At 39.8% G+C, this 72,089-nt stretch overlaps 3 protein-coding genes across 6 annotated transcripts; 1 reads left to right on the forward strand and 2 right to left on the reverse strand.

Annotated features, from left to right (window-relative positions):
• Positions 1-4,919: 4,919 nt before the first annotated feature.
• On the reverse strand, positions 4,920-8,748 carry LOC113011199 (FK506-binding protein 1-like). The gene is made up of 4 exons (XM_026150632.1): positions 8,421-8,748; positions 8,271-8,318; positions 7,561-7,673; positions 4,920-6,435 (listed from the first exon to the last, which is right to left on the reverse strand). The coding sequence occupies exons 1-4, from the start codon at positions 8,455-8,457 to the stop codon at positions 6,310-6,312; spliced, it is 324 nt and encodes a 107-aa protein (XP_026006417.1). The 5' UTR covers positions 8,458-8,748; the 3' UTR covers positions 4,920-6,309.
• A 1,562-nt stretch (positions 8,749-10,310) lies between these two features.
• LOC113010779 (MAM and LDL-receptor class A domain-containing protein 1) lies at positions 10,311-30,629 on the reverse strand. The gene is made up of 17 exons (XM_026149983.1): positions 30,515-30,629; positions 23,193-23,315; positions 23,007-23,106; positions 22,662-22,821; positions 22,444-22,540; positions 22,155-22,298; positions 21,342-21,529; positions 20,748-20,913; positions 19,909-20,127; positions 19,635-19,813; positions 18,422-18,659; positions 14,897-15,056; positions 14,680-14,794; positions 13,223-13,340; positions 10,719-10,812; positions 10,545-10,623; positions 10,311-10,458 (listed from the first exon to the last, which is right to left on the reverse strand). Exons 1-17 carry the CDS (start codon positions 30,627-30,629, stop codon positions 10,357-10,359), a joined length of 2,397 nt encoding a protein of 798 aa, XP_026005768.1. The 3' UTR covers positions 10,311-10,356.
• An 18,655-nt stretch (positions 30,630-49,284) lies between these two features.
• Positions 49,285-64,182, forward strand: LOC113010906 (macrophage mannose receptor 1-like). 4 transcript variants are annotated; one of them, XM_026150179.1, is made up of 32 exons: positions 49,285-49,440; positions 49,643-49,999; positions 50,090-50,260; positions 50,342-50,497; positions 50,745-50,855; positions 51,307-51,444; positions 51,562-51,738; positions 52,583-52,737; positions 53,376-53,489; positions 53,627-53,742; positions 53,883-54,031; positions 54,126-54,325; positions 54,683-54,798; positions 55,505-55,580; positions 55,703-55,856; positions 56,167-56,205; positions 57,475-57,638; positions 57,765-57,826; positions 58,161-58,261; positions 58,387-58,529; positions 58,880-58,985; positions 59,423-59,550; positions 59,868-59,912; positions 60,084-60,128; positions 60,253-60,355; positions 60,813-61,045; positions 61,372-61,537; positions 61,994-62,158; positions 62,273-62,389; positions 62,617-62,772; positions 63,060-63,089; positions 63,228-64,182. In XM_026150179.1, the coding sequence occupies exons 1-32, from the start codon at positions 49,368-49,370 to the stop codon at positions 63,467-63,469; spliced, it is 4,308 nt and encodes a 1,435-aa protein (XP_026005964.1). In that variant the 5' UTR covers positions 49,285-49,367; the 3' UTR covers positions 63,470-64,182. The 4 variants fall into 4 exon arrangements, with proteins under 4 accessions (XP_026005964.1, XP_026005965.1, XP_026005966.1 ...); XM_026150180.1 differs by having other exon boundaries at positions 55,508-55,580; XM_026150181.1 differs by lacking the exon at positions 59,868-59,912.
• The last annotated feature ends 7,907 nt before the right edge of the window (positions 64,183-72,089 follow it).

Raw genomic sequence — 72,089 nt, forward strand, 5'->3', positions numbered from 1 at the left:
TTTGGCCATCACTACCTGCAGCTCTTTGGCCTGCAGCTCTTTGGCCTGCAGCTCTTTGGCCTGCAGCTCTTTGGCCTGCAGCTCTTTGGCCTGCAGCTCTTTGGCCTGCAGCTCTTTGGCCTGCAGCTCTTTGGCCTGCAGCTCTTTGGCCTGCAGCTCTTTGGCCTGCAGCTCTTTGGCCTGCAGCTCTTTGGCCTGCAGCTCTTTGGCCTGCAGCTCTTTGGCCTGCAGCTCTTTGGCCTGCAGCTCTTTGGCCTGCAGCTCTTTGGCCTGCAGCTCTTTGGCCTGCAGCTCTTCTCCTTCCGCACGCTCAAATGCCTTCATCCATTGTGATTGTTTGGCATCTTCACCAAACTATGCTTTTATAGGTGGGGTCACATCATTAGCAACAGGTGTCTTCAATTTTGAGTCGTTGTGTGTAGTGACTGACGCCAGGTGTGTTCCCTGTGTTCAAAGATTGGTGACTGTGGCAAGCATTTTGCATCACATGGGCTTTCATTTGAGAATATGAGCAGAGTTGTTTTGCAACATGTGTTTTAGCAAGGAAAAACGTGTTTAGATTTATGAGTACAGAGGGTTGTGTTTTGTGAATTGTGTCTTCATGTGACATGTGTTTATGGTACTGGAATATGGTGGCTACATTTAGTAAATGTGTTTAGACTACTGGTCATTTGGGTTACAGGATTGGCTTTTGTGTTTTAACATTTGAGAAAAACTGTAAGGTTTAGCAGCTTGATTTTCTTTTTTGTTGGTTGGAGCACAAGGTGACAGCTGGAGTAATTCTGCAGAGCCTGACTGTGAAAGGAGCTCTGGAGATAAAGAAACTGCTTTTGATGAATCACAGAAGCTACAGGAAAAAAAAACCTGCATGTAGTTCACTGTCAGCAGCATCCTATTCGTTATCATGCAAACGGTGTATAATTTTTGTTTAATTCAGTGTAGCTATGAAGGTGGTAGTGGGGGGGGGGGGTTAACAGTGAAATTATAAAATATATTATCTCTATGGAAATGTTTTTACACAATAGTGGACAATAAAACTGCAGGTAAATGTACCAATACGATGGTGAAAACGGCCTATAAACATAATTGGCCACTGTTATGAACATTCTGAAATAAATAGAATTACACACAAGCTGGTTGTCTTTGTGAGTTTTTAATTTGTCTTTGCAAAGTGGTCAGAGCAACAATACAAATTTAATCAAGATTCAATCAACCAGGTTCATTCAAAGTCATCACTCTGTGTCATATGGAAACCATGTTGCTGTTTTTAGATGGAATAGGCACCGTTAGTGTGAAGCAACTAAGAAACAAATGTCAGGTTTACGGAAAATTGGACCCAAACACAGGGCTTCCTGATTACTCAGTTAAATTTTCAGTCTATTTCATTTCATTATTTATTTGTGTTCTATCCATATCCTGGCTGTGGGTGGGATTCAGGGGCCTCTTCCTGTAATTGAATCTAATGGCATGCTAGGTTCGAGTCTCTCTCTGATCTCTGCCTTCACCCGGGGCGGGGGGTGGTGTTGTGTCAAAGCCCCCCAATGGTTGTTTCCCATTCGTCAGGTTAAAGCCGGCCTCCCCCACTCTCTCACTGGCCGATGTTAGGGCCTTCCTCTCTTTTAATTACTATATTGGCCATAAGTCTGTTAGGGTGCCTGGCTCATTGACCCAGTGTTTTGTGTTTTTGGTTCTTTGATTTTGTTTATTTCATTATATTCTAGCTTTGTCTTATGGGTTATAGGATTATTCTTAGTTTAGATTCTCTGTGTGGGTTTTCTTAGACTTTTAGTGTTTTGGTTTTCTTTCTGTGATCCATAGTTGCTGCCTCCTCTGTCTGCTGTATCCCCGTGTCAAGTGCGAGTTTCTGTGTTATGTTTTCTGTTTTACTTTGAAAGAGCTGCTGGCCGTTTTCACAGAGTTAAGCAAAACTGCAATACAGCCATTCCATGAAGACCTCAGCTGGCAGAACAAACTGAATTCATCCCTCTACACAGTGATTGAAAAAACTAAATCACACACTGGAGGAACAGCAAAAGCAATTCTGGAAAAGTCATAAAAGAAAGCAAAAAGTTACATCAGGAAGAAGTTGGAAAAGTGAAATTATGCAAAGAATGGAAAACATATGCAATAAAAAAATAAAGGAATTGGGCATTTCATCAATGCAGATCACCAGCCACCAGTCAGTAGCATATTGATGGCCAGAAAATTGAACCAGAATAGCAGATTAGCAGAAGCCATGCTTGAAATGGCAACAAACTCAATTACTGGGAACATTTCTGATGTACACAAATATCATGGCGGTGAACGCCCAATCATTTACGTGCCTAAAGAAATACATTGTGAATTTCCCAGTACAACATCACAAACACACTTGGCCAACACAATAAGTAAAGATGATATTGTGGGAACCTTCAAGCTGACGATCCTTGGTGCAATGCCAACATTCTGGTTGGATAGTGAAAAGGACTTGAAAAACTTTCAGAACAACCCAATGAGTAAAACCAGGCTTGACACCTTCGAAAACAGTTTTCAGAAACACAGCACAGAGATGGTAAAGACATGGTTTTCTCTGCTTCAAAACAAAGGTGTCATGAGAAATGACCATCTAACTACCATTACTGAGTGGATCAATAACCAGGGCTACAACAATCTAAATGATCCACACAGGAATAAAGTCACCAACCTCCTGTGAAGAAAAGGTAAAATTACATTTAATATGATAATTTAAAAAAACTAACATATTTTCATCATTTACATATGATTCCTAATGAAAAGGAGGAGTAGAATGGCATAAATTTGAGTGTATTTGTGTTTTCTTAACATTTCAGTTTCTAAGGCCTGAGATTGTGACTCTTACAAGCAAATCAAGAGTGGAAATTATGGAGATCTTTCACCTACCAGATCACAAAGCTCTCTGTGTTGTGAAGAAAATTATTTTCTTGATGTTTTGATCTTATACTATACTATAATACTAATACTATAATACTATATTTTCCCATCTACTGGTCATTGTAGAAAAAAAGGGATAAGTAATAACTGCCAGCAACCAGCTAACATTTGTCACCTTTGAACTCATGTTCAATGAAATTAGCAGCTGATCATGTAAGTTCTGATTCCCCAGCCAGAGAACAAAGAGCACACTAAGAATGCTGCAACAATCAGTTTCTTGGAGTACAATAATGATTATTATATAGCCTTCTGAATTCATGAACTCCAGAGTACCAGAGTGCCCTCTAGTGTTCAGAAAGGCAAACTACACGCCTTGTACTGAAGATCTGTTGATTTTTCTTTTCTGCTACGATGCTTCTGCAATAAAGAAAGTGATTGCTAGATGACACAAACGCTAAAAAGTGAAAACCTGTATGTAGCTCCGGAGAAAGTGGAAAATAATGAATACTATAGAGTTCGATCTAATATAGGAAAATCATGTTATATTAAATGAGCTAATACAGGTAAATTAGTAAGTGGAAGTGTAACGGGCTAAAACTTATCATCTGGATCATTAGCTGGAGAGCTCGTGACTGACTGCAGAGGTGGGCTTTGTTAAATAGGTCTCATAAAAGCCCAAACACATATCGAATGACCGGGATCCTTTTAACAAAGATCGTTCCACTTGATGGATCCTTCTTACATAAAGTAATCTTGAGACATTCAGATCCACCAGGCTGTGCCCAAATATTTCTGTTTATTGCTGAACTCTGCTTTGTTTCTCCAGCATCGTGTGCATTACAGTAAAAGTGTAGCTATGCTATATAACTATATTAATGGCTGTATATCTGTATATGTTTGTTGCTAAATTCTACTTTACAGCTCAACAAATCAAGATCAGAATATACAATGAAAAAAAGCACAGTGGCACATGAGATGATGTGCTCTAACACCTGTACTTGAGTAAATTCACTTTGATTTTGCAATATATTCTTTATGGTATTTTATGCAATGCTGTTTCATTATGACCTGAAAAACGTGTTGATGCTTGAAAATTTTCTGTCATCATAAAAGTTTTCTCAAAACTACAGTGACTTCCTGTTTTCATCCGTTAGGTGGTGCAGGTTACTAGGGGCATAAACTGCAGTAAATATCAATACTATTTGGGGTTTATTTTGTTTGTGTTTTTACACAACAGACTATAAAACAGCCATTGTCAAATAATTTGAAATCTTATGACATATATATGATGGTAGCTTACTGAGTCTAAGTGAATGCAACTCAATTATTCCCCACTAGATGGCGGTGCATCATGGACACAAACATGTAGACGAGATCAAGGAAACTGCGGCACCTGTGTGACTTTATGCTAGGCTCTCAACACAAGCAGGAGCACCCTGGGTGTTGCTTTGCTGTATTATAAAATAGCTATTACAGATATATTAGCATAATTACATTAAATTATTGATAAACTTACTAAAAATAAACCCATGAACTCAGTGTGTATATATATATATGACATCAAATAAATGGATATATCTCAAATACTATTGTCTTTAACTGAAGAAGCTGTATAATATTAACATGTTCAATTAGGCATTAATATGATAAAACTTAAACAACTGCTTTTAATTACAGTAATGCAATGCCTATTAGCCTAACAATACTCTTTGTTTATAGGCACTTTATAAAAACTCATCTCTTTCCTATATAAAAAAAAAGCACACTTAAAGTATTGCTAAGTAAAAAAATGCAATTCACACTCCTGGTCAGGATTTATCATTAAACTGCTACAGATCAGTTTAACTCCAACCAGTAAACCCACAGAGCAGAAATCTTTCCTATTAAGGATTTCAATTTTGACACACGTTTAAGCAAGCAGAACAAAAACACATTTTTAGTCATTTAGAAATCTGCACCAATTCTTGGAAATACAGCAGTCTTCTAAACTAGAATTCCCAAAGAGACTTGGTGTAGCAATGAATGAGACATTTATAGTTTACGCTTTTAATTCAAGAATGCAGTTCCCAAAGATAAGACAAATTCCAATGGATGATACAGTGAAGAAACACCCCCCCACTACCAGTAATGTGACTGTATTATGACAAAAGACAAAGACACTTTGTAACTTCAAAGATACAGGAGGAAAGTTAAAGGAGAACAGGTTTCGTAAAATGTAACCAACAATATAAATGGCATGATTAGGTTTGAAACTGAACAGGTCACCGTGCATTACTATTTCCAAACATAGAAAGGGTTTCCTTTTTTCTTGGTTGTTTAAGCTGTGAAATCAATACTTTTATTGAAGGGATAAATCTACTCAGAAAAAAAAAATTACTAAAAGGTGTTATATGTGTTTTGACAGGGATTACCACATTACTTTAAAAACGCTTGAACAATATGAAAATTTCCTAAAAAGGACTGATATCCAACACGCTTTGAAATGTTACTTTGTTTTTTGGCGTGCTATCGTGTGCCCTTTGTGTTGAGTAATAGGTAAGATGCAGATAAACAGGTAACTTAAAAATTTAACAGGCAAGTGGCAGAAAATAAGGCTAAATAAATCCTCAAATTTCACTTAGCATCCAAGACTGCATTAAATTGTCATTTTCAGGTTACCAATATAAACTGGCCAGATTCAGCAATCATATCCTTTAATACTGATTTTTTTTCGTCCAATGCCAGTTTAAATTCATCTGAAACCTATTAAACAGGCTTTTTTTGGCAAAGACTTTCTACATAAAGTGAGATGAGATCAATATTGCTCATATGCGTTTGGTAAATATGAGCCTACTGTTTAAAAGGTCAGTAAAGTCATTTACCAACACCTCTAGATCACTAATTAGTTAGATTTTCAGTGCTGTTACACAGAGTTTTAAATAACAAAAACAAAAAAAACAAAACCCAGAATCTATTGGTCACTTCAGTGGAGAGATTGAGCATGGTCAAAGAAAGAAACAACTGAAATAATTTTATTTAAAATTCACAAGATAAAGCACTGGCCTTGGTGGATTTTGATTTCTTTGAACAGAGACATTGCTGAATTCTGGTCTTAAGCTGGGTTTTTCATATTTATTGAACAGAGAAAAGTATTACCGATGTCATCCAACTTCCAGCAAGAAAGCTACCAGCATTTCCCCAAATTATTTTACTACTACTTCAAATTTTAGAGACTTCACAATCATCTCACTACCTTAAGACGCTTATTTGCCTGTTCTCATTTGTCTCAAATACATCTACACAAGATGTATTTGAGACAAATTCTTTCTACAATAATCAGGGTTTGAGAATGATAATGACAGCACCTTTGATCAAACTATTAAATGTGGATGGAAAGGATGAGGAAGAAAAAAAATGAATAGTAACACTCAATTTAAACCCTCAGAATTTCAGAAGCTCCACTTCGAAGATAAGAGTGGAATTTGCAGGGATCAGGGGTGGATATCCTCTGCTGCCATACGCGTAGTCCGGAGAGCAGGTCAGCTTGGCCACCTGGCCCAGGCTCATCTGTGGAGGAGATGAAGACCAAGTTAGATAGGTGAGTGAAATGAACAAAGTTTACTTTGTTTTAAAAGCCCTCCCAGTGATTGATACAGCTTTGAAGATGTGTTAAAAAGAAAAGAAAAAAAAAAAATTACACAAGTGAATATAGTTCATTAGACGTTTCACGCTGGCTTAAATGAGTGAAGCCATATGAGACAGCAACAAACAACAACAAATACTAGGCCTGAAGGCCCCAGATGAAAGTTGCCTGTATTTTCTGTTACTGTAACATGCAGCATGAACAGTTTCACTGTGTGTGCAGCAGCTGCAGTTTGCATGACTGATTGCTCTGCACTGCCTGTTTGCACCTTTTAGTGCTTTACTACTGTGCAGCAAGTAGTGGGCGAGTGATTGCGGAAAAGGCAGTGTCTTCCTTGCAAATTTCAGGCAACAGCAGCAAGCTGCTGGCAACCAAACCGATCGCAAAGTGGGTTTTTTTTCTGTGTAGAAGATTGTGTTTGTATTTTGAAATATTTAAACTTATACACCTCATAACCACAGTAGTATTTTGGCCTTTGTGCATTTCATGACTAAGTTAATAAGAAACATGAAATAAAAAGCAAAAAACAACCAATCCTAATTACGATCTTTGACATACCTTTATGATACAATTTTACCTCATAATCTAGCCAAGCAATGAAATCTCTGGTATTTTTGGCAGACCATTACTTTATTAAAAATAAAATCCTTTTGAAATGAAAATGTAAACTAAAATAAGTATGCAAATATTAAATAAAATCTATATGATAAAACATAAGCTCTAAAAAGCAGTACTGAAATAACAGAATTAAAATGGCTTGCTAGCAAACATCAGATAAAATGGCTCAGAGTGTAAAATGTAGATAATGGATGGCCTGGTTTCTGCTCATATTTGCAGCCTCTGATAATAAAAGGCAGAAACATCTTAACAGATTCATTTGTGACTTACAATAATCTTACACATAAACACTAAAGTAAGCCACAGTGATATTTTTTTGTTATTTTTGAGGGGGAAATGACTCGGAGCTATTGCCAAAACGAAGGCACCGAACGTATCTTCATGTGTTTAACATAACATTGATCAGTGTGCCCCTTCAAAGCTCCACTTACCTTAGCTACACCTACATCCCAACCACGGATGACTTCACCTGCGCCCAGTTTGAACTGGAAGGGTGATCCTCGGTCCCTGGAGGAGTCGAACTTCTTGCCGTTTGTCAGGGTGCCTGTCGGAAAGCACCCCCAAATTAATAAAGTCAAAGCCTGATAGCCTCTGCGAAGCCAAACGATACAAATTAAAAGATTCGAGTGACTGTCATGTTGTATTCACACACAGGGTGACTGGGTAAAAATGTACTGCTGAGGGTACACGGTGCAGCTTAGTTTGAGCAGGAATTGTTCGACATCTTAGGACGCCGGAAGCTGCCGTCAGGATGCGGCTAGAATATCTCACATTAGCACAAATCCTTAGAATAAAGACACACGTTACCCTAGCGATAGTTTGCAGTTTCTCGCATTTTATTTATTGTAGGTATTACGAGGCAATCTTAAAGGTGGGAAGGAATTACAGAGAGGGTGTCTTTAGAGTCCGGCTATCCGCCCCCTCATTTCCAGGCGCTAAACTATGCTACGCTAAATTAAGCTAAGCTAAGCAGTGCTAGCTACAGAATTAGCTTGCTGCCACCAATCAAATTCTCATTTAATTGTCCGCAGGTCCACGAAATGAGAAATTATGCTTATTACAAACCCAGTTTATACTAATACATATTTATTTTTTCACCTCGAAGTAAATGAATAAATGGTCAAAAAGAGGCGAGGCTTACCGACATAGTGAACTGAAACTGTCGATCCTTCCTTCGGAAAATTCTTTCCTGAAGAAAGAAAACGAAGGTTGATATACACCCAAAGGCAAATATAGTTTTAAACGGACGGAATAATTGGAACCAAAGAGGGGAGGACAAAAAAAGCTTTACCGTCTCCTGGTCTGAGGGTTTCGACGTCTACTCCCATTGTTCTTTCAGCACAGTTCTCCCTCTGTCTGTCTTCCTGGTACTCTCTGATTGTGAGCTCGTTCAATGAAGCCGTCGAGTATAACGTCCCAAGTGGTTTGGTGGGCTAAAAGCCGTAAAAAAAAACGCGGCTGTCTTCAACTGCTGCTCGATGTATGCCACGGTGGGAATAAATAAGGAGCCTTAAAGCCAATCTTTGGCTTTAAAAATGCAGTTTACTGATTTTTTCCCGACCTAGTGGGTTCGTTGAGCGGACACAGGGGCGTAGTAGTGACATTCTCAAACCCAAGCAGGGGCCCCATGAAGATCCAGTTTTCTTTTTTTTTTTTGAGTAATCAAATAAATGAATCACAATGGGAAAAAAAAGGGCCTTCGATGTTCTAGAAGACATTTTTTTTCTCTTGCACACACAGATTATTACGTTATGCAGACAGGTAATCTTGAAAGCAGGTGTTTCCAGGATTTTTAAAAACTGAGTAGTAAAGGATGTGCCTGCAGAAGACCAGAGTACTTCAGTCATCATCCTAAAAATTAAATATTTTTCTTTTTCTTTCTTTTTTTGTGGTAAAAGTATTTTACTTGACTTGGATGGGTTTCTCATTTTGGATAGGCAAAAATAAATTAGGATGCGCCTTGAAATAACAGAACTGAATGTTTTTAAGTTTAATTCTGTTGAACAACCTCTGGAACATGAAGTGCAGCTACTGATCAGTGTGAAATGGATTGTTGTAATTAGTCAGAATTAGCCTATGTTAACTTAATAAATTATACCTTCTATATTTGTTTTTAGAAAAGAAAACAAATGAATTCTTTTTTTATTTTGATAATTGAATATTTCCCATGGACAATCAGGACGGACACAGTTGTTAAAGTGGGTGAACTCAGGACCAAACATCATTCTTGAAAATATGCATCCTCCATAAGGAAAGCCTTTTACATGTAGCACTTCAAACACTTCAAGTGTATTTTGATGCTAATATAACCATAGAAAACATGTGGAATGGAGACCGCTGCACCACTGTATATTAGCTTGACACTGTAGTAAACCTCAGTAATGTGGTCAGAAACTGAGCCACTACCCTGAATCTCTTGTGGGCCAAAAAACAAATGTTATAAACTGTGGTCCCCTTTTCTGGACTTTTTTTGAAAGGCCCACGACTATTGTTCCTGATTTTTGTTTGTTTGTTTTATGTTTGGTTGTGTGTTTTTCTTTGTTGTTTAATGGTCGAGGAGAGAACTAGAATGTAGAAATTCTGAAAGTGCTTTGTATTATACATTGCACTTTGTCTAATAAAAAGACTTGAAAGAAGCTGCTGCTTTTGGACATCATAAGATCCTTTATAGAAAAAGTGCCCTTACACAATGACAGGAAAATGTATAGTTTCCTAAAATAAGAATACTATAAGTTTTTGCAAAGGTTTTACCTCAGCACAGGCAGAAGCTAGAGTATTTTTTCTTCAATGTATTTTTCACTGATTCACTTTGATTTAGTCTCGACTTGCTGGCAGCAGCTTTACTTCTTGCACCTGATAGCCATTTCCCCTGTTTTAGTTTTTCCTGTTACAAGTGAATGCTAAAGATGGGAAAATGGTTCAGAAAACCAAGAGTAATGCTTCATTTTTAAATACAATGGTTGTCTTCTTTTAGTGTTGTTTTGTTTTTTTATGTGAATAATTTAAAAGGCAAAAGATTGTTATGCCAACCTGCAGTATCTTCAGGGCCCACCAGGGGGATGCATCCTACACTTAAGGAATTACTGATTATGTTCTCTCCTGAGAAAAGTCCCACATGCACATTCCAACGTAATTTACTTGATTTCATGAAATTAACATCTATTCAATAAAGAGAAAATCCTTTCGATTTTACTTATTTTATTTACTTTGACAGAAAAACATCTGTCCTAAGCGTCAGTCGATGAAGTGGTGGCCTCCCTTGCTTGCGGCGATGGATCATAAATCTTGTTAAAGAAGGAGAAGTCAGATTCAGTGCCATGTTGCGTGCCCTGAAAAGAAACATATTTAAATAATCTGATAAAAAAAAACAAAAAAAAAAAAACAGGATTCCTGTTACCACATCATGTTTACTTACATCTATTCTGCAGTCATACAGGTCAAACATTGAGTTCTGGTTAATCGCATCGTCATCGTTCACAAATAGCTGCTGATTCCTGACCACAAAGTACAAATGTTATTGAACATCAAAAACGAGCAATCATTAATGTGCACCTGATGTTGAATCCCTAATCACTGTTGTTAAATTTACATTTTATTATGATTTTGGTTCAGCATAACAAGGACGATGAAGATGATGATCCCAGCAAGAACAATTAGCCCAACTGCAAGGCCGACAATCATACCTGCACACATGATGAATGCACATTCAAACAGATGACTGTTTTTCCAATATTTAATTTTCTGAAAGACGAAGCTGACAGTATTCAAAGATGTTCTTCTTATCAGTGAAGGCAGATAAAAGCACATAAATGAGCAGCACTGTCTGGTCATTGTTTAGTCAAATACACACTGTCCGGTGGAGGTAAACATATGGGCTCAAAATGGGGTCATAAATATTTTGTACTTGTAAATCGGTTTTGTACTTGTAAAAAAGATTTGTATGTGTAAAAAAAATTTGTGCATGCGTAAAAAAGATTTGTATGTGTAAAAAAGATTTGTGCGTGCATAAAAAAGATTTGTATGTGTAAAAAAGATTTGTGCGTGTGTAAAAAAGATTTGTGTGTGGACTTAGCCCAAAAAGACCCCTGCAAGTTACAAGTACGAATTTTGACCCTATTTTTCTTCCTTTAAGCTGATTGGTCAATGTCATGTCAATCACAAATTAAACAATCCAATCAGAGAACAGATGGGTTTGACTGTCGGAGGGGCATTTTTTTTGAACTGCAGGTCCTTGAAGGGTAATCTCTATATAAATATCCGATAGCAGTTAGGTCCCCTTACTTTCAGCAGCTGTTGAAAGGATTAAGTTGTGGTATATCAGTGGTTAGAAATACCATTATTACTTTAGGATTAGTTTAACACAACGTCAGGGCTGACCCGGGACCATTGCTGTGAGTCACAGCGCGCAGCATAAAAGTCCTTTCACATCAGACGCATCGGATGTGCTGCTAATGCTAATTGCTAACTAAAAGCAAAGGATCCAGAATTTGCTGCTGGCTGCTGAGCTCTGTGGGTTTTTGCAGCAGCTCTACCTGCACTAGATGCACCTGCTCCTTGTCGTTTTTATCTCTGACTTTATGTGAACTACAAGAGTTTGTGGAGGTTTTTTGCTGGTTCTTCAAAAGTTCAATAAAAACATGTATGCTAATCCATAACGAAGAAAGCTTTGTAATGAAGACTGTCATTTCCAAAACACTGGCCCGCCCCCCCCCGCGTCCGCAGCGCTGTCCGCAGCGCTGTTGAAAAGGCTGTGGAAGTCCCTGTATTAAACACGTAGTCCTGTGACACAAAAATCACCAAACTCGGACGACCACAGACTGTTTTCCTTCGTGGTGATGAAGGTAAACGCTGGGTTGGCATGTAAAAGGGCATTTATTCCCTTCAAAGACCTGCAGTTCAAAAAAAGCGCCCCTCTGAGAGCCAAACCCATCTGTTCTCTGATTGGATTGTTACATTTGTGATTGACATGACATTCACCAATCAGATGAAAGGAAGAAAAATAGGGTCAAAATTCGTACTTGTAACTTGTAGGGTTTTTTTGGCTAAGTCCACACACAAATCTTTTTCACGCACACACAAATCTTTTTCACGCACACACAAATCTTTTTCACGCACACACAAATCTTTTTCACGCACACACAAATCTTTTTCACGCACACACAAATCTTTTTCACGCACACACAAATCTTTTTCACGCACACACAAATCTTTTTCACGCACACACAAATCTTTTTCACGCACACACAAATCTTTTTCACAAGTACAAAACCGATTTACAAGTACAAAATATTTATGACCACATTTTGAGCCCATATAGATCGCGACACAGACACTAAGAAACACAGGGCTTAAATACTCAGAGGGAGCAATCAGGAAATGAGTAACAGGAGGGAAACACAGCTGGGGCAAATCAGAACTGACGAGACCAAAGAAGCGTAACCTGAACACACTGAGAAAAGACAGAGACCTTCAAAGTAAAACAGGAAACACATAACACAGACTGAACAAAGACACAGACTCACATGCAGGCACTACAAAGGGAACAGAGACGTGGGACCAGGGCAGACACAAACACTGACTGAACACGGGGATATAGGAACTTAGGATACACATAGACGCGAACTAGACAAGGGGATGCAGGTGATAGGGGAGACAGAGCCATTAAAGAAGACAGAGACATAAACCATAAGACAGAACTCAAAGAAACCAAAGACTAGAAAGTATACATAATATAATAAACTCAAAAACCCTGGGTCAACGACCCAGGCATCCTAACACTAACTTCAAGCTGCCAAAATCAAATGATAAATATTCGTGACCCATTTAAAGTATCTTGATTTGAACAATTGGGAGTAAACCTTGCTTGGCAGTCTGTGCTATAAAGTGCAAAAGAAGAAAAAAAAAGAGACAGTGTCTGCCCCAAATATTAATGCAAGTAGGTGTTTTGCTATGGTCATTTGGGATCATATGTAAACCCACAAATAATTTGTCATTTTTTACATAAGAAAAGCATTTTTCCACAGTACAAGAAATTATTTTCTTCTAGTTTTCTATGAAAAAAATAGTAAGACGTATTCATGAAGTTACAGTTACCCTTATTGTCAGAGTGATCAATGGAAGGCTCTGTGTAGCAGCTGCCTGGGATGATGGTGATATCATCAAGAGCAACATCCCCACCTGCCATCCTGCCTCGCTGATACACAAACACAAACTGTGGCAAGGAAAGAGAGAGAAGTTTAAAGGTTACATAAATATCTAAAAAAAAACATGAAGCAGACTGTAGCGAGGCAATGTAGCTGTCAAATATATACTGCTGCCCACCTCTCAGCTCACACAACTGTGTACAAATCACATAAGAAGAATATTACTTCCATGCAAAAACAAAATTATGATCCAGACTGCTTAAATTAAAGGGATTGGTATATCACTGTATGGGTGTATATGAGTGCTCAATTCCATGAATGAAGTCGGTGAGTCGCAGGTTTAACAAAAGAACTGACAAACAATCTGTAATTTAAATGTAAATAAAGTCTTAAAGCCCATAAATACAAGTGCATTTACAGCATGTATGCCATCGCCTATAAATTCAAACGTTTGCTCCTGACATCTGTCAAAATTCCCAGACAATGAAGGCTTTGAGAGAAAGTGAAATACTCAGCCACAAATTATATAAATCCTCAGTAAACCCATTCAAATACATAATCTCTTAAGTGCTGCTTTTAGTTTAATATTTCAGTGTTTTGTTAATGCTGAGGTTCATGAAGGGTTTGCATAAAAATCCTTGTCAGACCTTCTCTGCATAACTGAAATTAACATTTTGTCCATCCATAAGTAAAATTATCATTAAATATTATAAAGAACCAACTGAGAAGAACTGTTACGCATCAAAGAGCAAAGTTAAAACACGAGGAGCAATCAGGTCATCAAATGTTCATCGCCTGATAACGACAAAAGCAGTGCAATACACACGTCCACGTCGTGACGCTGAATAAGATGAAACTGAATAAGTCATAATTTTAAATATATACCATAAGAATATAATATTACAACTGTAAGTGTTAAAACAAATAAATCAAACGTAGTGATAATGCAGCATTAATTTATATAGCAATTACTCTCTAACAGAAACATTTTCATGTGATGTGGGGCCCTGGGATCCACATCTGAAAAGCACATAGTTTAAATCCTGAGTCACCAGGACCTGGGTTTGTTTACATCCATAGGTACAAAGTGGGTAACCACTGTACAACCCATACCCCTATTATTATTATATGTATATATTTTTTTAAAATGGAGTAATTTTAGACTTCTAAAGTCAACTCCTGCCTTTGTTGACAGTCATCATAAAAATTGGCTAATGGGCTTTATCAAAAAGCAGTCATAAGAGTTTTTGTTCCAAATGTGTTACTTGTGTCCATCTGTGAATCATTTCTCTGTAATGGTAAGTAATCTGTAATGTAATCTGCTGCAATATAAAATCAACATTTCATTTTTCACTTTTATATTTTGTGTATTTCTCCACATGAAACTTATCACAAGCTCAGTAATACCCAAAATGCTTCATCATGCGTGACAGACACATTTGCCATCTGCCACTTTTCTCCCTTGTTTCCTGTTTCAGTCCACTTCAATAGGCCCACTTCATCACCACCAGCCTGCATTTTCCTGCAAGACAGGATGACACCCATTTATTTTATGTAATGCAGAAAATTTCATTCGTATAATAATATTGTTTAATATTAATGATCTTCAGACAGAAGTATTTACCTGTTATTTATATAGACACGGAGAGTCCCAACATGGTTTCCAAACATGTGGTACCAGAATGTGAGACAGTGCCCTCGTGTGGAGGGCTGTAAAACATCACTGACCAGGAAGGATGAGACTCCCCACTCACCCACAAAACTGTCCACGTAAACATAGTGACCTGATGGAAACACAGCAAGCACATTCAGATTAACAATAGCAGCCAGTGTCATAAAGAACTGTGATTTCAAACAAGCATGCATATCAAAATAATGAACGACAAAAGAATTTCCCTCAGGATAAATAAAGTTCCTCTTATCTTATCTTATCTTATCTTATCTTATCTTATCTTATCTTATCTTATCTTATCTTATCTTATCAGATGGTATACTTCCTTTAGGCCAAACACAGTCTACCGATGACAAATTATTCTATATAATCAATTCTGTCTCTATGCGGAACCTTATTGGCGAATAAAACTGCTACAATTAATATTTATATTCTATTTAGAATTAATCTAATTCATCTTTTTATATATCTGGAGTCTATCATAGACTCAGGCAAGTAAGAACTCCTCCAGGTTCCTCCAGGACCAAAGGAGACCCAAAAGAGACGTAAAAAAAAAAGTGAATGTTAGATTCAAGAACATCAGGTTAATGCAAACATTGAATAAACTTAGCTCTATATTTTCTGATTGTGTAAAAAGTGACCTCCTGCTAACAGTTTTGTCGTCTGGTTTACAGCTTGCTTCTGCATTAGGCACCGAGCCAAGTGTTTCATGCATGAAATTTCAAACAGTCAGCGCTCATTTGCTATTTCTCACGAGCCAATAATTGTAAAGTGCTTTATTCGCACAATGATTCTTTATGAATGCTGCTTGAGTTACTCATGCTGTACAGGGAGTCCAGAATTATTAGGCAAATGAGTATTTTGTCCACATCATCCTCTTCATGCATGTTGTCTTACTCCAAGCTGTATAGGCTCAAAAGCCTACTACCAATTAAGCATATTAGGTGATGTGCATCTCTGTAATGAGAAGGGGTGTGGTCTAATGACATCAACACCCTATATCAGGTGTGCATAATTATTAGGCAACTTCCTTTCCTTTGGCAAAATGGGTCAAAAGAAGGACTTGACAGGCTCAGAAAAGTCAAAAATAGTGAGATATCTTGCAGAGGGATGCAGCAGTCTCAAAATTGCAAAGCTTCTGAAGCGTGATCATTGAACAATTAAGCGTTTCATTCAAAATAGTCAACAGGGTCGCAAGAAGCGTGTGGAAAAACCAAGGCGCAAAATAACTGCCCATGAACTGAGAAAAGTCAAGCGTGCAGCTGCCAAGATGCCACTTGCCACCAGTTTGGCCATATTTCAGAGCTGCAACATCACTGGAGTGCCCAAAAGCACAAGGTGTGCAATACTCAGAGACATGGCCAAGGTAAGAAAGGCTGAAAGACGACCACCACTGAACAAGACACACAAGCTGAAACGTCAAGACTGGGCCAAGAAATATCTCAAGACTGGTTTTTCTAAGGTTTTATGGACTGATGAAATGAGAGTGAGTCTTGATGGGCCAGATGGATGGGCCCGTGGCTGGATTGGTAAAGGGCAGAGAGCTCCAGTCCAACTCAGACGCCAGCAAGGTGGAGGTGGAGTACTGGTTTGGGCTGGTATCATCAAAGATGAGCTTGTGGGGCCTTTTCGGGTTGAGGATGGAGTCAAGCTCAACTCCCAGTCCTGCAGCCAGTTTCTGGAAGACACCTTCTTCAAGCAGTGGTACAGGAAGAAGTCTGCATCCTTCAAGAAAAACATGATTTTCATGCAGGACAATGCTCCATCACACGCGTCCAAGTACTCCACAGCGTGGCTGGCAAGAAAGGGTATAAAAGAAGAAAAACTAATGACATGGCGTCCTTGTTCACCTGATCTGAACCCCATTGAGAACCTGTGGTCCATCATCAAATGTGAGATTTACAAGGAGGGAAAACAGTACACCTCTCTGAACAGAGGCTGTGGTTGCTGCTGCACGCAATGTTGATGGTGAACAGATCAAAACACTGACAGAATCCATGGATGGCAGGCTTTTGAGTGTCCTTGCAAAGAAAGGTGGCTATATTGGTCGCTGATTTGTTTTTGTTTTGTTTTTGAATGTCAGAAATGTATATTTGTGAATGTGGAGATGTTATATTGGTTTCACTGGTAAAAATAAATAATTGAAATGGGTATATATTTGTTTTTTGTTAAGTTGCCTAATAATTATGCACAGTAATAGTCACCTGCACACACAGATATCCCCCTAAAATAGCTAAAACTAAAAACAAACTAAAAACTACTTCCACAAAATTCTGCTTTGATATTAATGAGTTTTTTGGGTTCATTGAGAACATGGTTGTTGTTCAATAATAAAATTATTCCTCAAAAATACAACTTGCCTAATAATTCTGCACTCCCTGTATAACTGAACTCATGGCCAGAGATGGGCAGTAACGCGTTACTTGTAATTCGATTACTTTTTTCAGGTAACGAGTAAAGTAAGGGATTACTATCGCAAAAACGGTAATTAGATTACCGTTACTTTCCCGTAAGCACGCTGTGTTACTGCGTTACTAAAACCGTGATTTTTTTTGCGAGAATGTTTCATGACAGTGACGTAAGCGAGTGCGACGTTCGTGACAACAGCTGTGTGCAGATCAACAAAGGATAATATATCGATTGTGGGAGAGAGTATGAGTGTGCAGCGTTTAAAGCGTGGAAGTACTGACCTTACTTTGAGTTTGATTCCGTAAAAAGTGACAAAAACATTAGTGTCCGTTGTGCGTGGGAAGAAAACTTCTTTTTACAGCGAGAAAAAAAACCCCTAAACTTCCAAGCAAGCACCGAGTGCGCAACCACGTAATGGGAAATTCACAGAGAAACTCGCGGATTCTTCCACTGACCGCTGTGGCACACCTGCACCAGGGTAAACCTCCGCCTACCGCAGTCCTGCTTTACAGGTGAAAATAGAGCAACAGGGCTGCTAGTCTTTGATTTTATTTATTTTCTACTGTGTTTCACTTGCATCTATTTGAAAGACTGAGTGTAAACACAAAAAAATATTTTATTTTATGTTCTGGAATGTGCAGAAAATAGGTTTAAATGTTAAACAAATTTCTTCCAGTCAGAGAATTTTACATATAATTAAATTTTTGCTTGATGCATAAAGTTAAAAGATTAAAACTAATAAAACAAGTTTTAAATAGAGACTTTTCCATTTGATTACATTTTGTATGATGGATTATGCAAAAAAAAGTAGAATTGGGCTGAAAGAGCTATTGCTTTATCACCTATTCAGGTTGTAAATCGTGCTTTTAAAAAGTAACGAAGTAACTAAGTAATTAATTACTTTTGAAAATAAGTAATCAGTAAAGTAACGGGATTTTTTGGGGAAGTAATCAGTAATTAGTTACTGATTACATTTTTCAAGTAACTTGACCAACACTGCTCATGGCAATTGTGTTTTTTGTGCATCTGTAAAGTCTACTTTTTGTCTCTATCCGGTATAGTTACTACCTTGTGTGGAATTAGTAGTGTGATCCACACTGGGTCCTGTATGTGGGTTCGGGGAACCACCACTGCCATGGAGCCAGTCTCCCTGGTCGACTCCTTCACCCAGGTTGCTCCAGCTACACATTGTGTCCTCAAAGTCACAAAATCCACGAGGAGGACACTGATTATCAGTCAGCTGTACATCATCAATAGCCATGTCCCCCTCCTGTGTAGGGCCGGCCTTCACACCTTCCACCACAATCTGAGACACAAAGCATGTACACCAGATTTTAAAAAATCTTAGTGGAAGAGTTATTTTAGTGTTTTTTTTAAATATTTTTGTATCATTTCCATGACACTGCACTGTTGTACACTCAAAGTAGTGTTACCAATTAATGTGCCATAATTTTTGTCTGCCCAAGAAAATAAACTCTCACAGTAATATGTGTTTATGCAGTTTTATGTGATCAGGTTTTGAAATATTGGTCTTCTGTTTTTTGTAGATTACTCTAATTCACCACATTATTACCAGGAAACACTTTAGTGTTTTCGGAGAACAATTAGTGCATGCGTTTCAACTCCATTTTACAAAAACAACTCTTTTTTCTACACAACACAAAGATTAAATGAAAATATGACACCTCTTACATTATTTTGAATATTTACAGATGTTGTTTAAACACAGTCAAATTAAGCAGCATATGAAAACAACATAAAGGAAATGGCTTACAAATATATACAGTTGTAGTAATGAAAAAAAAAACACTCCCAGAGTTTACTTGTGTAACAATACCACAATGTAGTGGAAGTGAAAGTACAGTGTCATCAAAAAAAAAGAACAACCTCAGTGGTGAGTAATAATACTGATTATGGGGACATAATGACCCACAGCAGGGTTAAACCTGTATTAAAATGTACTAATATTTTATAATTACTGAATTAACAGAAAAGCATTAACTATGTTTTATATTAGAATAAGTGTGTGTGTGAAAAATTAAAAATGTATTTAGACACTGTACTGCTTTTTTGTTGTTGTCTGTGCATCTATTTGTTCACACGTGTTTATTTATGTAACTGTTTTTGTGCCTCTGATCAAGGCACTGGTTTACAGCTGGAGCGCTGCCCTCTGCTTCTGTATGTACTGAATACACAAAACTAATTTTCTCACTGGACTAAATAACTTATTTATGACTTAAATTGCTCTGTTCACTAGTTTGGATGGATCTTTGTGACTCACTCTGTAAGGATGAAGCCGAGGCAGAAGAGAAGCCCGAGCGAACCTCCACAGAAGGCCCTGGTCTCCTGTCTGAGAGAAAATCAGAGCTTCCTTCCCATCTTCACTTTGCTGGTAAACATTTAGTGTCCCCATTCCTTTGCCATACATGTGGTACCACAGCTGCACGCAAGATCCTTTGTCTGAAGGACAAAAAAAATCACATCTGAACTGTTTTGGCTCTGTTTGAACGCAGGCCCATGTCTGCATTATATAAAAATACTGCTGAGTCTCTCACCCGCTGGGTACAGAGGTGAAAACATTGCAGCTTTCTGGCCAGCTCGGTCAGTAGACGATGAAGGCAGGTAGAAGTAGTGACCCGTAGGTGTGCTGGTGGTGTGATCGCTCTCCGGTCCTGTGTAAGGGTTGTGAGTATATCCCTGATGTCTGATCCACTCAGAATCACTGGCTGCTTGCTGCTCCCAGTTACAGCTCCCATCCTCAAAGTCACACAAATCTGTACAACATTATTACATTTTAACTTAATCTGAGGACATTAGACATGACAGTTTTTGATTAACACTGTAATATCTGTTGCAGTTAATTAGCTCCCTGTGCATTGGATAAGACTAGTTCTGCTGCAGTTTCAGTGAGCTGCTAAACTATTTTGTATTTTGGTCAGAGAGCTCCTGTTTGAACTCTAATAGAGCAAATGAATGAAATTGGAGTCTAAACTTAAGTAAACATCTCTTTGGAGCCAAGGGGTGGATGTTGGGATGATGGAAGTTTGAAACATCAGAGAGAGATGCAGCTGACAGAGGATGAAATAGAAATTTGACAGCTTCCTCACAAATTTTGGAGGGCTTGTTTTGGTATCTGGGGAGAGGAGAGTGTGAGGCAGGGCAACTTGAAATGCCCATGTGAAGTACCTGGTATGTTTTTATACACTTATTGCATCATTTTTTAAATGAATACTTGCAAAATGACTATTACGCCCCCATTTAGCATTTTATTTGATCTATACAGTTAGTAAACTGAAAAGGAACAATATAATTACTTAACATGTGTGGCAAAAAATAGCAAATAACAGACATTAATGTGGTTGCTTGGAATTTTTATCATTTTCAGCTCCATTACCAGAAACAGGACATGCTCCAGGACTCAAGGAGATGTCATCAATGGCTATGTCTCCAGCCTCTCCCCCCACTGCTGCCTCCAGAACAACCTGGTGGACTTTCTGCAGGTTCACATGGCTCTGAACCTGCAGCCACTCATCTCCTTGGTTTCCTGATTTTTGCCACACCTACAGGAAAGACAGAATGTTGATTCACTCATCCCAATAAGGATGTGAGGAGGATTTTTGCAACACAGTGTTATGCACTGTCTGTTAAGGTTCTCAGTGTTATGCACTGAAAGTGTGCATCTTGCATTCATTATGCCATGCATTAATGTGATTTTGCAATCAGCATTTCACAAGAATGTGAAAAGTATAATAACACAGAGAAAAACACAGTGGAAACAGCCGCAAATATTTCTCAATCGGCCACACAGACGTTTTTTTCCCTTTTTTTTCCTGCAGTAAAGGGAAGTAACGTGTCCAGACTAAAACGGCATGACTAACAAAAAGAAAAAAAAAAACCTAAGTGGCCTTCTTAAGGCCTCTGCCATATTTTTTGGCGTTCACTGGATAAAATAAATTGAGAAAATGACTAATTTCATGCATATTTTTACCAGAGTTTTCTCTAAGGGATCAGATGTTTGCAGGAACATCTTGAGGGAACCCACAGTGGCTCCAAACATGTGGTACCAAAATGAAAAACAGTATCCTTTTTCACCAGCAGGTGGAAGCAGTGAAGACTTCAGCTGGGCTGAATCACCCTTTATGCTCGGTGAGGAACTCTCGATGTAAAGGTATTTCCCTGTGAAACAAAAACAAGACAACTTCAAGGTCTCAACCTTTTAATAAAAATAAATTTGCAACTTATGTCCTAAGCTTGCATATGTGGCATGTGAGGAGTGATGCTCCACTTTCACATTGTGTCACACTGAGCCATAAAAGGTTTAAAGAGAGAATTTTAGAAACCAAAATTTGATAAATGCTAAAGGTAAAAAGAAATAGACATTTTGTAAGACTATAATTTTATGTATCATGCCACTGCTTCAAGCAATACAATACTATTTCTTTTTGGTTATATAGTCCCAAAAACTAAGCTAATGTTTATAACAATTTATGAAAACTCCCCAGTTAATCAATTTTAAGCTTTAACTGTGGAATTAAGATGCACCATCTTGCAGTTAGTCTTGCAGGATTTGTCTTTTATGTGCATTCTGCCATTTTGTGATGGACATTACTCAGTCTGTCCTGTTCACTCAGTTCTACTTGTTATAATGTCAACAGTCAATTTACATTAATGGTCTCTTGTGGTTACAGTGGCTGATGCTCAGCAAAGGTTACAAAGGCCAGCCTTGATGGACACAAGGCATCTGGCACTTGCATAAATATACAGACTAGCATAATGAAAATTTAGCATGAGGTAAAAGGACCTTTGCTGCTGGTGTGGTCTCCTGCAGGCCCGGTGTTAGAGGTTTGAGTGGGACCTGCCCCGCTAAGCCAGTCCAGCTGATCCTCAGCCCCCTGAACCCAAGCACACAGACCATCTTCAAAAGAACAGCCAAAGGACGCCAGAGCTGAGAAGGGAAGGAAAACAAAAATAATCCTGGAAGTCTGAACATGGCACAAAAATGGATATAAAATGATACATGCACCACACTCATTCCCCTACCTCTCATGTCATATATTCACTAACAGTCACTTTGAATTAACTTTATTTACCTGGAGGTTGGTAGGATTTTTCACAGTTTAGGAAAGAGATATCATCCACAGCAACAACATGAGAAGCAGCTGCATTATTCATGCCACTGAACAAAACCTGGTGACAAAAATGGTCAGGCACTTTTTAATGATTAGTATTTATTATTATATGAAACTCATTTGTTCTCATTGCTTCCTGTGTACATTTTTCATTGTTGAGAGGAGGCAAAATCAAACACCTTATAAGGCTGCTGGTGCAGGCCGAGAGGCAGATGCTCCGGGCTCCAATGAGAGACGGTGCTGTGACTACGTGACCACAAGATTGCTTCACTCCCTCCAGCTTGCTGCATAAGCACTCTGAGTGACCCAGCGCTCTCTGCACTGATGTGGAAGTGAAACCTGTGTGTAGGAAAGAAGGAAGGAAGACGCAGAGAGAGCGTTGGATTGGGAAGACACTTGCATGGTAGAAAGAGGGGAGGGGAGCTTTGAAGCATTGAGCAATTCATACACGGACATATCCATCAAATATATCCATCAAAATAACCAGGTTTGACGCGATCATTTGTCTGCGCATCACTGCTTACCGAATCTGGCAGTAGGGGGACGAAGGAGACAGCGGGGGACTCTGGAGTTGAGCTTCACTCTGTGTAGACCCCTTACTGAAATTAACTCTCATGTAGTAGCCTGAGAAAAACAGACACGTGGTGATTAAACACGCTGTGAAGTGAAGCTATGACAATAACATCAATGAACTACTCAATAACAGCCACCTGTGTCTGCAGTGTGATCAGTGGGTGGCTCAGTGTTGTTACTGGCTCGCTGCCTCTGCCACTTGCTCTGTCCATCGCTAACATCAGTCCATCGGCACTGATCATTCTCAAATGTGCACGGACCTGAAGGGTTCAAATCAAGAGATGTAACACTGCTGTGGAAATCACTCACTCGAGAGAAGTAAACTGCTTTTAAAAGATTTTGTGTTGTATGCAGGTGCGTCAGTCAAAGGAATTTCTGCTGATAAAACAGTCACAATATTCATGGTCATCACGGCCAAAGAAAAAACAGGTGCTGGGCCCAAACACAAGCCTCAAAAGAAAGAAGAGCATAACTGATCCAGTTTTCTCCTGTTAAAGGCATACAATTGGTTTTGGTGGCAATTACAGTGCTGTGAAAACGTTTTGCCCCCTTCCTGAGTTCAAAAGGCAGTTTTGATGATTTCATTTATTAAGGGAATAAAAGCTATGCAAACCTACTAGTCTCCCATATATGAAAAGTACTCACCCCTTAAACCTAATAATTGTAAGTCACCACCCTCGGCAGCGAAGTGTTTGCGATAACTGGCAATGAATCGTTCACATTGCTGTGGAGGAATTTTGACCCACTCTTCTTTGCAGAATTGTTATAATTCAACCACATTGGAGGGTTTTCTAGCACAAACAGCCTATTTAGGGTTATGTCAAAGCACTGAAATTGTCATCAAGGCTTACAAATCACAACACTGCATAAGTGTGCGAGGACTTAAATTTCTTCTTTCATTGGCGCTGAAATTGCACATGACCTGTTTGGGGATAAGTGTGCAACTCATTTCTATGCAGAGTCCATCTGTATCTGATTTCTTGCGCTTATGAAAACTTTCCCAACTATTCCAGTGCTTCTTTTTTATACAGCACGGCTTAAAAAAAATGAATATTTGTGTGACGGAGTGACCCGTCTCAAGGCAGAGTCCGCTGAGTATGGCACCGCCACCATTAGATCACCACCATTAGTTCGATTTGGCACCCGGGGCGGCGTATCTTTCTGACGACCGAGTAGAGGAATAAAAGGGGTGAGGAGCAAGTTGTCAGCCGCATCGGGGGTGGCTAGATTTTGGTTCCCACTTACTTGTTAAGGGCGTCGGTCGGGGAGACGTGCGGGGGGATCGCCAATCGTGCAGGGTGACGCAAGCCGATGGTATGGGGGTGTGGGGTTTAAATAATGAGTTCACGTGTGTCTGGACCGTCATGAGAATGGCCTCATTACGTGGGCCGTTAATGTGTATATGAAGTCGGGTAGACTTCTGGGAAATAGTTGAGAGCCTGTATCAAGGTATATGTTTTGTGAGTGTATAATGAAAAAGAAATTCTGGGGGAGGGAGACGGGGATTAAAGTTAGAATAAAGAATTGGTGGTGACGCCAAGGGGGAGGGGTTACGGGATATAAGAGACGACGCCGGATATGAAGGGGGGAGTGTGTTGTAACATACAGGCTGTGTAGCGTGGCTCTCAGTTTTATGTCTTTGCAACCATCTTTTTATGCACTGGGGAGGCCGCTTCAAATAAAGTATCCACACTAATACCTTACCGACTACGCCTGTGTTTGTCCGGGAGAGGTCTGGAAGGGGACCCCGTGACATATGGTGTCAGGAGTGGGATGGCTAGTCGGAAGAGGAAAACGCGCCTCCCAGCGAAGCGCACAGGGCTGCGGTCCCAGCAGCATGAGCTTCCGGGGGAGAAGACAGCAGAGGAGCTGGCGTGGGACACAGTGCCGGCGTCATCTTCTTCAGCAGAGGAGGAGGAGATTTCCGGCAGGATTGGTCCGGAGTTGCCTACAACCTCGACCGCAGCACGTGATGGAGAACTGATTGCGATGATGAGGGACTTCCTGGCGGGACAGCAAAGGAGAGAGACGGTGTTATTGGCAGAACTCAGGGGGCTGAGGACCGTTCCCTCTCCTAATGCGCTGTTGCCGGCGGATTCAGCTAGTCAGCAGAGCTCAGGGCAAGTGTTAGCGGGAGCTAGCACTACGGCCGCTACGGCTACACCGAGCACGGTAACAGCGAGTAGCCCCAGGATGGTGCTGCCTACCCCGGCCCGGCAGCGAGAATACCGGCCGTCGTTGCTGGAGGAACCGGCTCGCCAGTCCCTGGCAACGACAAGCAGCTTCGACCAGACGGGCGGAGAGTGGAGGCGATCGGAGGGGCCAAAGATTCCACCGTACCAGATGGGGGAAGATATTGAGAACTATTTGTTGCGCTTTGAGCGAGTGGCCAGAACCTGGAGATGGCCGGAGAATGAATGGGCCTGTCGGCTAGTTCCGTTGCTAGCGGGGAAGGCGTTGGAGGCCTATACCGCAATGGATGAAGAAAGAGCCCACTGTTATGAGGATTTAAAAGCTGCCTTGTTAGTTAAATTTGACATTTCCCCGGAGACATATCGGCAGCGGTTTCGCTCTAATATTATTCCACCTGGGGAGAGCCCCACCGAGACGTACTACCGGCTGAAAGGACTGTACCGGCGCTGGCTTCGACCAGAGCAGCATACGAAGGACGAGATGGGAGAAGCGATTATTTTGGAGCAGCTAATTCGAGTTCTTCCAGGGGAGGTGAGGACCTGGGTGAGGGAGCATGAGCCCGCGGACGGACTGGCCGCAGCCAAGTTGGTGACGCAGTATTTCAATGCGCGGAGAGGAGCGGCCCCGGTCCGCTCAGCTGGGACGCCACAGCGATCGTCCCCGCAATCCGCGGGTCTGCCGAAGCGGGAGAGTAACCCCGAGCCATCCGGGGCCCCCAAGGTATCCACTCTACGAGGAGCGGGTAAGGACTTTCTTTGTTATTACTGCCAGCAGCCCGGCCATAAAGCCTCGGTGTGCCCCATCCGGAAGGCCAAAGTCACTGGGGCCTGCTATGCACCTCGGCTGGAGGCGGAACCAACAAAGGTCCAGCCAGCTGAGGGGCAACGCTATAAAACTGTAAGGGTAAATGGGCAGCAGGTTACTGCTTTGCTGGACACTGGTAGTTTTATGTCATTAATTAAGCAAAGCTTGGTACCAGTGAACTGTGTGGACTATAGTCGACAAGAAGAAGTGTTATGTGTGCATGGTGACAAACATCCCTACCCAAAGGTGGAAATAACAGTGACTATTAATGACCAGCCATATTTATTGTCTGTTGGGGTGGTACAGAATTTGCCGGTAGAGGTTATTCTGGGGATGGATGTGCCTGTGCTTATGGATTTGTTGCAAGAAAAAGAAGAGCGGGACACAGAGACAAAAGGGAGGGAAACGGGGAATGTTCAAATGAAGGTGTTAGGCCCAGTGGTCACTAGGGCCCAGGCGAAGGCGGGATGCCAACCCCTGCCAGACTTGGACAGTAGTCTGTGCGAGGGTGGCACGAAAGGGCCGAGAAAATCTCGTCGCCAACGCCGCTTTGAGAAGCAGCTATGGTCCCAGGGACCGGGCAATAAGAACATGAAATGGGATGTACCTGAAAATATTTCTGTGTTGCAAAGGGAGGATGAGACGTTGGAAGTGTTGTTTGCTAATGTGCCTGAAGGGGGAACAGGGAAATGGGGAGGAAAAGAGAAGTTTGTGGTTGAGAAAAATGTGTTGTATGCAGTTGATGGGGACCACCAGCGGCTTGTGATCCCTGCTAGTTGTAGACCTCTCATTCTGCATTTAGCTCATACCCTCCCCTGGGCAGGCCATTTGGGTCGCCAAAAAACCTATTTACGGGTTAGTACGCGTTTCTTTTGGCCGTCAATGTATACGGATGTACAGAAGTACTGTCGTGCATGCCCTGTGTGTCAGAAAACTTGCCCAGCGCGCAAATCGGATCGGGCTCTGCTACAACCCTTGCCGGTCATCTCTATCCCCTTCCGTAGGGTAGCTATGGACATTGTGGGTCCGTTAGTAAAAAGTGGTCGGGGTTATCAGTACATATTGGTGGTGTGTGATTACGCGACCCGTTTCCCAGAGGCGTTTCCGTTGCGAGCGATCACAGCCCCTAATGTTCTGCGCGCACTGATACAGTTGTTTTCTCGGGTGGGGATACCTGATGAGATTTTGACCGACCAAGGGACTAACTTTACGTCGAAGTTAATGCAGCTCTTCCACACTCAGTTAGGCGTTTCGGCCATCAAGACGTCACCGTACCATCCACAGACAGATGGGTTGGTGGAGAGGTTTAATCAGACTCTCAAACGGATGTTACAGAAGTTTGTGTCAGACACGGGAAAAGATTGGGACCAGTGGTTACCCTTTCTTTTGTTCGCGTATAGAGAGGTTCCACAGGCGTCCACGGGGTTCTCCCCCTTTGAGTTACTCTATGGGTGGGAGGTACAGGGGCCGCTTGATCTCGTTCGAAAGGGGTGGGAGTCTTCGACCGTGGCTCCAAATGAGAAAGGGGTGGTGCAGTTTGTGCTGGAGATGAGAGAGCGGTTGGAGCGGTACCAGGCCGAGGCCGAAGCCAATCTGCGGGATGCTCAACGAAGCCAGAAGATCTGGTATGACCAACAGGCCCGGCAACGTGAGTTTCAGCCCGGACAAAAGGTGCTGTTACTTCTCCCTTCTTCCAACAGTAAACTGCTGGCGAAATGGCAAGGGCCCTATATCGTGCTTCGCCGAATGGGACCAGTGACGTATGAGATCCATCATCCGGGAAAAAAGAAACCGAAACAAACCTACCATGTGAACCTCCTGAAGGAATGGGTGGAGCAGCCCCGTCCGGCTCCGAGGGAGGCACTGATGGCCAGGGTGGTGCAAGGAGGAGGACAGAGTGAACTTGAGCAGGCTACGAATCCAAGGTCTCCGGTATTGACTCATCTGACCTCACCGCAGGCTGCGGAGCTACTGAAAATTCTGCAGGAGACGCCTTCGCTGTGTTCCGTTAACCCAGGTCGGACTACCTTGGTTGAACACGTGATCCGGCTAAAAGAGGGACAGCCCATCCGGCAACGGCCCTATCGGGTTCCGCAACACTTGGTGGAGAAGCTGCGACAGGAGGTGGAGAAGATGCTGGAGCTTGGAGTGATCGAGCCGTCCTGCTCCGAATGGTGCAGCCCGGTGGTCATTATCTTCAAAAAGGATGGCTCTTTACGCATCTGCATCGACTTTCGAAAGCTAAATGCCATCTCCGAGTTTGATGCGTACCCCATGCCGCGAATTGAGGATTTACTGGAGAAGATTGGGGCTGCCCAGTATATCACCACTTTGGACTTGTGCAAAGGCTACTGGCAGGTGCCACTGGAGGAGACGTCGAGGCCGTACACTGCTTTCAGGACCCCTGCCGGGCTCTTCCAGTTTACCGTGATGCCCTTTGGCCTACATGGGGCACCGGCTACCTTCCAAAGGCTGATGGACAAGTTGTTACAGGGCTGTGACGGTTATAGCGCCGCCTACCTGGATGATGTCGTCATCTTCAGCCACACGTGGGAGGAGCATATGCAGCATCTGTCGGAGGTCTTGGGAAGAATTCATAAGGCCGGGCTGACTCTGAACCCCTCGAAGTGTGAATGGGCGCGGCAGGAGACTCGCTACTTGGGCTACCAGGTGGGACGAGGAGAGGTGCGACCGCAGCTGGATAAGGTGGAAGCTATCCAGAATTGTCCTCGGCCTCGCACCAAGAAGGAGGTGCGGGCTTTCCTGGGACTGGTTGGTTGGTACCGAAGGTTTGTGCCCCAGTTTGCAACAATGGCGGCGCCGCTGACGACATTACTGGGGAAGAACCAACGAAATCCGGTCATATGGACCGCAGCATGTGAACAGGCGTTCCAGGGACTGAAAACTTGCCTGTGTTCGACCCCCGTGCTCTGGAGTCCGGACTTTAAGAAGCAGTTTTTGGTCCAGGTGGATGCCTCCAAGAGCGGCCTGGGAGCCGTGTTGGTTCAAGGGGACCCGGGCGAGGAGCACCCGATCCTATATCTGAGCCGCAAGCTGCTGCCGCGGGAGACCAATTACTCGACGGTGGAGAAGGAGGCTCTGGCGATTAAGTGGGCGCTGGAGAAACTCCGGTATTACTTACTGGGAAGAGAGTTTGTGTTGGAGACTGATCATCGGGCGCTTACCTGGATCCAGTCCATGAAGGATCATAATAGCCGACTTACACGCTGGTACCTCTCACTGCAACCTTTCAGGTTCACCATCCGGCACAGACCAGGTACGCTCAATGTGGTGGCGGATTACCTCTCTAGGTTGCCGCACATCGCCAACCTCCGGGGGGAAGGGGATGATGTGACGGAGTGACCCGTCTCAAGGCAGAGTCCGCTGAGTATGGCACCGCCACCATTAGATCACCACCATTAGTTCGATTTGGCACCCGGGGCGGCGTATCTTTCTGACGACCGAGTAGAGGAATAAAAGGGGTGAGGAGCAAGTTGTCAGCCGCATCGGGGGTGGCTAGATTTTGGTTCCCACTTACTTGTTAAGGGCGTCGGTCGGGGAGACGTGCGGGGGGATCGCCAATCGTGCAGGGTGACGCAAGCCGATGGTATGGGGGTGTGGGGTTTAAATAATGAGTTCACGTGTGTCTGGACCGTCATGAGAATGGCCTCATTACGTGGGCCGTTAATGTGTATATGAAGTCGGGTAGACTTCTGGGAAATAGTTGAGAGCCTGTATCAAGGTATATGTTTTGTGAGTGTATAATGAAAAAGAAATTCTGGGGGAGGGAGACGGGGATTAAAGTTAGAATAAAGAATTGGTGGTGACGCCAAGGGGGAGGGGTTACGGGATATAAGAGACGACGCCGGATATGAAGGGGGGAGTGTGTTGTAACATACAGGCTGTGTAGCGTGGCTCTCAGTTTTATGTCTTTGCAACCATCTTTTTATGCACTGGGGAGGCCGCTTCAAATAAAGTATCCACACTAATACCTTACCGACTACGCCTGTGTTTGTCCGGGAGAGGTCTGGAAGGGGACCCCGTGACAATTTGGCATAAAAAAAAGCCTGAGAATAAAACTATCTTTATACAGTGGATAAACACTGTAAGTAAGAGTGAAATTTCATAATACTGTTTGGTAATATTTACTCTACCATATTTACTGTCAAAATGTAAAAACACTAATAATGAAATTCAGCAGCACCACAACATGCAGGCTTTAAAATGGGATGAATAAACCATTTTAACCATTGCAAAGGAGGAATTATTTTAAGGACTGTCGCAGTAGGCAACATTAGCATTTAGAGGACTACAGAAGTGTATTTTATGGCAGCGTTACTGTTTTAAATGACCTCTCCAACTAGCCACATTCAGGAAAAACAGTGATTAAATGGATTTTTGCCACAACTTTGATAATAACACTTTTTTCAAGACAAACTTGAATACAATATGCAGCTCTCACCACAGCCGGCTTCGTCTTCCCCCTGCGGGCAGTCTAGATGATAGTCACATTGTAAGGTAGCCAGAATACACACTTTTCCCTGTGACTGCCAGCAAAAAAACTCATTATCCTGCATCAGGAAAAAAAAGAGACAAATACCCACTGTGTATTTAGACTTGTTTATAATTTATGTTTCCTAAGTTTGCTATCACAGAAATAAAGTCAGATTCTGCAGCTTACCTGACAGGGGTTTATTGGTGCAGTAGAGGTCAAGTGTGGAGAAGTGGGTGTGTTAGAGGTTGATGGTGGGGCAGAGGTTGACGACAGGTCAGGTAGCTCGCTGTTGTTAGGGTCAAATACACAATCCCTGGAGAAAGATACATCGTCCAGTGCAACCAGACCTCTGAGACCGTCGCCGAGCTCATACCTAAAGACAATCTGAGGATAAAACAGAGATTAGACTGTGGCCTTTTAGCTATTATTCTGCCAGGGAACTGCTCTGATACAACACATAATTATATTGTACATATAAGAAGTATTCATTCGTCTACAGATACTTTTATGCAAAGGCCTCAACAGTCTTCTTGGTCTTATAATTTCAATAATGTCTGTAAGCTTCAGGGATTTAAGGCTATTATTTAAGTTGATGTCTAACAGCATTTATACACACGAGGCAGTGGCTGCCATTCAATTAACTGCTTGTGTCCTCACTAACCTTGCTGCTGGTTGCGGAGGACAACGTAACCTCGGCTCTCTGCCAGCTGTAGCTTTGTGATGCTTCCCTGGTCCATAAAACTCTGTCGTCACTACCGGACCGTAGAGTCCTGGACTGTGCAGTCAGTCGGCCTGAAGCATCATTCAGGCTGAAGTAGAAGAATCTCACCTGAAAGTATTACAACAGTACCGTGAGCATAAAAAGAACGGGCTGACGACAGGATGGTGTTTGCTAAAGAATTCTTGTAGACTCAGCAACCTGCAGGAGTAGTTAATACTTTACTGCAATTACTCAAGATAAGAATCAGAAAGGTAATAAAAATATGTGTAGATAAGCATTGTTATTACTGTAGTATAATTACAGAAGTGTTCAGCAGTTTTATTTGTACTGTGCCCCATAAGTGCTTCATATAGATGCTATTAAATACATCAAAGGTTATTATTATTATCTCCTGCAGTTTGTCAATCTGTCAAGATTTTGCCCCCATCAGCTATTACTATTATCTGTATTAATGAAACCACTGCAGCTTATTAAAAGCTTATTAACTGCCTGCTTTTTCTCCCCATTTGACATTTTGGTGATTTTTTTTATTTTTTAGCTTTTATGGAACTTTATGACATGACTTGTCAGTACCCTAAAAAACACAAGGTGGTGTTTTTCTGTAAACAACACTTTAATTTACATACAGTAAACTCACTTTGCAATTAAAGCTGGGCAATAAAGTTTTGGACAGAATCTCTGATGTCTCGCCACTTGCACTCAGGTGAGTTCCAGGTATAATGTAGTGACCTGTTTGGATAAGACGGAATTAAAAACTAAAATAAATCATAGCATTACTGATTCAAAGCAAAGTTAATTCAGACTTTAACTCTTAGACCTGCATCAGAATTTTGTGTGTGGTCCCTGTGAGGTCCGTGGTGGGGCCAGGCGTCCTCTCCTTTGTGATATGTCCACTCAGCTCCGGGTGTGTCCACATCGCTTGCTGCCCAGGAACACAGGCCGTGTTCGAAGCTGCAGCGCTCCAACACACCTTGTAGCTCTACGTGATTAGCAGATAAAGAAAGAAGTGAATAATTAAAAAAATAAATGTAATTAATACAAAAATTCAGTTTCCAAGTACAAAATCTACCACAGAGCATTTTTTCTTTTCTCACCACAGTTGTTTTCATCAGACCAGTCCCCACAATCATCGCTGAAGTCACAGACATGGTTGGTGTCCACACACACGCTGTTGTTGCATGTGAACACACCCTCAGGACACTGAGGGTGTGGCTCTAATAATAATTTTTAAAAAGATAAAAAATAAATGTCCAGAAGGGACAAAATAGTAAAGAGGACATCAGAGCGCACAGGGTGAGCAGGTAGCCTACCAGGCAAGCTGCAGTTGGTGAAGTCCACATCATCAATAGCGATGTATCCGGGTATATCGAAGGTCCTGGAGGCCTCAAACAGGATGGTGAAGTCCTGAGGTATTCTGCCAATCGTTACTTCACCGTGTTGCCATGAATCTCCGTGGTTACCAGATAACCACCACAGCCTGGTGGTCCTGGATCCCTCCTTCAGTAGCACGTTCAGCTCTTCTGCATCTGTTGATTGATTGTTGCAAAGGTTGGAATAAATTTTTTGAATTGTATTATTTATTTATTTATTTATTTGCTGAAGACATAGATCCTATAAACATACCCTCCCCATACATGTTGTAGAAGAAGTGCAGTATGCAGGTGGTGCTGGCCTGTTTCATAAGGGGACTCTGGAGGGTAGCAGGGCTCATTTGATCACCCTGGTTAGGTTCCACTGCCATATACCAACCTGGAAACATCAGATCAGAACCTACTTAAAACTGCTGATTGTCTACACTTATCTCAGTGTGAAACTGCATAAACACAAGTGTTGCTAAGACTTTCCAAATTGTACAAAAAGACAAAAGCCGGCTGAGATTGTAAGAAGAGTCCAGGTTTAGGAAAAGTAATCTGAGACAGTTTGATTTGACGCTTGGTGTAAATGTATTATTATATCTTTAGTGTGTGTATTTGGCCTTGCCTAGATTAGTGCCCAGAGTGTGGTCCACGGGTGGTCCTGTATTCCCAGTAACGTTCCTTCCTCTCATCCACCGACACTGGCCAACACTGATGTCCTCCCAGTTACATGTGCCATTCTCAAACGAGCAACCCGCAAACCCCAAATCTGTTTCATTAACTGTGTCAAAAAGAAAACAAAATATTTTGTGTAACTTGATTTACTAAGAAAAAAGGGAATGCAACAAAAAAAAGAATAGCTGTACCTTGACAGAGGCCTGGTGTGAGAAAAATGTCATCAATGGCAATGAATCCTCTGCTAGTCTCTGCCTCGATCAGCAGCTGTTTTTGAGAGAGCATGTAAATATGTATATAATATTCCTGGGTTCTAATGTAACAGCTAAATCTGTTTGCAATACCTGGAAAGGTTTGGATGTCTCTACAGACTGAGAGAACTTGCCCCAGCGGCTCTCACTGCTGTTACTGTGGAACATCAGATCCTCGTCTGACGGCCCTGAACGTATGAACACCTGCAAAGTCCCGGAGTCGCTGATGGACAACAGGAAAATTGTTTTAGTTGAGAGAAAAAAAAGAGAGATTCTTGTTAAAAACAAGAAATATACACTTTTCATTTCCAAAACTAATAATGGCATCTTTCTGCTACAGGGTTAAAAGGCTGCTGGTTTCACTGTTGGTAGTGCAACTCTTTTTGGAACAAACTGAACTCTGCCACAGAATATTCTCAGTCTTGCACAAAGTAAAGCAGGTGATTCACGAATACATGACATTTGTGCACACTTCTTGAGGAAGTCAGTGAGGAAACTACACAAGATAAACAGGATAAAGTGCAACCTGATTTTTTTTTGCTGACCTGTTGTCCATGTGGTACCATAAAGTGAGACAGGATGTGGTGTCTTTAAGTTGGATCCATTCAGACACTACCTGTGCAACACTGCTGTGACTTTGGTTTGGTGACGAGCTCAACAGGAACCGACCTCCATGCAAAAAGAAAACAAAATTCACACAATAAATAAATACAGTTAATATTTAATGCTGCTCCTTTTGCTGTTTTAACAATTCAAACTTGGGGTACACCAGCATAAACGTTAAAAGATTAAACATATTATTTTCTAATGATATTAATGCAGTTGTTAAGGTTTAGATATTTATAAATAGAGAGCATCTAGAATTTAGAAACATTACATCTAGTCAGGCAGGAGGTTAGGTCAGCAACAGGACATAAGTCAGGGATAAAAAAAAGAGAAGTATGTTTCAAGTAACTATGTTATGTCAGTTAAAAATTAACTTCAGTTCACATAGATCAGGTTGCAACATCAACAGGTTGCAACATCAGCAGTTTTTGATTATAATTAACTAAGTTTCGGATGATTCACACCATCTGTCACATTTTGAAACTTCAAACAAAGACAAAATGTTCACTGGGAACTGAAATCCACACCATTGGTTGACTTTCTGAGTGTTTAGCTTTAGCTATTTGTAAGGCAGATAAGAGCAGTAAGGGTGAGCTTAAACTGTAACGCTAGTGTCAGCTAGAAGACATTTAAGTAGTGCAGAGCTGATGGGAATCCCAAGAGTCACCACTTTAATATTATACATAAAATATGTAAGCAAATAAAAAATGTTGGTCAGTGCAGTTTTAAGGATTTAAATGTATTTTAAATAAGTCTGAATACTGTCTATGCCAATGCGGATATCAATGAAAAACTGAGCTGTCAGCCACTAGAGTTTGAACCAAAATAAATTCTTTCTAAACCAAGAGTGGTTTCTTGATTGTTTTATTCAATATGCACAAATATGCAAAATGTGCATGCAAATCTCCCTAAAAGGCTCAAAAAGCTGATATCATCAGACTAAAATGCAATGGAGGTCATATAAATCCTTGTAAGTCCTGTACCAAGTCTTGCAAGACGATGGAAAACCAACCCAACATGTAAGAATCTTTATCCAAATGTATCAAAGAGAACTGTTGGCTTATCTAGTTTTTTTTTCCCTGTATATCACATTTTTGTGGCTAAAACCTTGACTCAGTAATCCTTGTTTAAGGCCATACCCTCCGGGGTTTGAGTGGTGTGGTCTGTTGGTGGACCGTGGAAGCCTCCTCTGGCCAGCACCCAGTCATGTCCGTCTTCTTGGAGGATGTTGACCCAGGTGCATTGTCCAGACTCAAAGTCACAGCTACCCAGAGGACTACAGGCTCCGTCCCTCACAGAAAAGTCATCAATTTTCACTGTGGTATTCGTGCCATGCACATGAACAGCCTTAAACACCACCTGATCAAGCAACACAGCTGTTTTAGGTAGAATTCCCACAGAAGATAAAGAAAAATACAAAATGAAACATACTGGAAGAATAAGACTGTCTGATTGTCAGAAAAGAAAACAAATGCTTTTACATTGAATTTTGTAGGTGATGACACCGTGACCTCTGCCACCTCCCAGCCTGCAGAGAGCCCTCCAGTCTGCTGCCAGAGGACATCACCAACTTCTGCGCTTTGTCTTATATGGATAGCGAGGTTGCTAGAGGAGTCTGTGGGTAACCAGTACCTAAAAATAGTACATTTACATTAAGTGTACAGTAATATGTGCACCAGTCTTCAACCTCCAATTGTAAATCTGTGATGGATCTTTGAACTCACCAGAAGCGCACACACATTTCTTTAGCTGAAGGTAAATCTGGTGTGAACAGCTCAGCGATCTCATCCTGTGTAGAATTTGATGTTACCATCATGTAGAAACCTATAAAAACAAAATTTGTTTTGTGACAAAAATGCAAAGACGACTGTTGACTGGGACATTTCTGAGAAACGATGACTAAAATCTGAGGCAGAGAACAATGCTGCTACTTTCAGACAATTTGTTGAACTTATGACTGATTGTGAAAATCAGCTTATGGCAATTTATAACATTCCTGCTTCAGTGGTAAAATATTGTATTGTATTATATTGTCTGTAACAGCCGTCTAAGCTTTAGCTGCCATCTAAAAGGTGTCAAACACTGCAGAGGATTAGCTAAAAGAAGAGCCTACACCTCGATAATCCTGCAGGCCTGTTAAGTAACAGAATCCTTTTTTTAAACAGAGTTGTATGAAATATTAGATATAACACATCAAATACAGATGATTGGATTGAGTAATAAAGCTATGCAGTATTTTCGCATTAAAACAATGTGTTACATTATGCAACATACTCCTTCTTGATAATTATTTTACAAGATGATGAGTCGCATTTTTATTGTGACTTATTATTGTAGAGCTCTGATCCACAAGTTGATATCAAGGGACAAAGTTAGGACTTACAATATATTACCATTATAGTTACAGCATAAATATTGTCCTGTAGGAGTGAGACCATGACTGCTCAGCTCTGTTAATCCCACATTGTGCAGTGGCACTGTGGCACAGTTCAGCACTCACCATTCTCAGTTCCATATGTGTGATCCACATGATGCTTTGTTCCTTTTCTGCGAATCCAGCGACCCAAATGACTCACATCATTCTCAAAGCCACACAAGTCCGAGTCAAACCCACACACATCTAAATGGTGTTTAAAACAAAAAGGTTGCAAAGTTTTATTTTATTTATTTATTTGATATTGATTTGATGTTATTTGACGATAACTGGGAGTACTGAGTTAATGTTTACATACCGTGATTACTGCAGGCCCCCTCTTTAACTTTAACATCATCAATAGCAATGAATCCTTGACTGCTGGTGTCTCTTTGACCACTAAACACAATCTGTGAATTAAGGATGATGCAAAGTTTAATGCTGCCAAAGTGCTACATTAAATGTTTCTGAATTAGAGACATTTCTATTCAGAGTCAGAAGCTAAAAAATTACTTGAAAATTGACTGACATTTTTATGGCAAGGTGAGGTTTACCTGTACTATGTCATTCATGCTGAGGGTTACTTTCGCATTCATCCACTCTGGATTCTGCGTTCCCCGACGAGTCCAAACTAAGAGTTCAGATGATTGCTAGAAAAAATTATGTAAAGGAATGTGAAGAAATCTGAAGATGATATAAAGCACAGCCTGAAACTGAAGGTTCAGTTGTGTTAAAAAGGTTACATACTGTTTGAACCAGCAGATCCAGGTTTGACACTGAAGGCCCGAGCATGTGATACCAGAAATCAACACAGATTGGTGACGCACGAGTAATGACAGGAACAGAGATGACTGCTTTTTCACCATTCTTAGATCCAAATCCATTAATAAGTAGAAAGAAACCTTGATAGAGAGGGGAAAATGGATGAAGATGAGAATAAAAGGCCGGGCTGTTGTGAAAACAGGAGAATACTGTATAGGCAGGGTGGAGTGGATGGAGATGGGTGTCAGAGGTGACAGAAACATACCAACAAGAGAGAAAGGAAATCTTTACAAGTTGGTTGTGAGATGTATGATGTAATCATGTATGGTTTGAGATGGTGACCCTGACAAGAAGACAGGAGGCTGAGTTGAAGGTACCAAGATTTTCACTGGGAGTGATACACGAGATTAGAAATATGTACATCAGATGGACGGCTCAGGTTGATCAGCTTGGAGAAAAACCTAGAGAGGCAAGGCTGACATGATTTGGACATTTGCAGAACAGGGATAGTGGATATAGTGACTGAATGGTGTTGAATATGGAGCTTCTAAACAGGAGAATAACAGAAAGAGAAGTAGTAATGTAGTAAAGGATGACATGCAGAAGGTTGATGTGACAGGTGAGGATGGTAAGGATAGGGTGAGTTGAAGGCAGATGAGACACTGTTGTGACCTCTACAAGGAACAGCCAAAAAAAGAAGAAGAAGAAAGAAAGAAAGACTTTCTCTAGAAAAACAAGACAAAGGATAACTGGGTATCAAAGTTGTTCATTATTTTTCAGCTAAGGTGTATCACTAGACTTCTGTTATAAATGCACTGCCTCTGTGCTTATATTACTGTCAATAATGAATACCTTCATTATTCCCAACAGTATGATCATACTGAGGTCCATCCCATGGTTGCTCAACTGGAAGTCCAATACTGAGAGTCCAGTTCAAATCATGATTGGCCTCCTGGACCCAGTTACACAGACCTGTTTTTACAAGAGAGTATTCAAACACGATATAAGTACATGAGCAGGAAAGAAAAAATTGACATACTCAAATTGAGAAAAATGCATGTAGGAGTGATTACACATTCATATCTATAATATTTTAAAATGTTATAGATAGATCATATATAGTTATAGTTATATAACTATATATGTTATAGATCATATATAGTGATGGATATAGCCAATGCATACTTAGCGAAGTCGTGTTATGAAGCCCGGTGTTTTGAACTGGGCATGAAGGAGATGGGATACCAATAATACCAACAAATATTGTAAATTCATTTATATTTCTTTATTGTTCATTGAGCTAAGTTGTGTCCATATATTTCAAAGTCACTGATGATTAAAAGAAAAACACAATGGCAATGATTATGAGCTTTTAGTTGTGGAAAAAGCTCTTAAAGGTAATTTTATGTCTAACATTTTCATTATCATGACCATGATTTGTAAGCTCTAATGCCAGTAATCATAAGAACTTGAATGGCATTTCATTTTGTAGCATACTATTAACAAATGAAGCTATTTCTGCTAAATTTCTGGTAAATTTTGCACTTTTACCTTCTTCAAAGGTGCAGTCCATGGCAGAGGCAGGAGCGCTGGTCATGGTGGTGGTTGGGTATGGTGTAGTGGTTGGAATGAGGTCATCACAAGACATGTTCCTGATTATGTGAACGTCATCCAGGGAAAAGCTGTCATCTGTTGAGGCGGGACACCTGGCTTGCAAAATAATCTGCGATAAAGAACAATGGAAGTTTAAAACTCTGCGCTGATTTATCATTGGTCAATATTTTCATGAGAAAATCAACATCAAAATGATGCAATTCTTACCTGGTGAGGGCCTGATGCGCTATAATCCACCCTGTCTCTGATCCAATTGTTATTAGAAAATCCACTTGTATTCCACACAGCACGCAGTCCAGCAGGCTCATTGACAAACACCGTCAGTGTAATGGCTGAAGGCTCTGGGTCATCAAGAGAATAATTAAGTGTTATTTCTTTGTTTATACTATGTTTGTTATTAGAGGTTCTCTGTTTGGTTCTTAGTTATGTTTACTATTTATGTATAAGTTATTTAAAGTTTTATTATTATTTTAGTATTTGGAGCCTTTATTTGTTTCTTAATTGTGGAGTTTATTAGTTCCCTTACTAGTTTCCCTTTGTTTCATTCTCCTGTGCTATCCCTTCTGTTGAGGAGATGCTTAACAGAGGAGTTATTTCTTTGTCTCTGCATTCATTACTGGTTATACTTTATTAATTAGTTAACTGGTTATACTTTATTAATTAGTTAACTCTTGTGCCTGGTTTTGGGTTTTGCTCCCTCCCCTGCTGTCTTGACTATTTGCAGCTGTGACTTGTTACTTTGGTATTTCCACCCCTTATGTGTATAAACAGTCTTTCCTCTCAGTTTTTTTTCTAGAGTTGGTTGAACAACTTCAGTGTGCTGTTTTTGACTTTAACTTCAGCTTCAATAAATGGTCTGCCTCACTTGTCTGTATCGGATCCAAGCCTCAATAATCAACATGTGACAATTTATTTAGGGGTTTAAATAACGACAGCAATTTAATTTTCTAACACAAAGCACCACTAATGATAAGACTTTTGTTTGGGTCTTTTAATGAATGTAAGTGAAGGTTCAACTGCATGCTAATTTTCACACAAATGCTTTTGCTACTTCAATTTATAGCTGCTAGTAGTTACATTGATGCTATTATTTTGTATCCACATGTTACTACAGTAGATTCACTGATCTCTTGACAGGTTGAAATAAATTTTCCACTTACAATGTCAATTTTGATAACTGTACTAAGATCTGGATTGAGTTTTTTCATGACTGGCATTGGACTTAGCATGAAATTACTGTTACACTGTGTAATTAACACTAACATGGCATGACTGACATTAATGTTGGTAGTTTCTGTCTTTAAGTTATTGTAAAGTTGATAACTATTCATGTTTGACTGCAGAAAAGCAGACCTTATCTTGTTTACACCACATATTTGCAGATTGTTAATAAAACAAGATTAATATAAAGTAAAAAAAAAACAAACTGTACTCACTACTTGATAGCCATGTTCCAACATAGTGCCACATCTCCAGACAAGCTTGGTCAACAGCTGCCATTGATTCACTCTCCAGTTGGGCAATTTCTTCTTTATCAGAATCGGATGCCATGAAAAATGCAAAGTGGCCTGAAAAACATATTTATTTTTTAAAAAGTGGCATCTTCTGACATTGCCTAAGAATTTGAAGGATATCTTCACTTATAGAGCAAATGCTATAACAGTAATATTGAAGTGAGCCTGCCATTATAGTTAAAGTACATGTGTGACATGTAAATTACCTAAAGCAGATCCTGTGGTGTGGTCTCTGGGTGGAATCATTGAGCCATCACTTTTGCTAGAGAGCCAATCCCACTCAACTCCAAACTCTGAGGGAGGATTGTTGACCCAACCACAGAAGTCCCTCTCAAAGTCACAAAAACCTTCAAAGAAATACACAGACACATTATACAGCTGGATACACACAGTGTAATCAAATCAAATCAATCGAACAAATAAACACTACGATTAATTTGTTATCTAAAATCTACAGTGGCTACTTACCCGTCGGAGGGCATGCATCATTCAGGACTATGAGGTCGTCAATGGCTATATCTCTGCTTGGTTCATCCCCAACTATCGCCTCAAAAATCACCTCGAATTCAAAAGCACAAATGTCGTGTAATAGCTCTGTCTTTTACATGACATCCTTTAAAGTATAATTGCTAAAATGATGAAAGTAAGTGTTTTTTTAAGTGTTTCATTATCCTTGAAATATATAAAATGTTTGAACACAAGGCACAAGTAAAAAGCCATACAGGAGAAAACATAACTAAAAAAATCAGTTAATCGACAGTGGCAATCTTTATAGATATATATAGTATTAGATGAAGCGTAACAATATTGTGCCAGAGGAAAAAACCTCAAAACAGTATATATTTTATATTATATTATTAGACAAACTACAGAAAATATATAAAATGACATAAAAAACAAAAAACATTGTGTCTATGTGTACATACCTGATATGTGCTATGAGGACTGAGAAGTGTCACTCTTCCATGCCTCCAGTGCTTCCCCTGATCACCTGCTCTGGTCCAGAGCTGGACGGGATCTTCATGGCTGTCGGGGGTTTGAAGATACACATTTAGCTCTCCCACGCCACTTCCCTCCATGTAGTACCAGAACATTAGGCATTCCCCCTTTGAAGGGGTAGGCTCGAGCACCGCGCTCGTCATTGCACCTCTGGACCCCACAGGATGGCTCCACAATTGGGCGCTCAGGTAATAACCTACAAAATTTGTGGCGTTATCATACATTCTGCTTTATTTTGAGGAAATGCATAGTTATCTTTGTGCACAGGTTGCTTAGCTTGGAAAGGCACCGTGTTTATGAAATCACTAACTATATCATGTGTGACAATGCGTCATCCTCAAAAAAACATTGCAGGTACTTTCAAATAAGATCAAATATTTCTACTGAAAACGTATCATGTGCCAATAAACACAACACATGCACTGCATCTCTATTCCTGCCTTAAACCTCAAGATTGGAAAGGAAACAACAAATACTGACAATAAAGTGGACTTTGGCCTTGATAAAATGTAATTCATTCATACTCCCCAGAGGATGAATCATATCACTTCAACTGATCTACTGAGCTTTATTCCAACAACACAAAACATTTAATATATGTGTGGTTTTGAAAATCAACCGTATATCGTTATTCTAAACATTTGCATACCTTGATCTGTCCCCAGTGTGTGATCCACTCTGGGGCCTGAAGAGAGGGATGGTTGGGACTCTCCGGTGATCCGATCCCAGCTGAAGTTTGCAGATTGGTGAGGCAGCAGACCACAAAGGGAGCCCTGGAAGGTGCACTCTCTCTCTGGTGGACAAGAACCATTTTTGCCACTGAACACCACTACGTCATCAATGGCTATGCTCCCTTGTTCACCTCCGGTAACAGCTTCTATAATAAACTGGAAAACAGGTATACATCAGATTTTGTTGCACAAAATATTTTTCCAGTAGTATTTCTTGAAAAAGATTTTGCCAACAGACAAACAAACAAGCTATAGCAATTACAAAAGCATCAGTTATACCTGTATTGGTTTGTTGCTGTTGAAGGTAAGATCAGCATAATGCCATTTGTTTCCTTGGGTGCCGCTTCTCATCCACATAACTGTCTCTGGCTCACCAGAATGCTTTGCAATAAACTTGAGTGAGCCTGATGATGAGAGAACAGCAATACATTAAATGTATCTCAATTCATTAAAATACATATTGTTATCTCTCTGTGCATTTAGATAAAATTTGCCTCCAAGTGCAGTTAGGGACAGCGGTTCACGTACCAATGCTGTTGCCAAATATGTGGTACCAGAAACTCACACAAAGCACTTGACCCGCAGGCTGAGGAAAGCTAATGAGTCTGGCTGCTGATGAGATGTTTAGGTTTCGTTTAGCTTCTATGAGCATGTAGTAGCCTGCAGAAGAAAAACAAAACACAACAGGAGATACACTCAGAGCAATCTCATAAACTTTGAAGTGATGAGTGAGATGCAAAAGTCAAGTTATACACTCACTTGAATTTACTGCAATTTGTAATAGATGATACATAAATCTTACACGTGAGCAGATATTTAAGATAATGACTGCGTTATTAATACTACAGAAGATCACATGACCTAAAAGACACATCAGAGGCCATGCATAGTACTCTGGATGGTTTTATAGTTTACTTAAACTGTGTTGCTACAGTGGGGCAAAAAAGTATTTAGTCAGCCACCAATTGTGCAAGTTCCCCCACCTAAAATGATGACAGAGGTCAGTAATTTGCACCAGAGGTACACTTCAACTGTGAAAGACAAAATGTGAAAAAAACATCCATGAATCCACATGGTAGGATTTGTAAAGAATTTATTCGTAAATCAGGGTGGAAAATAAGTATTTGGTCAATAACAAAAATACAACTCAATACTTTGTAACATAACCTTTGTTGGCAATAACAGAGGTCAAACGTTTACTATAGGTCTTTACCAGGTTTGCACACACAGTAGCTGGTATTTTGGCAACTCAGTATTCTTCTTCCTCCAAACACGACGAGTTGAGTTTATACCAAAAAGTTCTACTTTGGTTTCATCTGACCACATGACATTCTCCCAATCCTCTGCTGTATCATCCATGTGCTCTCTGGCAAACTTCAGACGGGCCTGGACATGCACTGGCTTCAGCAGCGGAACACGTCTGGCACTGCGGGATTTGATTCCCTGCCGTTGTAGTGTGTTACTGATGGTGACCTTTGTTACTTTGGTCCCAGCTCTCTGCAGGTCATTCACCAGGTCCCCCCGTGTGGTTCTGGGATCTTTGCTCACCGTTCTCATGATCATTTTGACCCCACGGGATGAGATCTTGCGTGGAGCCCCAGATCGAGGGAGATTATCAGTGGTCTTGTATGTCTTCCATTTTCTGATGATTGCTCCCACAGTTGATTTTTTCACACCAAGCTGCTTGCCTATTGTAGATTCACTCTTCCCAGTCTGGTGCAGGTCTACAATACTTTTCCTGGTGTCCTTCGAAAGCTCTTTGGTCTTGGCCATGGCGGAGTTTGGAGTCTGACTGTTTGAGGCTGTGGACAGGTGTCTTTTATACAGATGATGAGTTCAAACAGGTGCCATTCATACAGGTAACAAGTGGGGGACAGAAAAGCTTCTTACAGAAGACGTTACAGGTCTGTGAGAGCCAGAGATTTTCCTTGTTTGAGGTGACCAAATACTTATTTTCCACCCTAATTTACGAATAAATTCTTTACAAATCCTACCATGTGAATTCATGGATTTTTTTTTCACATTCTGTCTCTCACAGTTGAAGTGTACCTCTGGTGCAAATTACTGACCTCTGTCATCATTTTAGGTGGGGGAACTTGCACAATCGGTGGCTGACTAAATACTTTTTTGCCCCACTGTATATAGTTTCATGATGGCTTTAATATTATTTATTAATCACAATATTTCAATCCATGTCACCCAGGAAGATCCAAAATATTAAACCTATATGTTAATGCTCAGTAGGCTACTCACCATTCCCAGTTGGGAGATCATATCCACCTTTACTCTTTTCCCACAAGAGACTGGCTCTGTAGTCATGGTACCATGCACAGGTATCCTTTTCAAAGTCACATGAAAGGTTGTCTATACCTCCAGCTGGGACTTCCCCTTCTTTACAGTATTCAAAGTTGATATCATCCAACATAACATCCAGTTTTTCCAAAAATGAAAGACTGAATAAAAACAGTAGCTGCAAAAAGAAAAAGACCTTTACTCTTCATTTGTTCTGAAAAGTCAGTATTAAATTCATAATCAAAAGTTAGAAAGTATTTTTTCACCCTTATAAGAGAAGATTACTGCATTTCTTTGAAGACACCCCCCCACAATCTCTTAGTTATGATTGCAGAGGGTCAGAAATGAAGAAATGGTTCCTTAAACTCTCTGTACTGTTTGTACACTGCTGCTTTTAAGTACAGTAGGAAATTACTGAAAACATGACACTTTCATCTTGCCATGAAAACACGGTTGAAACCCTGATGTGATCTACTGGGTTCCAGTATAGCTGAAAAAACCGACGGATGTTGACATTTTTTACAAGTAGAAAAGACGTCTATTGGGTCCATACATGACAAAATGAGAAGAATAGATTAGATTACTAAATTAAAAGAATTAAAGGCATATTTTTTAACAATGACAACTACTTTGGTCGATACGTCAGAACAAACAGCCATAAAATTAGTATTACTGTAATCTCTTTTTTTAATAACACTTTAGGTCACTGACATTCATGTACATCTAAATTTTGATACATTTGTTGCTTTGATTAATGGAAAGCATCCGGATTTTACCTGGTTGGCCTGTTTGCTTAAGTTCACCTGAAATTATGATGTGTATTTTAATTTACAAAAGCATCTTCATCATTCTGAGTGCTATGGTGTTGCATTTTTAGTGAAAAAAATGCTTTATTGTTGCCCCAGATGCAGAGGTGTTCCAGAAGAACATGAAACAGTTAAAGATCAGATAAAGATCAATATAATATGAGGGAGGAACTAAAAAGATATTAACCTTAATTAAATGTTTGCTGTTACTTTCTGTGTATTGGTTAAAGTCTACAGGATGCTTTGCTAACCTTGTATCCTCCTGGCTGATTCCCAATTAGCGCTGTGGCATTCTCCCAACCATCTGTTTCACCAGAAATCGTCAGTAAATCTGTTTCAGTGTGGTCTCTGATCACTTTTACTGTAAGAGCTGATCTTGATGGGAGCGATGATGATTCTTGATCATAAATATGGTACCAAAACCTGAAACATATTAACAGACAGATTACATAAAAACAGATAACTGCTGGCATGGGGCATACTGATATGCACTATCAATCAGGAACTCAGCTGTGGGACTCATATATTAATGATTAATTTTTAGTACCTAATCTGGCATCCCAGAGCAGCTCCCTGGTCAACAGAATATTCCAAATTAGCATCTGAAAAAACCCCACCTCCTTCCTTACCATCTATATGCATTACATGACCTGTGGCAATCAGAAAAAAAAATCCAGTGTTAACAGGCTAAATCTCATAATCAAATGAAAAATGGATCTCAGTAGTTTTTGCATCCACTTTAAAATGTGCCATCAACAATATGACAGGAAGTTATACTAATCACCCCATGCACTTCCTGTGGTATGGTCCTGTCCAGGTATTAAGGTAATGTTTGCCATCTGCCTTCTCCAGGAATAAGAGGTCTGACTAACATCTTTCCAACCACAGGAGTGATCCTCAAAGTCGCATGAGCCTTTTAGATGATATATCAAATTATGGATTTATCATTGAAAGCTACAAACTAAAAGTGCAAAGAAAAAGTTCTGATATCAAGCTTTTACATAGCATCTCACGACCAGTGTTTGTAAATTAATGAACAAATTTACTCATGTAAAAAGAAAAATAGTCACTTCAAAGTAGAACAGTAAGTAGAACACATGATCGCTTATATTTGTTTATTTGTGCTTTAATTGTGTTTACATTTCTCACAGACTGCAACAGGTACAAAATAATGATCATGATGTAGTCAAAGAGTTAAAAATCTTAACAGATGCACGAGTTACTCAACACATGTTAAACTGGCCGTGTGCATGAGACAAGGACATCACAATTTCTCCAGGTAAATTTTAAATAGCTGACACTAAAATATAAATTTAAGCTTCAGCTTAACTTGTGTAGAACGACCACATACCACAAAATTCTTCATCAGAGCCGTCGCCACAATTCTTTGAAATCACAGTTGAGGCCAGCAGGAACACATTCACCAGAATTACTGTTAAATTCCTCATCAGGACGAGACGAGACGATGACTAACAGTACTGTGAAGACAGTTTCATTACAAGAAGATATCAAGGAGACATGTTTATTGGTGCATATTTATTTATATTACTCTTATTCATACATTTTAAAGCGTCTACAGCAAACATTGCACAATTTGTCAGAGGTTACACAAGTCATGAGTGCTCTCCCTCACTGTTATACCCCTTATTTCCTCAGGATGTACAAAAAATATATTGCAAGCAATTTCAGATTAGAGAAACATACCTGAAAGCAGAGCAAATATTTGTTTCACATCTAAACAAAGATGACAAGAGAAACGTGAGGAGTCCAAATAAAGAGAAACATCTCAACATCATAACCAGGTTACAGTGTAAGTCCAGTATTTCAGTTTGTACCTGAAATACTGGACATCAGCTTTTATTACCACAGCTGAGCTGAGACTGTGAAACCTTATCAAACACCAAAGTCCAGGGTGTGCTCAATGAGCGACACTGCATTTCTATCATTTGCTTGTAAATCATAACTCGTAATGCATGGCTAACTTATATTTTGTAGATTATAAAAGCATTTAATGGCTTGAGAACATGGTTTATGGTCAAGCATTTAAGTGTTTTTTTTCTTTTGGTCTTACTAATGTGTCTCGTTGTTATTAAAATTGATATAAATATACAAAAGTGGAGACCTCTCACTTTTTTTGTGAAGTAAACTTCCTGTTTAAAAGATGGTCAAGCCTGTTGGGTCTGATCTGACCTTCTAACTGGGTCGGCTCCAGGAAAATCTGGACAAACTAATATAAGGATATAAGGATTGTTTTTTATACTTGGATAGCAATTGAAATAACACACCTTTTACCCTTGTACATCACATGTAATTATTCCCTAATAATGCTCTGCCAGGCCTTTAAAGCAGCCACCATTAGTTGCTGCTTGCTTGTGAGAAGCATGCTCTGTTGGGTTTAGATCAGCTGACTGACTTGGTTATTTAAGAACATCTTAAATAACCAACAGCTTTACTTTATCCATTTGTGAAGCTCTGTCCGATCAGTTTTCCAGGATTTGGCTAAATCTGAGCAGAGAGTTCATCCGGATGCTTCTATCATCAATAGCATTAATATCATCAATAAACACCAGTGACCCAGTCCCACTGGTAGCCAAACATGCTGATACCATAACACTGCCTTCACCATGTTTGTCGGATAATTTTTCGGATCGTTAATGTTTTTCTCTTTCTTTGCATTTTTCTTTTCCCATCATCCAAATTTATCTTACTTTCATTTCTCCAAAGATTTTTTTTTCAGAACTGTGCACTCTATTTTAGATATTTTTGTGTCTAATCTGGGCTTTTTGTGTAAACAATAGTTTGCACCTTGTTGCAAAGCATTTGTGTTTATATTCTTGAAGGTATTTCTTTTGATTTACCCTACAATAATAGTTTTGTTTCTAAATATGTTGAAAAAAGTATAATTTTATTTTTTGCTTAACAAAAGCTCGAGCTTTATTAGTGTAGCAGCTTCATCCAGGCATCATAAAAACATCATCGTGGTAACAAAGGTTCATACTTCAGCACAATGTGCCACCACAAAAAGGAGAATAACCAAAGGGGAAGTGAAAATACAAAATGCAGTGATAGATATTAAGGAAGAACTGGAAACAAAACACAACAAACCAAACAAAAAGAAAAACATCTGAATGCCTACTCCGTAAAGCAGGACATTATGTTACTACACTCAGGATGCACACAGCCCCCCCCCCCCCCCCGGATCTGTCATAACATCATGAATTATAGCATTGGTAGCATCAGTCACCTCAGCTTCATTGGGTGAGACACAGGGTAACCATTCACTTGCACACATTTGCACCTACAGCCAATTTAGAATCACAAGATAAGCTAACATGCCATTGGGTACGTTACTTGTTGGCTTAAAAGCCAGAAAACCTGGAGAGACTCCACGCAGCCTTGCAGTGAACATGCAAACTCTACACAGAAAATTCATTATGAATTTAATATATGTGTACAAATAAATAGAAGCACATTTCCTGCCTTTGCCTCTTCAGAGCAATATTCTTAATTCGTAACAAATATATCACTGAGTGTGATAGTAGACAATCTTGGGCTGTGTAGAATATTGCTGAATGCCTTTATCCTGATAACATTGTTACAGTATTATGGTACTGTAGTACTGTGAGGAACTTTGTGATTCTGACCCTTACTTAATCATAAGGAAGATGTCAAAGGCAACACTATAAATCCATATGTACTGCATCAAAGCTTGTGAATTACTGTTTCTCTGGATCACTAATGCTGATTCATGAAACATGTTTAGCAAATTGTCTTACACATTTCGTTCTTCCTATGGAGGGGAAGTGAATGGGACAGCTTTTTGCCGTGTCTGGAGTCTAACAGAAAGAGTGTGTGTTTGTGTGCTTTTGTGTATGTTGCCCTTCCTTCCTTCCTGTCCACCCACGTACCAGTAGCAAAATGTTGAAATGTGCCAATGTGAAACATGAGACTTTCTCAATGAAGGGGGGGAAACAAAGTCATGTCAGAGATATTAAGGTTGCCTCCTTTTCATGTTCAGGCACATAAGTCCTCTGCTTGCAATGCATGGACATTGTCTGCTGCTCTGAGACTGATTGGAGGAATGATGCTCCCAAGAATATCTCTAGCAGTCTTTGGCCTCTTCATCACAACATGCCAATGCTCAACAACAAATGGTACAGTATAAGCTCAAACATTTGATTTAACGATTTGTCATGACCAAGCCTTGAGAAACCCCACAATTGTTTGGGAAATATATTTATATATTAGGATGTTTATTGATTCAAACACGGCTTTCATTAAAGGCTTGTTTGAATCCATACTGGAATAAACTTTGTGCAACAGGCTGATCTTTTTTTTTAACTTTCCCCTTTGCAGATTCCCCGTTTTCACTCATGAACAAAGCCACTGGTTTTTGTTTGCTGAAAAGGGTTAGCCGCTGCCTTGACCTACGCTGGACGACTGATGACCGGCTTTATGTTACCACAACTAAAAAATGCCTGGGAGCTCAGGGCAAAAGTATAGGAAGTGAAGTGAGCCTGTATGACTGTGATGACAAGAGCGACCTGCAAAAGTGGGAATGCAGGAATGGAACTCTGCTTGCCCTCAAAAATAATAATTTATTCATTGAGATGAAAGCTGATGAAACAATTGCTCTCTCAAAAACAACAGGACCAAATAACCAGTTCACAATTACAGGGACCTCAAGCGGTGCTTGTACAAGAACATACAGAGGTATAGTATAAAACATATGCTTTTATGTGTAAGTGTGCATTTGTCTATAGCCACTTGACCCAACCTGAAGCCTTTTCTTTTCACCTCCAGAGTTATTTACCATTGAGGGAAATGCATTAGGAAAGATCTGCATGTTTCCCTTCCTTTACAAAGACCGGTGGTATGGAGACTGCACTACATTTGACTCCTCAACAAAGCGACCATGGTGTGCAGTTGAAACAAAATTTGAACGTGAACAGTGGGGATACTGCCCAACCACTTGTGAGTTTGTCAAATTTCAACATCACTGGAGTGAAAATGTAAGAATTATTTGAATTAATTTTTTTTTCTGTCAAAATACAGCCACAGATCACTGGAGAAAAAATCTCATAACAGGAGCATATTACCAGCTGAACATACAGTCATCTCTGACTTGGGGACAAGCTGATACCAGCTGTAAACAGCAGGCTGCCTCCTTGGTCAGTATTGTGGAGCCCAGTGAGCAAGCTTTGATCTCAGGTGAGGTGCCACCTGGTGGATATTTGCCAGAGCTCAAACAGATGCAGCATTTTGAATTTTAAATGAAATAATCAAGATTTTGGATTACAAATACTTTTGATGTTGCATGAACCTGCACTATATTTTAGTATTTATCTGTGTTATTCCTACCAACTGACTTTTGTAAAGCTGATATTTTAATTCAGGAAAGAAAAATAAGTGCTTTTCTTTTTTCGTCCCGCTGTCTCGTAAACACTTGAACACACAGCATTATTGGGAGCAGGGAGAAAAAAACTTTGGATTGGGTTAGTTTTGGACCCAGAACATGGTTGGCAGTGGACTGATGGCAAACCTTTCCGTTATCTGCGATGGGATTCTGGTAAGTCCTCCCTGCAAGGACGAAGTTCCTTTCAGCAATAATCCTCAAAACATCTGAGCGATCTGGAAATTAACTGAAAAGTTTCAGAAAATTACAGTGTTAAGCAAATATAATCTGTTAGCCTAACTCCTGTGACAACTAGACTCTTAGGGTAAAAGGTTTTTCAAGAATTCATGTACGTAAGAAGTACAACAGTCTAAACCTAAAAAAACCAACAACTAAATATTCATTCATGTCTCCAAGTTTCGGCTAATTATTACACATTTTTATCTTTTTAACAACTAATACAGTATTTTCATTTTCTATCCGTCTTTTGTTAGTTTTTCTAAATGCTAAATACTACCAATATTGTTACAAATTACTCAAAGATTTAAAGTACTCCTAAAATTCTTATTGTGCATGATTGGGTAATGTGTGAGTGTTAACCATCATCATTATTATCTTGATTTAGGGAATCCACTTCCTAATCCAGGACACAACTGTGCAATTCTTGACACTGCTGGAGAGCACTCTTGGCAAAGTTCATCCTGTACCAAGAAAATGGGCTACATCTGCTACAAAGATGGGGTCCCACCAGCACCTCCACAAAGTATATAAAAAAATTCGATTCTGTTTTACCGCGATTTGAATATTTCTCTAGATTGCAGTAGTTTCTTGGGGGACATCAGAAGTGAAGTTCTTATATATTTGTTCTTTTCATCATCAGTTGAACAAGGATTTTGCTCAGCACCTTGGATTCCCTACAATGGCCACTGTTTTCATCTTCAGCGTAATGCTCAAACATGGTCTGGCGCTCAGAAAGCTTGTCGTGCAGAAGGCGGCGACTTAGCGACCGTCCGAAATGTGGAGGATCAAAGCTTTGTGATCTCTCAGCTTGGATACGGTATGTGGCAATCATATCTCCAAGAAATAATGTTAATATAAAACAGATTCCCAACAGCAAATATATTTCATACATTTGACAAGGTGCACATGTGCTGAGATTGAACACATCAGTTTCCAGTTTGTAATTCACTAATAGCATCATTAAACTCTTTATTGTTGTGGCAGGATATGGTAAACTTTAGGGATATTTTGTGGTTTAAAAAAAGTACACAGGCTAGGTCACAACATCTTTATTTGCATTTAATTTAAATCGTGTTTTTTTAAACTCTAACTAAACTGTCTATCTCACCTAAACCTAATCAAAATGTGTATTCCACCTAATCCAGTTTCTATTTACACCTACTGAGTTTATTCAAGTTTGTCTTTAATTAAAACCAAAATGTTTACTAATACATAAACAGCCAGTGATATATGAATAACAATATATGAATAACAGTTTCACTTCGTAATATCACTGAGAGAGTGCTGTATTCATCCCTATATCATAATTGTTTTTACTCTGGCAAATAATAAAAAAATACTGAATTTTGTATAAAAGACTAATTATTAAGAAAGCCTTAACAGATGAGAATGACATGCACACTTTACACATAATAACTGGCAGCATGACTGTACATTTAGGAGTGACAATAGAGATCATGTCATTCATTCAGCTCTAGCTTGCTGCGAGTCTATGTCAAATATTTCCACGCATGTGTGAGCTGTTGATTTTTTCATATGTTAAAGTACGATTTAGACAATGCCTGTCGCTCTTTACCAGTCTATGAACTGTACAAGTAATTTTCAGTGCAATGGGGAAATTTGAGCTTCTGGCTGATATTTGGTCCATTATTTTTCTGTAGCATCCACTGATGAGCTTTGGATTGGACTGAATGACATTAGGACAGAGGGACTGTTTGATTGGAGTGACCAGTCTCATGTGTCCTTCACCAGCTGGGAATATGGAAAACCAGGACTCTCCACTGATGGAGATGACTGTGTTCTCATCAGGGGAGAGGTAAGACCTTGTGCATATTTATTCATCTATATGTGTTTAGCTAGACAAATCATGCATGGAGGAAGCATAATCCACTACCCTTGATGTATTGATCTTCAAGAAAAAGTTTTGCAAGAAATATTAAACTGTATTTTTTGTGCTGTTTCTAGAGTACATGTTTTACAATACTGATATTTTACATATTTTTCTACCGTTTTAACTTAGTTGTGAGCTGCAGAATATTTTCTTCCGACATTTTTCTTCATAGTTTCCACACTGGTTTACAAAGTTGAATGTTATGAAATCAGTATCTTAGGTGTGGTAGACTGGTAAAGTAGATTCACTGTGAGAGAAAACACGACAAGACTCCTTTAGAATTAGAAGGCAATGCATTTACTTCTATAGCCATGTGTCATTCTTACGAAATATCTAAACTTTAAAACCTTTCATGATTTAAAGGTTTTGGGCAAGTTACAGGCTTTTTGGATGTGATAGTGTTTTACTGCAAATATAAGCACTTTGAGTGCTTAGCATTCTGAGAAATATACCAAAGAACCTTGGAGTAACTGTAATTACAGTGCTTTAAATATTTGAATTTTATTGATTCAGCAATCCAGCCCACAAATCTGCAAGTGTTTACAATGCTTTTGTTCTTGCAGAACGGGAACTGGGCAGATCGGTCATGTGATGAGCAACATGGCTTTATCTGTATGAAGCAAAGTTCCACTGAAAGCACTGGAAATGAACCAGATATAGACATCGGATGTAAAGCCGTGAGTAATAACAAAGCATGATTAAGGTTCAAATTTCACTTTGTGAAATCAGTAGTACATTCTAAAAAAACAGATTAAAAATAGATAAATGAAATTTTAATGTACTCCTCAGTTGTGATGTATTTACTCTCCTATAGGGATGGAAAAAACATGGCTCCTACTGCTACTTTGTAGGCACTGAGACAAAGACTTTCAGTCAAGCTAGTGAAGACTGCAAGAGTTCAAACTCATACTTAGCTGATGTTTCAAATGGGTAAGAAAACAACCAGTTCATCTTTGTTATAAATCACATAACGACTTCTTTGGGAAATCCACAAACATGCATGCAGATGCATGTGCTGCACGGTATATTAAAAATGACAAGAAATCCATGAATTGTATACATTTTTGCAGGGTGGATAATGCCTTCCTTGTCAGCTTGGTGGGGTTGAGACCAGAGAAACACTTCTGGATAGGGCTCTCAAATCAAAAGAATATTGATGTTTTTGAGTGGACCAACTCACCCACAGTAAGGTTCACTCACTGGAATAGCCAAATGCCAGGTATGGATGCATCTGAATTTCTGTACTTAAATATCAGGAATAAACTGCAGCCCAATAAGTTGCACATGACTATTGCTTTCCTCAATGCCCCAAGGTTACCAGCAGGGTTGTGTTGCCATGACAACTGGGGTTTTGGCTGGACTTTGGGACCTGCTTCCCTGCACCAACAAAGAAAAATATATCTGCAAGTACATGGCAGAGGGGATGGTTCCAACTGCTCCACCACCAACTGTAGCTCCTCCTAAATGTCCAGAGGGTTGGACTCGAGTGGGAACGAAAGCTATGTGCGCTAAGGTACAACCTTCGGTCAGCCTTGAGTGAACTCAAAGAAACTTTGTCTATTGTGGAGTATTTAGCACTGGCACTTTACAGCAATGCGATGTCAGCCAAAATATGCTATAAGTGTGAATGTGAGTGTAACTGGGTCTCTGTGTGTTAGTCCTATGATACACTAGCAACCTGTCAGTTTTAAGAATCTCTTCATTCATCACGATAGGGACTTGTTCTTCGTGTTTGGCATTCTATTTCTCCTTATTCCTCAGGACTCCATTCAGTGTTGTGCTCACAAAATTAAATTCAATTCAATTACCTTCAATTGCATGAACTATCTGCGGTTGAGAAATTTACAGAGTTGTTGTCTTGCGTTTGAAGTTTTTTACAGGTCCTCGCTCAGAAGAAAAGACTTGGTTTGAGGCCAGGGATTACTGCAGGGCCATTGGAGGAGATCTGCTTAGCATCCACAGTTCTGCTGAGCTACGACTGTTCAGGTACAGCATGACTTAGTCTACAATAACAACTACTGTTTATAATATCTTCTGTCAATTATTTTCCAGTCTAAATCATACAACCATTAGTTTATCCTAACATAAGATCAAACTCTAGACAATGATCATCTATGTGAAATAATCCTGTTTAAAAATATTCAGCATGCTGGCAAATATGTTTCACATTCACACAACACACCATGTTGGTGTTTTAACCTACTGAAAAAAAGCATTCATATAGTAGTACATTCCCCCAACCATTTTTGCACTACGGACCGGTTTATGCCCGACAATATTTTCACGGACCGGCAAATACAACAAAATACAACTAGTACCGGTACCGAAAAAAAGAAGATTTATTCATAACACACGTGAAAAGACCCAGGAAAACTGAGTTAACGATAAAAACGATAACAAAATAACGCTGAAAACCATACATTTCACACCTGAGCCTCAACTCTCACGGACCGGTACCGGTCCGAGGCCCGGGGGTTGGGGACTGCTGTTCTATGCAGTAGCAAATTCAGATGCACCATATTTTCGACTTTCATCACCTGAAGTACCACATCTTGCCTGTAGGGTGAAAACATATGGACATGTTTTAGCTTCTCTGATGAGACTGACACCATCAGCTAACTGCAAATGTAGCTAAAATGTTTGTTTTAGTACTTTAGAAGACAGTGAGAGTGTCGTTTCCTTTTTTGTACAGCAGAGGTGGAAAAGCCTGGATTGGACTTCACATTCCTGAAACAACCACTGGTTATGCCTGGACTGATGGAAGCCCAGTAAGTTAATGGCATTCTGTTCTTGTTGTTCTTTTGTTTTTGGTCATTAAATCATTAAATGTTATTTTAATAAAATATTTACAATAACTCAACATAATATTGTTGTTTCTTATTGTTAACAGCTAGATTTCCAGCACTGGCAGGAAGGAGAACCAAACAATTTCAACAATGCAGAATCTTGTGCTGAGTTTGTGATACATAACTGGGATGAAGAAGGTTCCTGGAATGATTTGAACTGTGACAGTTACAATGACTGGTTGTGTCAGATCCGTGCAGGTACAGTTGACTGAATGCTGACCAGTCTCACTGCTGGAACATTTTTTAACTAACTTTCATATGCATGTTCTTTTCTGTCTTCAGGGGTGAAGAGATTATTGTTAATATTCACAATATTATGTAATCTCTTCTTGCCATGATTTCAGTGTATATGATTGGAGAAATTGTCACTATTGTTGAAACACATTTCGGACTAAAAATAATGACTGCATTACAGTATACCGCAGTGTAGACTACAGAGTGCCACCACATGTTTACTGTTGCTTTCCTTTCCTTTGAATAAAATGGACTTCTGTCTGTGTTCTTGCAGGAGTGACTCCAAAACTACCTTCGAATAATACTGTGGTGGGTAAGTTCACATGAATTAACCTTGAACATAACCTGGGTGAATAACACATATGCACTACAAAACCTGGATTGCGGATTTGCCCGAGTACAGCTTCATCCTTTTTGGTGGTTTTGCATTGTAGCTCAAACTTGCAATTTCCCAAAGCAGTCTGATAAATCATTTTCATTGTTACCTTTCAAATAAACAAACTTATACTATAAATTATAAACAGTATTTTTTATAGAGCATGAGACCAATATAGAAAAAAACTAAGGAGGAAAAAGAGAGGTTATATTTAAAGATAAGGACTGCTTAGTGACACCTCATAAACTGATTGCATGTAATCATCAGCATTTTTACATATTGGATTTGTATATGATGTGTTTTGATAATTTCTATCCATTTTCATATTGTGGTGCTCATGATCAGTGTTATGTAAATGTAGTATATTAATTTGCATTTAAGCATGTGATGCTTAGATTAAGCATCCACCTTTTTACCATCTTTAAAGGTCTAGTATAAGGACAATATACAGTATACTGTTAGTATAGCTGTGAAACATCTGCATACATCATGTTGAATTCAGTTTTGTAAATCCACAAAGTGATGAAGTGATCAAACCCTGCACATTAAGAAAATCTACTGGAGAACACATTAAAAATTATTTGGTGGCGGTGTGGAGGCAAAGTCACGCTCTACGATGTGGACAACTGAAAATGGTTATTTTAAAAAATGTTTTTTAACTACTTGTGTCCTACATAAAAGATTTAAGCAAAGTTCATTCATTAGGTTTAGATTTAGATTGGAATAACATTTGTGTTCTCATGTAATAATAATATTATTTTAGAATGACATTAATACAGGACAATTTTCAGTTACCTTTGCATAAAAAATAGGTGGTAGAATTGAGTGAGTGTGTAATGAACTTGAATTAGTATTGAATTAGTACTTTTTTTAATTAAACAAATATATCTGTACTTCTACTTGGGTAAAGAATGCTTGTACTTTACTTGCTCCACCTCTGATAATGACATCACTGAAGAAATTAATGAATAAAAATAAATTTTAGTTGAAAAATATTTGGGATGATCTGAATATCAATGGGATAGATTTTACATTTTATACCTTTTTATTCATTGTGTACCTTCAGCCCTCTTCAAAAGTCTGATGTGGCCACCAGGTGTTTTAGTTGCTCTTTTTTAAGGTTGGGTCTCCTTGGACAAACGGATCTGACCAAAAGATACGGTAGAACACTGACAAGTCTATCAATGTATTTCTAAACTTTTACAGAATTCAATACCACTTCGGATGGTTGGCTGGAGCGGAGAGGGAATCAGTATTATATTAACAGAATGTCAATGCCCATGGAAGATGCTCGTCACTTCTGTCAGCAGAGGCACAGTGACCTAGTATCTATAACCAGTAAAGAGGAAAATGTTTTCTTATGGAAACAGGTAAATATCTATGTATTTAATTTGTACTTTTTTGTTTTGTTTTATTAATACATTAGAGCAGGCTGAAAACATTAGAATGTGACACACACTAGAGATAATTGTGCATATTTATGTGTGTGTCTACAGATATCCAGAAGCTATGGGCGTTATTATATAGGTTTGTCTGTGGATCTTGATGGGTCAGCTTGGTGAGTAATCATTAATGCCATAAGGGGAAAAGGGAGCTTTTAGGCCAACTCATGATCATTGATAAGAAGTGCATTTCCTATTAGATTTGTAATGAGGTACATTTCCTTTTTTTTACTGGTTAAGTTTCAGATATCAGTTCAAAAGACCTGTCATTTGATCTAAAGAAGATTTTTCTTTTTTAGCCATCAGTGAATTAAATCCATGTGGTCACATGTTTGTTTATTTATTATGGAATAGAAATAGTGACACCATAATACAAAAAAGTCTAACATCAAATGATGAATATTTTCATATGATACAATTAAAAATTTAACCATAATTCTCTACATTAAGGTGGATGGATGGTACTCCAGTGTCATTTCGAAGATGGGATGAAGATCAACCCAGCACTAGTGGCTTTGATCAAAACTGTGTTTTTATGTCTTATCACATGGGTGAGTAAAAATGCGCTGAACGCTTGAATTGAAAAATGATCAAATCTAGACACGATGTCTGGATTAAAATAATTGATTAATGGATTAGGATAATGTTCCTAATGAATTCTTTGTTGATCTTATAGGCTTCTGGAGGACTTCTAATTGTGGAAGAGAGCTTTCATTTATTTGCAAGCGAGGAAGGATGTTGCCAACCAACACCACTGCAGCCCCAACAGTTGCTCCAACAGGTGGCTGCCCAAAAAGATGGATGAAATTTGGCACAAAGGTCAGACTTTTAAACCTTTATTTCAGAGAAGTTTTTAAAATGACAACATTACAGCAGAGGCCCACCATCAAATTTTACATTGAGCCTTTATTTGGCTTCAAATGTCAAGTTGATTCTTTAAAATGTAATAAATAACTAAATAAAACACGAATGAAGGAGAATGAAGGAAGCAGAAAGAAGTTTGTCGAATGTGGAGTGGCATTAAAAAAAGTCAGCAAATTTTGACCCCTCCATCTGTGTACTTCATTCAGTACTAATTATAAATGAGATCATCTAAAATACACAGGTTTCAGTGGTGAAATGTTTCACCTAAGTCTTATCATAATAATAATTACATTTCTTTTCTGCAGTGTTACAACATCTTTAACGAAAGGCAGATCACCTGGGAATATGCACGGTCAAAATGCACTGAGGTGGGAGGCAATTTAGTCTCTATACCTACAAGAAGTGTGCAAGGTTAGTTCTAATTGTGTTTTATTCAGATTTGGATTTAAACTTTAACTCTTTCCCCCTTAAATACCTACTAGGTGTATCCCTCGTTTCTCTTTTCTGGACTCAATGGTTTCTGTTATATTTTAGGTCTGCTTCCAGAACAAAATTACTGGGTGTGCTTCTGAAGTTAGTGTGGTTGATCTCTGTCTGTACTTAGCGCTACATATTTCTAGGGCTAAGTTTGGAAAAACCTAAAGCCCATTCAAATGGTTGTCAAACCACATTTTTATTGGTGTATATTAAGGTTTCAAAACTCCTCATTAAGGGCACAGGGGAGGTCATTATGGAGGAAAGAGTTAAACATATCATACAGCTTATGAAGATGTGAATACTTTACCAAAAATGGAAAAGAAACCAGAAACCTACATTTAATATCTTGTGTCTGTATCTTCAATTTTCAGCATTTTTGATCACCAGAATGGTTCATACAGCATCTACAGACCTGTGGATTGGTTTGAATGCTATAAGCCAAGAGGGATTTTTCTGGACCGATGGGAAAAAAAGGCAATACACCAACTGGGGCTATTCTGTGAGTTCATTCAATCTCATACAGGTGTAATGTGAAGCTAATCCTTTGTACAACTATCAGTAGCTGTATTGTCATTTTACAGCTTGCTTTTGTATCATGATTTCACATTTTCAATTAAATTAAATTAAATTTCATTTATATAGCACCAAATCACAGCAGCAGTCGCCAATGCGCATTTCTTGTCGAGTTACAGATATATATTCAGTGATGCTATGATTTAATTGAACTACACAGAATTTAGTGTCAAGCTTTGACCAGCTTTTGAGTTTTCACTGACATTTTAAAGAAATATTTACACTAGCAAATTTTGATTTTAGAGACGTGAACAACCTTTTGGGATGGTGTATCCGAGATGGAATGAGGTAAACATAGTTTGAGCTATGCGTTGTGATTTGACAGGTAGGTGTGGTTAGAGATGTGTCCAGTGATGCTGGGCTTGGTCAGAGGTCAATGTCAAACTCCAACCAAAAGTTTTTCTTCTCCCAGGAATAGAAATGTTAATGAAATATTAATAATGATCATTTTGATTGCAGAGACTTCATCGTCATCCTGGCAGCTTTTATAAAAGATGGAATGAGGTAATGATTTTCCATATTAATTTAAGCATGTCACCACTGTTTGTATGCAACAAGTAATCTTAATTAATTGCGCATTTTAAAAAAATAGATTTTAAAATCATGTTCACTTACCATTCTTACCCAGGATGAATGTGTTGTAATGAATGGAAATCCTGTTTTTGGGATTGGTAAATGGACAACAAGGTCTTGCAATGACACCAATGGATATATATGTCAACAGAATCTTGGTGAGTTCATCTCTTTGGAGTAGACATTTTCAGAGGCTAAACATAGTTCATAAAATATTTTGTTCTCCTGCAGTCTCACCATTTAGGGGTAGTGTTAAGTAGCATTTGATCCAAATTCAAAAAGAGCTTCATTTCAAACATAAGCCTTAATTCTATTATTATATTTACATTTGAGCAAACAGGTGAAAATGTTATAGAGAGGTTGATGTAAACCCAGCTCTAACCCATAATGAGGTCGTTGGAGATCTGGTGGATGTTAAGAAGTTAAATTGTTGTTGTACAACTGCATTCCAGTGGTAGTTCACTCATATCAATGTGTTTGGCCTGCTATGGGGAACAAATTTGCAAATAATGCACAACAAAATAAATAAAAAGTCCTGTTGACAGTTATAATGTTTGCAGTGGTGCAAAAAATGTGAATTAATCTCATGTCTAATTTTATTTTTGCTCTTAACAGATCCAAACATTAAAGCACCACCTGAAACCATAGATTATAATATCTATGAGACTCTGGGAAATGACAGCATCAAGATTAATACTCAAAATCTGACCTGGGATGATGCCCAGAAACGTTGTAACGCTGAGAAAGCCAACTTGGCCAGCCTGCGAAATGACTGGACACAGGCATATGTTGAGCTACTGGCTATAAAACTCAATAGTCCTCTTTGGATTGGACTTAACAAACAGCAGGTACAAGGCTGCAACTATCCAAAATTACTATAAAAACTATAAAAAGTACTATAAAATGATTAAACATACAGGACACCTGAAAATAAGAGTTATACAGGGTTCTTGGTTATGTATGAAATAAGATGTGATAAAGTTATTAAATGACTTATTTTGGAAAATCATGACAAATGGCATATGACCCAAGATTGCTGACTTCTTAATAAAATCAAAATTTGTAATCTATATAACACATATTGGCAGAAGCAGTTTTAACAAGGTATGACAGACAGAAAACATCCCCCACAAAACTATTGATTTGACAACATCTGATCCATGTTTATTTTCAGACTGGAGGTTATTTTAAATATATTGATGGTTGGCATCTGAACAATGCCGGCTGGGCTGAATTTGAACCAAGCAGGGACAAACCTTGTGTGTATGTAGATGTGGATGGAAAATGGAGGACCGCTTTCTGCAATGTGACCATAAAAAGTGCCTGTATGCAGTCTACAGGTATGTTTTAACAAGTTAATGATTTTTCCTACATCTTTCGCATCTTGATTATACGTCTTAACGTCTATATTAGATATCACTAAATTGGCAACTGCTAGGTAACTGGCCAATGTCAAGCAATCTGTGCTTATTAATGTCTTTAGAAGGATGTAGTTAAAAGTAAGAGGCAGGATTTTCAGTGCTCTGTGTTCTGATCATGTGAGAGTAACGAGAACAGAACTTTGATGGCCTGTGAGTGTTTGAGACCCATTACTGTCTATTAAATAAGAGCTATTTCAGAGGGCTTTTTTTCCTTAGCTGGCTGTTGGTCAGCTCAAGTGTTCTTCTTTTATTATTTACATTAATTTACAGTAACAGACATCGCAGAACATTTTGATCCCAGGAGATAACCGTTTCACCAAGTCACAGTAAAACATTTTGTGATTCATTGAGCATTATTGCTTCTATTCTTCACAGAAGTGGCACCAACTGAGTCTACAATATTTCCTGGAAATTGTCCTGAAGATACAGATCTAGAGTACCAACAGAGCTACACATGGCTGCCGTATAGGGGTTATTGTTATTTGTTTATCCAAGATGAAATTGAATGGGCAGATGCAGCTAGCAGCTGTGTAAGGCATGGTAAGATACATGCTGAATAATTTTAGAATCACTATACAGTAAATATGTGGTGTTAAGATTAAGCCTAATATGTGTTTTCAACATTGTCACAACCAGTCGATTTTTGTTTTTAAGGTGGAGTGTTGGCTAGCATTGAAGATCCCTCCGAGCAAGAATTCATCAAAGGCTTTGTGACAAATTTCAAAGACAGACACAACTCTTTCTGGATTGGTCTGTTTAAAACTCATAAAGGTATGGCCACAATAAGTGTAATCTTTTAGTGTTTATAGAAAAACTATTTAATGAAACCATATTAACAATTTATTGACTTAATTGAAGAAACAAACTATAACCTCAAATCACCACTAAATCAGTACTATTTATCATGTCTTTCTTGTCAGCAACTGTGTAGCCACATTCAGTGGGGTATTGGTAAGTTAGCAAAGTGAAAAAAGGAATACATTTCTGTTTGTCTCTAGGGACATGGCTTTGGTTGGATAGAACTATTTTGGACTTCACTAACTGGGCTCCAGATGAGCCGGATTCTGATTTTGGAGCAATCCAAACCTCAGATGGGACTTGGAACTCGGGTCGCAGATGGCACGACAGACCATATATCTGTAAAACAGCCAAAGGTAAAATAATTGTGTCAATGTGAAGTAATTATATCCAATTATTTATTGAAGGAAAATGTTAACAAATGCACAACTATAATAATTTATAATTAATGATACTCATTACATGTGTTACTAAGCAGCTTGTTAGTACACCACACAGATGCCATCTACCATTGGATATCTTACATCTTACTTTACATTAATGCTAAAGTTTTATGGTTTACAGGAAAGAGAGAGCTAATAAACCTATATGTTTGCATTTTTACCATTTCTTTCTTTCTTTTCCTTTGTTTTTTTGCCACTAGTGATGCCTCAAACTTCAGGATCAAAAGATGGTAAGTTCTGTCTTTATATGGCTCTGTGTTGTTTAATTATATAACAATACTACTACTAATAATGTGAAAAATTTAGTGAAAATTTGTGAAAATTTAAATCATGTTTTAAAATCTGAACTTACTTGCTTAAACCTGCAGGATCTAATGGAGATCAAGCTCATCAAACTCGTGTCCACACTACTGTGGTAGTTGTACTGGTGATTACGATCACTTCCACACTGGTAGTCATTGCATTTTTCCTCTACAAGAAGTCTCCTGGTCCCTTCCCCACATTTGAAAATCCACTGTACTTCAATGGTGAACGATCGCAACCTGATGTGCTTGACACCAATAAACTAATAGAGAATGCAGAAAACCCTGAACCAGTTTTAACTTTGTGATTTTAGGTAGGGTCTATTAGGATATAAACTTTACTGTGTTCCAAACTGATGCATTACACTTTGATGATTTATTATTTGGTTGTTTACTATATGCAGTAAATACATGCAATTATTTAACAGTAAGTCACTAAATGTGAGTTTCAGTGGAGGTGGCAACCTCATTACAGACCAATTTAAGCTCTAGGATGTCTGTATGAATAGGATTATTATTTGATTTGTGTCAAGGATATCAACAATTATCAAACACTCAGGTGAAGAAACAACACTTAGACACTTGGAGAGATTTTTAACGTGCACGGGTGAGAGCTCAACAGAGAGACTCACACCGAGTCGCAGGCGTTTCCTTTATTTAACAAGCATAGCAGTTCCTGTTTTTCATGTTCGTGTGTGGGTGTTGTTTGTGAGTCAAATTCTGCAAAACTCAGCTTTGTGTGTTAATCTCATGTGGTCTTATCATATGGCTTATATGGCTTACAGTTTACTGTTTAGAAGCTGGGCTGCACAGTGTAAAATATGAACACTATTATTATGAAGCGAAGCATAAAAACATTTCCCCATAACAATTTGTTTTTCTTTATCCCTGTGATTGAATGTATATAATTATTACATGTGGTGCTTAGATCCACTAGTAGCTGTTCATTGCTTGTAGTCTTGAAATACATAAATGTACTGCCTGTTGGTATTGAATAAACATTAAACTTGGCAATAAACAATTAATGTGTATTTAGTATGTTTAGTTGCTATCTTTCTAGTTTTCAAAAGCAAAATTTGTGTTAGCGTTACCGTGTAATTTGTTTTTTCTCAGGCACACTTTGGACTAACAGATTTGATCTACATATGAAACAGCATGGTGTTGGTGATTAGTACTTAGTACCTCTTGCCTCTTGCAAGTAGTTCATGGGTGTAAAGTCAGGGCTTTCTGTGTGGTGTTCGCATGTGTCTGAGAGGTTTCCTCCCACAACCCAAAGGCATGCATGAAGTTAGGTTAACTGGTGATTCTAAACTGACAGTAGGTGTGAATGTTAGCATTGGATGACAGTGGGGTACAGATTGGACAGGTTATTGGAAAAACAGACAAACACACACACAATAAACTAATGCTTTTGTGCCTGACATTGAATAAGACCAAATGCAGACTAAATCCCAAATTTTGTGCCTAACCTGTCAAGTAAATTCTGATTTAAAATTACAGTCGAAAAACCTGCAAAAATAACTGTCTGTGCCTTTCAGTCATTGTAGAACATCTGACTAATATTGTTCGTTAATGCCGCTTTCATATACCTGTTCCGAGTAGTACGCTGCGCACGCATGCAGCGATACAGCGCGAAGGTGAGACCCCCCCCAGTGTTACCAACTTAGCGACTTTTTTTCTAAAAAGCGACTAGCGAAAAATCTGGTGACTTTTTCTGGTGTTATTGGAGACTTATTTATGACGACGCAGGGTTGGAATTGTGACATTAAAAAAAACAATAATTGCTAATAGAAATTTAATTTGTAGTTCTAAATAAACTCTAAATGCATTTAGGATGTCTTTTACTCACTTTATGTCTCTTCCACGATGTTATTTCTCTCTCCAACAACGTAGGTTACAATTACATTAGCATAACCAAGTATGCAAATTAGGCGATGACATCATTTAGCGACTTCTAGCGACTTTTAGGACAACCAATAGTGATTTTCCTACCCCCCCCCCGGGTGTGGAGTTGCTTACATGTAATGTCTGCTCAGTTACGTAGTAAAACAAAGCTTGCTAGTAATCACGAATCCAGAGTCATTGCTGAACATCAAACATGGTGTCAGAAGTTGTGGTTTGGTCATGTGCTACAGCCCTGCTGACAGAGTGGTAAGGCCAAAGTTTTCTCAGCACTTTGCAGACGAAGCAAGCAAGTAACCAGCTAGCGTTGCTCGGCTATCGCAGGAAAGGCTATTAAGCATCAATGACCATGTCAGACGGATTCCGTAGACCAGAACCATTGGTGTTCAGTGGAAACTTCGCCGAGAAGTGGCGTGTTTTCGAGCAGGAATACGACATATTCATAGCATAAGGATGCTCGAACTAGAGCGTTCATCCTGCTAAACCTGGCCAGCTCTGAAGCCATCGAGCGGGAGCGCGCCTTCGTTTATGCACCCGCTGTGCACGCGGGGGAAGGAGAACACAGACAATTGGTGAGAGAAGCAGAATCGAGAGAAGACCCGGAATGTCTCAAGCGCAAATTTCGGAAACTGTGTAATTCCCAAACAAACATAACAATGGAAAGGCACAAGTTTAACGCTAGAAACCAACGACCAGATGAAACAATTGAGTCTTACATGAGCGACTTGAAAAAGAAGGCAGGCAGTTGCAGATTTGGCCAGCTTAAAGACGAGCTCATCAGAGACAGACTCGTTTGTGGCATAAATAGTGACAGCATGAGAAAGCAACTGCTGCGCAACAGTGACCTAACTTTGAGCAAAGCAATTGAAATGTGCCAGATATTCGAGCAGACAGATCAACATACAAAAAAGCTCTAGCAGCTCCAGAACAAATGGCAGCAAAGGTGGACACCTTGCATCACATAATAAAGAAAAAACATCTACACAAAGTCAAGACGAGGACAGGCAATGAGCGGCGTGCAACACAACAAGAACAGAGGCCCGCTCACGCAATAACAAACTGCAACAACTGCGGGGGCAGCCACGGGGCAAAAAGAGACAAATGCCCAGCATAATAATTTCAACATGTTGTCGCCTCTTGGCCAGGACTCCCTTGAAAAAGAGGTTCTTAATCTCAATGGGACTTTTCCTGGTTAAATAAAGGTTAATAATAATAAATATGGCCAGCAATGCCATAAGTGCCAAAAATGGAATCACTTCCAGAAATACTGCAAGTCATCACACACACGGCAATTCAAAAAGAGACCCATTAACCACACTGAGATGCAAGCGCCTAGCAGCGATGAGGAAATGTTCTATGTGATTGGAATTAATATAGACACTATAAATCCCTGCTTTCCATACAAGAATGAAATTTTCACCACAGTGTATATTAATGGAAAACCCATAGAGCTCAAGGTGGACACTGGCGCCAAATGTAATGTCATGCCAGCTGACCTTTTTGAACATCTGAGACAAGATGAAAAACTCCTGCCATCACAGAAAACTAAACTGGTGGCATATGGAGGTGAGGAAATCAAACCGCTGGCACAGCAACACTCTCATGCCACTCTGCAGGCAAGGAATACCCTCTGCAGTTCTTCGTAGTGAAATGGGACGTACAACCCCTACTTGGCTTACCAGGCTCACTCCGCTTACAATTAATCACATTGAACAAAGAAGTCCACCATGTAGCCATGGATGTGGAAAGCACCTTTTCAGAAAAGATCTTCTTAGAGTATTCAGATCTCTTCGAAGATAAACTTAGTAAGCTTCTGGTTACCTATTCCATGAAAATAGACCAAGAAGTCACACCAGTAGTAAAGCCTGCACGTAAAATACCAGTTCCAATGCAAGACAAGGTTAAAGCAGAATTAACCCGCATGGTCAAGTTGGGTGTGATCACCCCTGTCACCGAGCCAACAGAATGGGTGTTGTCTATGGTGGCAACCCACCAAAAAAAATTCAGATGACATCAGACTCTGCATCGATCCAAGAGATCTAAACAAAGCGCTGAAATGCCCGCATCACCCTATGCATACTATAGAGGAGGTAGCCGCCCAAATGGCTAACTCCAAAGTCTTTTCTGTCCCGGATGCAAAATGCTCCTTTTGGCAGGTAATGCTTGAACACAAATCATCCATGCTCATGACTTTAAGCTCTCCATTTGGCAGATTCCGCTTTCTCAGAATGCCGTATGGAATAAACTCAGCCAGCGAAGTGTTCCAGCGTGCAATGGAGCAGATCTTTGCTGGATACCCCTGTGCTGTCATCGTCGACGACATAATCATCGGCGGAAGAGATATGAAAGAGCATGAACAGAATCTCAGAAAGGTACTTGACTGTGCAAGGGAAGTCAAGCTGAGACTCAACCCCCTAAAGTGCAAATTCCTTCTCAAAGAAGTCTGTTATGTTGGTCATGTCTTCACAAGCAAGGGCTTAAAGCCTGACCCAGCAAAGACTAAAGCAATTAAGGAGATGCTCACACCTGAAAATGTCACAGGTCTCCAACGCTTCTTAGGGATGATTAATTACCTAGGAATGTTCATTCCTAATTTCAGTGAGCTCTCAGCCCCACTTCGGGAGCTAACGTGAAAAGACATTCAGTGGTGCTGGCTGAAGCAGCATCAGGATGCATTCGATGCTTTAAAACAGAGCCTAACCAGTCCACCCACTCTCAGCTACTACAACGTCCAGAAACCCGTCACGCTAACGTGTGATGCCTCGGAGTATGGACTCGGGGCTGCATGCCTCCAGGAAGGCGCCCCAATCGCCTACTCCTCTCGTACTCTGACACAGACCGAAATGCGCTATGCGCAGATCGAGAAGGAACTTCTTGCAGTTGTATTTGCATGTTCCAAGTTCAATGATTACATCTATGGAAAGCAAATCCAAATCGAAACCGATCACCAGCCGTTAGTCACTATCCTGAACAAGCCCATACACTCAGCTCCAGCCAAACTGCAGCGCATGATGCTCAGACTGCTCAGACTGATGCTCAGACTTTCATACTGCATGTATGAAAGTACAACTTTCAGATGGTGTACAAAAAAGGCTCACAGATGTACCTCGCCGACACTTTGTCCCGTGCTCCCACAACCTTGACAGGTCAACACAGTGATGAAACAGCAGACTACGAGATCATGTCGATCCAACAAATCTCTTCTTCTAGGCTGACCCAGCTGAAGGAACACACTGCCTCTGATCCAGAGCTACAGAAACTGAGAAATGTCACAATGAGTGGCCTTGCAGACAAACTCAGCTGCCCACAGAAATTCGTCAATACCACCCATATCGAGATGAACTCACCCTAGAAGATGGCATTGTCATGAAAGGCCCGAAGACAGTGATCCCAAAGTCTTTGCAAAAGGGCCCGTGGTATCGTGTTTTGGCCCACAATGACTGAAGATATAGAGCAAGAAACAACTGTGTGTCCAGTGTGCAACAGCACCAGGCCACATCAACAGAAGGAGCCACTCAAGCTACATCCAGTGCCGGAGTTACCCTGGTCAACCGTTGCCACTGACATCTTTGAGTGGAATGGTCAACATCACCTGGTTGTAGTTGACTCTTACTCAGGTTGGTTCGAGGTAGGGCTGGGCCATATTATACCGTTCACGGTAATACCGCTACAATGTTAGGCAACGATAAGAAAATGAAATATCGCAATAGAATATGGGTAAAACGCGCATGTGCAGTGCCTTTGTTTTCATACGCACATGGCCAAACAAGCATGGCGGCAACGGAGAATGAGAAGGGAGAAAGCAGATCGTTGAGTGAAGCGGATGAACCAGCATTAGTTTGTAAAAATGGTGCCACTTCAGTGATGTGGAACTGGTTTGGTGTTTCCCCGTCAGATACACTACAAAGCAAATTTTTTGTAGAACATGCAAGCGGGCCGTCATTATTGCCGTATTTGTTGGACTAAGGCGCTCATAAATCTGGGAGTAATCTGGGTCCTAAACTCAGTCCACTTAAAGTCAAACCAACACTGCAGCATCACTGATTAGGTGGAAACTAACAAGCTAACTTCCTGCTAACTTCGAACTCCATTAAATTTAATAAATTCTGTTTTCATGGATGCCTGGATGTTAAACTTAATTGTTACACCTGGTGAAGCAGCAACGGTGATCCTTTTATTAAAGATGAAAGAATTTAGGCAGATTTTAAGTCTAAGTGATGCCGCAGTGTTTGTTTGACTTTGGGACCTTAAGCAGAGTTTGAACTCTGTTTACTCCGCAAAGCTTCTGACAACGGTAGCCATAATGCTCCGACAATCCATCAAGCGGTGCAGCTTCGTAGCTCACCAAAGTTGTACTAAAACATTTTTTGAGAGATTTTTGAGCACCGTGTACCACACAAAATCAGTTCGAGGTCAGTAAGCACAACCAGAATTGATACATACGGTGTGTAACCGATGTGTTCCTGCGTTGTGTCTGACAAAGAAAGGTAAAAGAAAGAAAGACCTCCAAGTAAATAACTTGCCTGCTCCAGCTCCTATGACCAAATACAACAGTGGGGGAGAGGGTTAGCTCAACCCATCACAACTTCCAAGCTAGCCAGAATTATATATTAATGCTAGTGTTAACGGCGCCTAAAACACATTTATGACACACACATACTACACATTTATAGCATCTAACAAAAACAGGCACAATGATGACAATAATTGAACTAAAATCACAATCAGAAGCATCAGGGTGGATAAATATACATTATATGATCGCTTTACAGTGTTGGGAAAGAAATTACACCAACCTCTCCCACGGGGGAATTGTAGAAAACGGGAGAGGCCAAAGGGGTACACTGGGGGTGTCTAAATTCATGGAATGCATCCTCCTGAGGCCGCATTTGTAGGCCGATTACATCACAGTGACGCGACAAAGGCTGTCCAAATTCGTAGACTCCTCTAAATGCAGCCAACAAATGTATCTGTCACGGTTTGCCGCTGCAAGCCGTGTGGAGTTGGAGAAAGGACCCAAAAGGCGGCAGCTCTGGTGCAGGTGAGTATTTATTTACAGGAGTGGGTACAAACAGCAATGGTGGGTGAACATGAAACCGGAAACCTAAACTGGGTAAAACTAGCAAAACAAGCCAGAAACAAAGATGCAGGGAGGTCCGAGGAAATACATACGGAGAGACGCAGGGAGACGAGGGGAAACAACACAGACAAACCAGCAACTACTATGACAGAAGACACAACTTAAATACACTCAGAGAACACAGGGAGATTACACACGGAGATTACACACAGGTGGGGAACACAGCTGGGAGTGATTAACGTGACGAGACTAGGGAGGCAAACTGAAAACACTCACATAGGACGCAGACCTTCACAATAAAACAGGAAACACATACACGCAATGACATAACACACCAACTTAACACAGACTGGGGGACACAGAACATAGGAACATGAACCATGAAACAGAAGAGTACAAACACCCAAGGTAACCAAAACCACAGAATACTAATAAACTAAACATAAACACGGAGTCACAGACTCCGGACCATGACAGTATCCTCCTTTTCCTTTTCCATCATTTGAAGGATGGGTCGTGTATATCCTTCATGGCTCACCATGTCCCAGAATTCATAGCAAGGCCCAGCCAATTCCAGTTTTCAACAATGGCGGCCGCTACTAAGCTTTTAATATTACTCTTATTACTCTTTCCAGGTCACAAAACAAACTTTTAGCATATTTTCAGGCGAGAATGTAGCTGTGTAAACTTCAAATATCTGCTTGGTTTATCAAGCTCTCACATATTTGCAAAAGTGCTCCGACGTATTCGGAGACGTCCGTTATCCACCAGCTTAATAGCTAGCCAGGAGCTCGAGGGTTACTAGAGCCGCTGAGAATGGCACAACTCCAGGCACGTCATTTTCAGATCACTGCAGTCTTTCGCTACTCAGGTTAAACGTAATATATGTCACTTAGATAAACTAAAATTGTCATTGTTTGGCTTTTTTCAGTGTTTTATTTCATTTGTGAGTAAATCAGTTTGGCTGAGATTAAAGTTATTAGATTAGATTAGATAAAATAAAACTTTATTAATCCCCCAGGTGGGTTCCTCCTTGGTTTTCACTCAGCTGAGTAAACGTCAAACAGAAAACTGATTAAACAGAAGTGTGAGATGGTCGAGAATTTACACCAGTGTCCTGTTATATTTTAGATAGCAAGGAGCAGACGGCTGAGTTTATTAAACTCCCTCGAGACAGTGGTGACGCTAATCAGAAGGCTAGACTGTCCAATTTCACAGCCATTTACTTCCGGCCTACCCGACCTTCTGAGGACCCGGCTCACGTAGACCGCGCAGGCCGGGTCTTCAGGAGGATGCAGCCCAAGAATTTGAACACGACAACTGTATTTATACGGTTGCACCAAAGAAGAAGAAGAAAAAATGAGGAGATGCTCTAACTGATAATGAATATAACTACAAGGCTTGGAGAAGAACACATTTTGTGTAATTATAACAATATGTAATCTATGACCGGGTTACGCTAAGGTGCACTGTCGATTTTTGAGAATACTAAAGTGTGCCTTATAGTCCAGAAAATACGGTAGTTTCTAAATGCCGAAACCCTGTTTGTGCTGTTAAAACCATTGCTTAATCTGGGTATTTGAGAAAGGGAATAGATGCCAGAAAAGAGATACATGAAAAGATGTTTTTATGAACTCTGATATATTTGAGATTTGAAAAACTGCAGTGATTGTTCCAATTATATATATATATCAGGGGTTTTCTTACTGTGGTAGCAAAGCTTCATATATTATCACAATGTTGTGCTAGAAAGATTGATAGCAAAACAGGAACTGAAAATGCTATGACAGACGTTTGGGAAGAATTTAAGAGCAAACATCTGACTGTTTCCATCCCTAAACAGGATATTGTGTTGCTTCATTCAAGATGGACACAGTGTTCTAACTTGCCACAGCATTCTTTTCTCTCAATCTCACAAGAGATCTTTGCCTACTTCTGTTCATGAC

Source organism: Astatotilapia calliptera, chromosome 18, assembly GCF_900246225.1.
Source record: "Astatotilapia calliptera chromosome 18, fAstCal1.2, whole genome shotgun sequence".
In the NCBI taxonomy this organism is placed as follows: domain Eukaryota; kingdom Metazoa; phylum Chordata; class Actinopteri; order Cichliformes; family Cichlidae; genus Astatotilapia; species Astatotilapia calliptera.

What these genes read in the sequence shown, in the direction of transcription:
- LOC113011199 (XM_026150632.1), bottom strand. Translation starts at nt 8,457, where the DNA reads ATGGGAGTAGACGTCGAAACCCTCAGACCAGGAGACG. An exon ending in AACCCTCAGACCAGGAGACG is followed by an intron (nt 8,319 to 8,420) that starts GTAAAGCTTTTT and finishes TTCTTTCTTCAG; the next exon opens with GAAAGAATTTTCCGAAGGAA. An exon ending in GGGATGTAGGTGTAGCTAAG is followed by an intron (nt 6,436 to 7,560) that starts GTAAGTGGAGCT and finishes TCTCCTCCACAG; the next exon opens with ATGAGCCTGGGCCAGGTGGC.
- LOC113010779 (XM_026149983.1), bottom strand. Translation starts at nt 30,629, where the DNA reads ATGCAGGATAATGAGTTTTTTTGCTGGCAGTCACAGGGAAAAGTGTGT. An exon ending in TGGAGCATGTCCTGTTTCTG is followed by an intron (nt 20,128 to 20,747) that starts GTAATGGAGCTG and finishes AATGTTGTACAG; the next exon opens with ATTTGTGTGACTTTGAGGAT. An exon ending in TTCACCTCTGTACCCAGCGG is followed by an intron (nt 19,814 to 19,908) that starts GTGAGAGACTCA and finishes TTTGTCCTTCAG; the next exon opens with ACAAAGGATCTTGCGTGCAG.
- LOC113010906 (XM_026150179.1), top strand. Translation starts at nt 49,368, where the DNA reads ATGATGCTCCCAAGAATATCTCTAGCAGTCTTTGGCCTCTTCATCACA. An exon ending in TTGTACAAGAACATACAGAG is followed by an intron (nt 50,000 to 50,089) that starts GTATAGTATAAA and finishes TTTCACCTCCAG; the next exon opens with AGTTATTTACCATTGAGGGA. An exon ending in GATCTCTCAGCTTGGATACG is followed by an intron (nt 51,739 to 52,582) that starts GTATGTGGCAAT and finishes ATTTTTCTGTAG; the next exon opens with CATCCACTGATGAGCTTTGG.